This window comes from Dasypus novemcinctus, chromosome 12 (assembly GCF_030445035.2).
Source record: "Dasypus novemcinctus isolate mDasNov1 chromosome 12, mDasNov1.1.hap2, whole genome shotgun sequence".
NCBI lineage: Eukaryota > Metazoa > Chordata > Mammalia > Cingulata > Dasypodidae > Dasypus > Dasypus novemcinctus.
Genome location: NC_080684.1, coordinates 17137074 through 17209162, shown reverse-complemented (window position 1 = coordinate 17209162; position 72089 = coordinate 17137074). Strand labels below are relative to the sequence as shown.

The following is a 72089-nucleotide window of genomic DNA, read 5'->3' as shown; positions in this document are numbered from 1 at the left end:
TCTTCTACTGAAACTCAGGCAGACTGGAGTTTTTAGCAAAAAGTCTAATTCTGCCACCCAATGGCAGCTACTGGGATTTTGAATTAGAAAATTCACCTTACACAGTGACTAGGTACAATCCACTTGAGACACAATTAACAGCATGCTCTTAAGCTCTAGTGGAAACAACCCATATGACTGAAGGAAAACCAATTACTGAGATATCCATTTTATATGAGTGATTTCAGAAATGCATTCAATTAAAGAAAAAAAAATGTGTAACAAAGTTCCTTGATAAAATGTAAATGTTATATTCAAGAATATGCTAGGATTGGGTCAGTGCATAATATCCATGAACAGATATCCTCTATCACCTCTAAGACAATGGTGAATCCTAAGTAACAATCCACTCCTGTTGCTACATGTTCTGAATCCTATGACATTCTTCCCACTGAATGTAACAAGCTGCTTGTTTCACCAACCAGAGTTCCTGCACTGGATAGTGAGACTGCATATGGAAATCTGACTTGATTTTCCCAGCAGACAATAAAACCCTAGTTGAAGAAGACAAAGGTAAATCTGGGTTAAACTGAAAGCAATGTACATAGCAGAATAAAAAGAGAACAAAGTCTAAATTGATATAAAATGCTATTGTAAAAAGTCTGGATATTCACAGATTCCTGTGTAGCCAATGTCTTTGCCACATATTCTGGCCAATGAATGTTTGATGAACAATTAAAGAATGCTGTATTATAGAGAATGCAATTGTGGAAGGCCTATGGAGATTTAGAAAAAAAATTAAAATGGACATATGGATGCCCAAAAAAGGAAACCATTCACTGAGATGGAAGTAAGGAAGGTCAGAGGGAACATGGAATGCCAACATGGATGCCTTGGCCCACCTCTGGGAGTGGTTACTTGGATATGTGGGATGAGAAAGTAGGGTAATATCCAAGCCATGCAACAGCGAGTGTTATATCAACATGATATCCCACTTTCACCCACCAAAGCCACTAATGTGCCTATAGACTGCCTGAGTGTTAACAAGAGAAAAACAGCTCCAAATTGGTCTTGGGGAGAATTCCCCCAAATACAGAGAGTGATCTAAAACTGGCAGGTAGTCTACACAGGGCCACTCATACGGTTTCTGGAAGATTCAAATGGGTTTTTGTTTGTTTGTTTGTTTGTCTTTTTGAGGTCCCAGGGGCCAGGAATTGAATTCAGGACCTCATACATGGGAAGCCAGCACTCAACCTCTGAAACACATTGGCTTCCCTGAGTTGGTTTTATCAGTTGTTTTGCTTGTTGTTTGTTTTTGTTTTTTCTGGAGGCACTGGAAACTGAACCCAGGACCTCCCTTGTGGGAGGCAGGCATTCAACTGCTTTAGCCATTAATAAAAAATAGACACTTGTAGGGGGAGAAGCTAAGATGGTGGCAGAGTAAGGAGCTCCTGGAGTCAGCTCATGATACATGGCTATTGGTGTCACCCAGAGCTACCTAAAGCACCTGCTTGGACGACCCAGGAGACCAGAGGAGTATCCTGCAACATCCTAGAGATTGTGGAAGGAAGAGACTGCCCAACTGCTGAGATAATTCATGGGTAGAGCCCTCCACACCACGGAGGTCAGTGCCCATGGCACAAGCCACCTCAGGAGCTCTTCCATGATTGGAGTTGGAAGCTCCATTTCCAAAATAAAAGGGAGAGGAAGACATGGTGTGACACCGACTTCAGCGACTGATTAGTGGATTCTGCAGGCTGAAGTAGAATCCTAGGAACAACTAAACTTTGAGTCTATCCAAGTCAGAGGGAAGCCAGGGTCCTTCATTTTGACTCCACACCTGGCATGAGGGGAAGCTGGGCTGACTGAAAATCACACTGCTGTTGAGGACCGGCTTCTTTCCACCCAGGTTGGATTGCAGGTCTAGGATAAACCCCAGTCCCACCTCCAGCAGGGAGGAAGCTTGAGGGACCTGTACCTGAGAAGTTGCAGACCACCTCAACACAAGCCGCCTCAGAATCTATTTCATGGCTGGAGTTAGAAGCTCCATTTCCCATAAATAATGGAGGAAGAGACAGTTGTCCACTGACCTCAGGTGTTGATTAGTGGACTTGGCTGGCTAACATATAATCCTAGAGACAGCTAGGAACTGAGCCTCTCCAAGTGGGAAAGAGTCCAGTAGGTGCCATTTTGACTCCACCCCCACATGAGGGGAAACCTGGCTGACTGAAAATCCAGTGAAGTTAGGGACCGGCTTCTTTCCATCAAGATCTGATTGTAGCCCTAGTTCAGGCTCCAGTCCCACCTCCAACAGAGAGGAGGGATCTCTCTGTTGAGGCACCAGCCTCTCCAGCCAACTGCAAGTGCTCTCCACTGGCACAGGCTGAAAACTGGGATACCTGGAGCTGTATCCCTGCACCCCAAAAGAATAGGAGAGAAGCTGGGTATCCTTGGCCTCTCCAGGCAATGGCAGAAGCATTCAGCCCACACAAACAGGTTTGTTGAGTGCCTTTGAGCCCATCTCCACCTCAGTCCCTCCATAGGATAGGACAGGGTTGGTGTTCCCTCAGCATCTTGGGGCAGTTTCAGGCAGTTTTGACCTACACAAACCTGACCACTGGCAACCTATGACTCCACATCCATCCCCAATAGGACAAGAGGCAGACTAAGTTTGCCCAGCCTCTCTGGACAACTGCAGGTGCTTTTGGCCCACACAGCCTGGACTGCTGGATACTTGGGGACCCACTCACACCCCCCAATAGGAAAGAAGGGCTGGTGTTTCCACAGTCTTTCTGGGCAAAGGCAGGCCTTTGGCCTCCGTGGACTGGACAACTGGATGCCTATGAATCCACCCTCACCCCCAAGAAGATAGGAGGGGTGTAGTGTCTCCACAGCTGCTCTGGACAATGGTGGGTACTTTTGGCCAACAGTGACTGAACTGTGGGGTGCCTGTGGATCCAACCCCATGCTTTAATAGAATAGGTGGAGGCTGGTGTTTCCTCAGACTCTCCAGGCAATGACAGGTATTCTTGGCCTAAAGGGATTGAACTGTTGAGTTTTGGTGGTTCCATTCCCCTCCCCAGCAAGTTGTTGAGGCTGTGCTTCCTCAGATTCTCGGGAGAACTGCAGGCATATTTGGCCCACAGAGATTAGATTGTTGGGTACTCCAGAGGGTCCATTCCCACCCACAGCAGGGAGAGGGTCTGGTGCTTCGTCAGTTTACCTGAGCAACTGTGGTCATTTTGGACCCTCACAGCATAGATTGCTGCCAATAACTATAGTTCCATCCCTGCCCAAGGTAGGGGAGGAAAGGGTGTGAAGCTTCATCAGTGTCTCCGGGTGACTACAGATAGTCTTGTTGTGCCCAACTTGGATTATTATACATGGCTGCAGTTCTTTTCTTACCCATGACAGAGGAGAAATGTATGAATGATATACTTCAATAAAAAGTATATTTTAAAAAACAAAAAATTAAGAAATAGACACTTGTTTCTCTTTCAGTTTCATTTATTCATTAACTGAAACAGCAGCAAAAACACCATCAAGGTTCTGGAAACAGGCATTTTATACCAATTTTGACCCATAACCTATATATCTTTGGGGCAACACATTTCAACATGACCATTGTAAAAATGGGTCAAAGAGACCCCTTAAAACCTATAGGGCAGGGACTTAATAGAACATTTAGAATGGGAACTTACAACATTTTTATTAAGGACATTAACATAATGAAAGGCTCTCTAGATCAACTGGGTGAATGTGTATCTTACTTTTAAATTAGGGATTGTAAAAGTGGAACCATTTTAGAGATTTCTGGATATTGAAAGTTGTAGGAGGGTTAGACAATGATGCTTTGATAAAACTGTTTTTCCAACCTCACAAAATTCACTTAAACCAAAGTTTGCTTGCTTTCTCTTTCCTGTCTTTTTTCCTCCTTCCCTCTCTCCATTCTCTCTCTCCTCCTCCTCCTTCTCTTCCTCCTCCTCCTTCCCTCCTTCCCTTCCTCTCTCCCTCTCTCTCTCCCTTCTCCTGTCCCTTTCTCTCTTTCTTCCTCCAATGGTTCCAAACCCATGACCACATTACATGTTTGAGCTAAAGGGAATAGCTGCTCAAAATACTATTTCTATGCTTTTGAACTAGACTATATGTATTCCTTGGGCAACTCTGCTTTGGACAATAACCTTGCCTCATGTGGCCAGACTAGAATTGGTTGTATGTGACAACCACTAGAACACCTACGTGATGCTTTACCTCTCTAATCCTAACATCAATTCCTGGGAATGGAAAGTGATACCCTGGTAAGAATTCCTATTGCTTCCTTATAGTGTCCATTTTTTATAGTTTGCAAGATGTAACATTTTTCATTTTTCATCATTTTGCTGTCAACCTTTCTAAACCTGATATTAAAGTTGTTCCTCTTCTAAGCAGCATTTAGTTAATAATCTCTTTTAGTCAGAGCATTTAATCCACTTACATTTAATATAATTACTGATGTAGCTGGATTTAAAATACTCACATTGCCATTTGTTCTCTATCATACCTGCTCTATTTTCTTTTTTCTCTCCTTTCCTGCTTTCTTTTGGATTAACCAATTTTACTTTTGTCACTCCATTTTCCCCCACCTATTAGAAGAGAATCTTACACTCTTTGGTTAGTTGTTACCACAAACATCCTATAAATGAGTACTTTTACTACTTCCTGGACAATGTAAGGATTTTAGCATATTTTAACACATTTTATACCCTCCAAACTTTTGAGCTCTTATTGTCATATGCTTTGATATTATATATGCATGTGTGTACCTATAAATATATGGTTATACATATGTGTTAATCTATACAGGTACATGTGTATAGATATATAATGTCTTGGGACATTATGATGTTACCATAGAGATCAATATTCATTTAAATTTACCCATATGATCAAACTTACAGTTGTTCTTAATTCATTCTTTTATTTCAGTGTTTCCATCTAGGAATATTTTTCCTCCATATGAAGAAATCTCTTTAGTATTTCTATTGTACAAGCATGCTAGTGTTAAATGCCCTGAGCTGTTGTTTGTCTGAAAATATATCCCTTAATTAAAATTGTTTTTATCATCAGTTTAAGTCATGCAGAAATTAGTTCAAAATTTCTGCAGAGGTATTATTATTTTTAAAAAACTCGTTCATTACATAAATCTAGTATTTCACTGGGACATACTTTTCAAAAGACAAATTAACTCTCAGTCAGACACTCAGTCCAATACTGTTTTAAGCCCCCCTTTGTGAATTAAGCTTGTGTGCAGAATGTAAGGCCTCTAAAAGAAGAGGGGTACAACATCAGGCAGAGCTGTGGATATTGGCAATGCTCAGAGCTGTCAGCCAGTCTCTAGGCCAGGAGACCAAGTGTTTTTCCTAATTACTCTACTTGAATTATTGTTCAATTAGTCAACTCAGTAGATCTTTGGAAGAAAAGAAAAGTTAATTAACATGATAAGGAGGTTGCTGCACTCTTTGGAATATGTCATAGTTTCATTTAGCAAATTCAGAATATTAACAAAAACAGCCTCCATCATCTGCAGTTATGAAAAAAAGTTAATTCTCCATCTGGTTTTTTGAGTGTGTGTGTTGGACAACAATACAAAACTCAGGAGCTATAAATTATTTGTTTGTATAATAAAAACACTAGCTTTTTTCATTCATGTTTATAGGCATTGACTGCTTGTGTCAAAGTTAGGCTTGCTACGTGGTTAAAGGCATAAAGAGAAATTTTTATTTTTGTTTGCAACCTGTAAAATTGAGTTATTTTGCTGATACGAAATACCAATAACTCACCTTAGGACCATGCCACCTTCTGAAAATGCCATACACACACTTCTTAAATGTGTTAAAGTTACAGCACATCCCAAACTTGGCCAGAGGGAAATAATGCAAGCAAATGACAGCTTTTAGACAACAGTTGCTCACCCCAAACAACAGGTAATCGACATGTTGGGAAGCAGCTATAGAGCAAGGCAGCAGAGCCAAACGGAAGAGACTTTTTATTTGAAGGTAAAATAGCCAAAATTTCCCTCTGGGGCAAGCAATTTCTCCTTTTTCACACCCACTAGCTTGTATATGAGCTCCTAATCTTAATTTTCTTCTTAAAGGGCTGATTAGGAATGACTTGTTAAGAATGGTCCATTATATAATGAGTCATGAAAGAAAGAGATTTATGTGATTCATGTAAACTTGTGATAGGTTTGCTGCAATGACAGATGAAGAGGACACTGAAGATCCATCTATTTGAAGGTCAAACCAGCTTCATGGTACACTCTGAAGACTTTCTCAATGGCATTGACATAGGCAGCTGTTCTGAGGTCCAAGCCAAGGTTATATTTCATGACTGTGTGCATGATTTGTCTGGCAGAATGTTCCATAGTGTAAGCTAAACCAGAGTGCACAATGTCTTTCTCAGATGCACCTGATATCCTGTCTTGGAACCCTGCTGTGGGTACAACCGGAATAGTTCCACGGTGCTTCCCAAATTTTCTTTCTAAACTCTCTTGAACAGACATAAGCAAGTGGTAGTTAGAATCCCTTTCATATTTGAAGGTCAACCGGCCATAGCTGACATGATTTATATTCTTCAGCCACTCAAAGTAAGATACTGTCACTCCTCCAGCATTCAAGTAGAGATCAGGAATAACCATTTGGTTCCTCTCCAGGAAAATCTTATCAGCTTCTGGAGTTGTGGGTCCATTGGCACCTTCTGCAATGATCTTGGCTTTGACTCTGGATGCATTGGATTTGGTCAACTGCTTCTCTTTGGCAGCGAGGATCAGTATGTCACAGTCTGCTTCTAAGATGCTTCCTTCATAGGGCTTTGCCTTGGGGAAGCCCAGGATTGATCCTTGATGTAATTTAAATTCCTCCAGTTCCTTTGGGTGAATACCATCCGGATTCCATATGCTCCCATCAGATTCACAAACACCAACACATTTAGCACCAGAATAATGTAAATTTCTCATAGAGTGCAGACCCACGTTACCAAACCCCTGAAGAACAAATGTTTTACCTCCAATCCCTGGTGCCATTCCCAAAATGTTCATGCAAGAAGCGTTATTGAGAAAGTTTTCAATCCCATGGAAAACTCCACGGCCAGTAGCAGAGATGCGTCCCTCGATCCCACCTTGACTGATGGGTTTACCAGTAACGCAGGCATGTGCATTAATATCAAAGTGCCCTATTGTGCTGGCGTAGGTGTCAGCAATCCAGGACATCTCGCGCTCACCGGTGCCCATGTCTGGGGCAGGCACATCAACGCCGGGACCAATAAAGCCCTTCTTTGCTAGTTCTATGGTGAACCTCCTTGTGATCCTTTCTAATTCATTATCTGAGTAGTCCTTGGGATTGATTTTCACAGCAGCTTTAGCACCCCCAAATGGCACATCCACCACAGCACATTTATATGTCATCAGAGCAGCCAAAGCCTTGACTTCATCTACAGTCACGTCTTTGCTATAACGGATGCCCCCTTTGCAGGGGGTGCAGTGCTGGCTGTGCTGGGCCCGGTAGCCCTGGATGACCTCCCAGGAGCCATCGTCAAGCCGGACGGGGAAGCAGAGTTGCAGCACATGGTTGCAGGGCTTGATAATTTTCAGGATGCCGCGCACCCGGTTCCGCTTCTGCTCCTCGTTCTCCCGCGTCTTGAGGTCCTCCACCAGCTTGTCCTCCACGATGCGGGCACCGCGGTCGAAGAAGCCCTCCACCATCTTGAAGAACCTGGGGTTGTCCTCCAAGTCCAACTTGGCCTTGCTGGAGAGTCGCCGTGCGAGTGGCGCAGGACCCAGCTGTTGGACGGCGGCGGCAGCGGGCTGCCCCCAAGTCCCGCCCAACACTGTGGCTGAGTCAGCCGCCGCTGAGGCCAGCTTGGCAGGCCCGCTCCTGGACTGCAGGAGCGCGGCGCCCAGGCGGAGGTACATGACGGTTGGGCAGATGCGCCCCTGGGAGGGGTCCTCTGGGAGGCCTGGGGCAGGGAAGGACCGGCTGGGCGAGGACCCCCTTCCTAAGCCTCGGCTTCTCCCCGGCTGTCCCTCCCCCTCCCTTCGCTCGCTGCCCAACCGCTAGGAATTGACTTCAACAGGAACCGACTTCAACGACGCCAGGCGCGCGGGCTGCGGGCTGCGGGCTGCGGGCTGCGGGCTGCCGGAGCGCCCAACCCAATGGAGCCCCGGCTCGCCTCGGCTCCCTGGTGGCTGCGCGTATTTATAGAGGAGCTGCCGCTTCATTTTTGGAAATATATTTTCCCTCCGTATGGAACTCTAGTTCACATTTATTTTTTTCATGTTTGCAAAATATCAGCCCGTTACCTTATGGCTTCCGTCATTTCTGTTGGGAAATAAGCTTTCAATCCTATGGTTGCTCCTTTAAAGGCAGGTCGCCTCTACTTTTTTCCCAGGGAGAAAGTATAAATGGTTTCTAACTGCTGAGTATGATGCTAGCTGTAGGTTTTGTGGACGTTCTTCATCAAGTCGATGAAGTCCCCTCTATTCCTAGTTTGATGAGTGTTTTTGTCATGAATGGGTGTGGAATTTTTTTAATGCTTTTTCTGCATCAATTGATATGATCATATGATTTTTCTTCTTTAGTTTTTTGATGTTGTGAATTACATTGATTGGTACTGACATGTATTGGATATTAGGAACCGAGGTGAACAGGCCTTTAGTGTAAGATTTGGCAGAAAGTCTGGCTGTTTAGTGTTTACTGTAGCCCTACACGGCACATCGTCACATTTCTCTAGTGTTGTGTCTCCTCTGTTGTCTTTGGACTTTCCTAAGAATTCCTCCTTAGATACAGACTGTGTTTGCAGCTCTTTCCGCTGTAAGACACCCTGTTGGTGTGTTAGTAAGGTGTGGGAGAAGGGAAACGTTCTATAACCTTATGATTTAATTTTAGCCTTTCAGTGGGCTTTTGTGGCTGAGCTGTACTCTTCACAACTGTTTCTTAGCCTCTGGGCTAACCCCTCTAGGTGAGATAGGAAAACAAAGGGAGGCTTGAGTTAGGTAAATGTATTTCCACTACGTTGGATAAAGCTCTAGTAAAGTCTTTTCCTGGTGAGGAGGCCTTTGTTACGGAGATTGTTCTAAGCATTTTACCAAACTGCTAATTTTCTCCTCCTGCTGGAAAGCCACTGGGTATCCTTCTTGGCTCTTCACCATGAGAATCTGGTGGGGCTCTTGGAGAAAGTGTACTCACCTCCCCATGATTATGGCCCACAGAAGTTTTTCCCTTATGTTAGCCTACTCTCAGCCTCCAGAAATTAAAATTATCATCTAAGTGTTCATACCAGTTTATGGCTCCAGCTCCAGGTAAACAGTTCTCAGCTGTGACTCTCTGTACTTGCCTCTCTCTCCAGATTTCAGAGGGTAGTTTGCCCAGTGACCTCAGTTCTGACAGGTCCAAGAGTTGTCACTGATTTTTTCATTTTGTTCAGCTTTTTGCTGTTCTAAGGATAGGAGTAATGATTTCCAAGCTTTTTATATATTAGAACTGAAACTGGAAGACTTTTTAACGTAATTAGTTCTAATGCAAAGTTTCCATCTTGTACAATGCAGAAATCTTAAAGGCAGAATTCAGTCAATCTTGAGAAATGCATAACCCTATTTCACTCACAACCTAATTGAGATACAGAGTATTTCCATCAATGTGGAACGTTCTCTTATTTACCTGTACAAACAGTCCCATCCACCAAAAGTTATTACCTTTCTCATTTATTTTAGAAATGACTCATTTTGAGAAATTCAGATAAATACAGTCATACAGTATGTACTCTTTTTGTGTGGGTTGGAGGAAAAGGGCATTCCCTGGGACACAGGGACTGACTGACCACAGGCAGAAAATGTATTTGTTTAGAAGCTCTCCCAATGGAGGGGGTCTGAAGAGAGACTTCAGCCCCCTCCTGGAAGGGGAGGACTTGAATTTATACAGAACTTTCCTAGGTGGGGAAATGACAGTGAGAGGGGGTTGAGGGTCCGAGTGAGGTAGTGGGAGGGGTTTGAGGGAGTTTTTGGCTTCTTGGAATGCTGCAGGAGCAGATGTTTCTTTTCATCTGTAGGGATTAAAGGGTATGTAAATAGTGAAGGTTTCCATCTGTCTCACTCTGATATGCAGATAGAGGTAGTAAAGATCTCCATCTCCCTCTGATATGCAGATGGTGAAGATCTCTATCCCCCTTTACTCCTGTTTGAATGAAGTTTCTTTGTTCAACCTGTGGGAAAGTGCCTGCCCTGCCCTCAGACACAGGGGAGAGGGTTTACCTTTTCCCAGTGCATATCAGGGGAAACTGAGCTACAGCTTATTAATTATTGCAAATCTCTGTGTAATTTCTTTCACTCAGGAAAACAGTTTTAAGATTAAATCATGTTGTGTTTACCACATACACTTGTGCTGTTTCTTTTTATATCTAGGTAGGCATTTCATTTTATGAATATACCACAATTTATCTCTTGGTCTATGGACAGACATTTAGATTACTTCTGGTTTGGAGCTATTGTAAGTAAAGCCCTAATGAATATCCTTGTAAAATTCTTTTTGTGTACATGTCTTCCTTTCTCTTGGGTGAAAATCTAGGAATAGAATTTCTTAGCCATTGAGTATGTAAGAGGATATGTCTAACATGAGATGAAACTTCTAAATTTGTTTTCAAAGATGTAGCATTTCTACTCTCAGCAGCAATGCTTGAGTTTTCTAGTAATACCACATCCTCACCAAAATCTGTTGTCAAGTTTATTAAATTTAGCAGTTCTACTTTGGGTATAGTGGTTTCTCATTGTGGTTTTACTTAGAATTTCCCTAATGATTAATGATGTTGAGAACTTCATCATGTACTTACTTACTATTTGAAAATCTTTCTTTGTAAAGTGCACATGCAGTACTTTCACCCATTTCTTAAATATTGGGTTTCTTTCTTTCATAATTGGCTTGTAAGAGGTTATCTTTTTTTAAAAAAAGATATACAAATCACACAAAAGGTTACAATAATAAATATAAGAGTTTCCCATATACCCCAATCCCCACACCCCCACTCCTCCCACATCAAAAACTTTTATTAGTGCGGTACATTCATTGCATTTGATGAGTACATTTTGGAGTGCTACTACACAGCAGGGATTACAGTTTATGTTGTCGCTTACACTCTCTCCCAGTCCATTCAGTGGGTTATGGCAGGATACACAATATCCTGCATCTGTCCCTGCAATATCTTTCAGGACAACACCAAGTCCCGAAAATGCCCCAATATCACACCTTTTTCCTTCTCCCTGCCTTCAGCAACTCCCGCGGCCACTGTCTCTACATCAGTGATATAATTTAATAATTTTTAAAATATATTTTGAATATAAGGTCTTTGTCAGATATGTTTTGCAAATATTTTCTCCAAGTCTGTTGCTCATCTTTTCAGTTTTTAATGATTTTTCATATGCAAAAATGTTTTAATTTTAATGAAATCTAACTTTTATGATTTTGAGTTATTATTTCCTTGGTCCTATCCTGGAAATTTTTGCCTATCCCCAGGTTATAAAGATATTCCCCAATGCTTTCTTCTAGATTCATGTTTCAGTCTGCTAGGCTAAATATACCAGAAATGGGTTGGCTTTTACAACGGGGATTTATTAGTTTACAAGTTTACAGTTTCAAGGCTGGGGAAAATATCCAAATCAAGGCCTCGTCAGGCAGTGCTTTCTCCCTGAAGACCAGCTGCCTGTGATCCTGGACTCTTCTGCAATATGGCAAGGCACATGGCGGCCTCTGCTGGTCTCTTGCTTCTCTTCTGATTTCACTGCTTCAGCTGCTGGCTTCCTCTGGATTTCTCTCTCTCCATCTGAATTTCATTCTCTTAATAAGAGCTCCAGTAAGAGGATTAAGACCCACCCTGGGACACACCTTACTGAAATAACCTAATCAATAGGTCCAAACTCACAGGAAGAGATTAATTTTAAGAACATGACTTTCTGGAGTCCATCCACTTTCATAAAATGTTTGTTTTTTTTTTAAAGATACTTAGATTACATAAATGTTACATAAAAAATAGAGGGGATGCCCCTATGCCCCACCCCCTACACCTCCCACATTTTCCCACATTAACAAAATCCCTCATTAGTGTGGTACATTTGTTGATACTTGATAAACACACTTTTGAAGTATTGCCACTAAGCATGGATTATAGTTTACATTGTAGTTTACACTCTGTCCCACACAATTTTGTAGGTTATGGTGAGATATATAATAGCATGTATCTGTCATTGCAATGTCATTCAGGACAATTCCCCAGTCCACAAAATGCCCCTGTATTATACCTGTTTTTCCTTCTCCCTGCCCTCAGAACCTCTAGTGGCCACTGCCTCCATCCACATCAATGATATAAAATCTTCCATTGCTAGAATCAAGGTAAGTCTATAGTAGAATACCAATAAGTCTACTTTTGTCCATAATTCACTCCCTAATCCTGAGGGATCTGATATGGTGATGACCACTCCACCACTAATTGAGAAGGGGCTGCAATCCCATAGGGCAGAGGGATGGGATTCTCTTGCTCACAGTGTAGACTCTCTCAATTCCTTGGGATGGTAGTTGTCCATCATCTTTACCTTGCTAGTTGTCCTGGGTGATTCCAATGAACTGGAGAGTAGATGTTGCAACTCCATTGAGATTCAGGGCCCAGCTGGTACAAGGACAGCTTCAGATTTAAGTCTCTTCGATGTACACTTATCAACTCTAGTACTAATTATAGATTCAAATGGAAGGGTCAGAAGAGCAATGTGTAGGGAAATCATAGATGAGTCCAATTCTGTCACACTGGGGAGTATAAATTCCAAGGTAGGGCCCACTGACAAGGAAAAACTCCTGAGCTATCTGCCCTGACTATAGTGTCTGGATGGCTCCAGAGCCCACAGGAGCCCTGCTATTTGAGGCAGTATTTATTTTGGCAGTCAATGAGATCCTGCTGAGATATGTGTCTCATAACCTCAGGAATGACCTCCCAACTCACTTTGAAGTCTCTTAACCATATAAACTCAGGTGTCTTTACCTTTCCCCCTTTTGGTCAAGGCCTTTCTTCAGTCACATTGCTAGTTGGTGTTTGGTAGTAATCCCTCTGCCCCAGGGAAGCTCCTCCCCAGGAATCATGTCCCATGCTGGGGAGAAGGTAATACATTTACATGCTGAGTTAATCTTAGAGAAAGGCCACATTTGAGCAATAAGGAGGCTTTCAGGAGGTAATTCTTAGGCACCTTATAATACTAGGCTAAGTTTCAAAATCAAAAGAAAAGTTTCATAATCATCAATATCAAGGGCCCGCAAAGGGACCATCCTCCTACACTAGTTACATTACCCCTATACTCAAGGGATTCTTGCTGTTCCATTAGAGAATGCGGCAGAGCTCCCCAGGATAGGAATTCGATATTCTTTCACTTATTGTGTGAATCTCCCCCCACTGTGGCAATGCCCCATGAACACTTGAACACATTTATATGCCTTATATGTATGCCCCAGGTGACCCTCCTCTCATGGATCCCCCATCACTGGCACCGCACACCAGTGATCCTCCCCTGTCATACATGTAACCCTTCTGTGATCCAAAACGTCTTCAAAAATGAAGGCAACCAAAGTAGATAAAACCCCAGGTAGTGGTGCTCCTGAGGGTTATGGAGACACCCAAGTCCTACGGTCATGACAGATGGCTCTGGAGTTCAGCTCCTTGCAAGTGGGCCTGACTTTGGAATTTGTGCTCCTGAGTGTGATGGAGTTGGACTCAGATGTGACCTTTCTACATATGTCTCTTCTATCACTTTCACTGAACCTGTAGTTGGCACTGGGTTTGTCATATGCTCAGGAGACTTGAATCTCTGGGCTGTCTATGTGCTAACTGGGCTCTGAACCTCAGTAGAGTTGCAACACCTACTCTCCAGTTCGTTGGACTTACCCAGGTCAGCTAATAGGGAGGTGAGGATGGTCAACCACCACACAAGGGAACCAAGAGAGTCTACAGGTGCAAGTAGGAGAATTCCACGCATCAGTCATGTGGGATCTAAGCCTCCTCTCGATTTAGAGGTGGAGTGGCCTTCACCATCCCAGGGTCCTCAGGATGGAGGAATGGCATGTGGATTGGGGTGGAGACTTACTGGTATTCTACTTTAGAATTATTGTGACTCTAGCAATGGAAGAAGTTATATCATTGATGTGGAGACAGTGGCTATGGGAGTTGCTGGGGGCAGGGAAAGGAAAAAAAAGAGGTGTCATATTGGGACATTTTCGGGACTTGGAGTTGTCCTGAATAATATTGCAGGGACAGATGCAGGACACTGTATATCCTGTCATAACCCACTGAATGGACTGGGAGAGAGTGAAAACTACAATGTAGACTGTAGTCCATGCTGTGTGACAATGCTCTTAAACGTATTCATCAAGTGCACCGAATGTACCACACTAATGAAAGAAGTTGTTGATGTGGGAGCAGGGGTGTGTGTGGGGAGTATATGGGAATCTCTTATATTTTTCATTGTAACGTTTTGTGTGATTTGCATATATTTTTTAAAAAAAGAAAATTTTTTAAAAATGAAGGCAACAATAAAACCAAATATAATTAATAAGAAAATGAAATAATGGTAGTTTTAAAATAAACAAAATACAATTTTTTTAATTTAAGAAATTTTGGAATAATAAAAAATGAGAAAATAGTTTCAAAAAATTTTTTGACATTATATCTTTCACCACTGTAAGATCTGTTGTCTTGAATATATAGTGATGTTTTCTTCCATTTTTCCCCCAGTGTCTTACTTTTTTCATTTTGTCTTCAAAAAAGACACATATAGAAAAGACACATATACAGAATACAGGGGATTCCCATATACCCAATATGCTCCCCCTTTTCCTCTTTACCCCATTAATAACATTTTATATGTGGATGGTACATTTGTTATAATTGATGTACAAATATTGAAACATAGCTACTAACCATGGTCAATGGTTTACATTATAGTTAACATTTTGGACCGTACACTTTAATAAATTTTGATGAAATTTAACATGGCCTGTATCCATCATTGCAAGATCCAGTAGAATACTTCCAATGCTCCCAAATGCCCCGTGTTCCATCTATTCTATTCCTCACTCCCTCTCCCCTCAGGGCCTTTGGCAACCACCAGGCTTCACTCACTGAAAAACAAGATTCATGGTTTCTTGCAACAACACTGATGGCTTGACATACTGGTCCTCCATCCTCTATTAGGCACTGCCTGTGCTCTCAAGAGACTCAAACCCCTCTACTTGAGAACATAGCACGACTCCCCAGGATGGGAGGCCAACACCTTCCAACTCATTATGCAGGTCTCCACCCACTGATACAACATACTGTGACAAGATGAACACTCACGCACTCCCTGGAAGCCTGCCCCGGTGTGCCCTGTTCTGAATGCCCCCCACATCCAACACCCTAAAGCAGTAACCCTCTCCTGTCATATTGCCAAAAGAACATTCCCAACGTTGTAGTTTCAACCACAAACCCACAAATCCCCAGTGTTCACCTGTTCCTTCCACCAACCCTCCACCCCAGTTCCATGGACTGTCCAAATGGCTGTTGGCTCACAACCTTCTTCTCCCTTTTTATCTCCTGTAATCCTATCTTCCAGATTCACGCTCTGTGATTTTGCCCAATTTGCTTAATTCTTATCAGTGAGGTCATTTAATATTCACCCTTCAGTGCCTGGCTTGCTTCTCTCAACATAAGGTCTTCAAAATTCATCCATGTTATCCCATGTGTTAATACTGCATTCCTTCTGACAGCTCAGTAATATTCCATTGTATGTATGTACCACAATTTGTTTATCCATTTATTGTTGACGGGCATTTGGGTTCTTTCCAACTTTTGGCAATAGGGAATAATACTGCTATGAACATTGGTGTGAATATATCTGTTTGTGTCCTTTCTACTAATTCTTCTGGGTATACACCCAGCAATAGAATTGCTGGATCATATGACAGTTCAATATTTAGCTTCCTGAGGGACTGCGAAACTGTCTTCCACAAAGGCTACACCATTCTACACTCCCACCATCAGTGGATGAGTGTTCCCATTCTTCCACATCCTCTCCAACACTTGTAGTCCTCAGTTTTTTTAAGAGTCACCCAGTCTTATGGGTGTAAGATGGTATCTCATTGTTGTTTTGATTTGCATTTCCCTAATAGCTAGTGATGTTGACCATTTTTTCATGTGCTTTTTAGCCATTTGTATTTCATCTTCAGAGAAGTGTCTATTCAAGTCACTTGCCCATTCTTTAAATGGGTTGTCTTTATTTTTGAGGTGTAGGATTTCTTTATATATGCTGGATGTTAGGCCCCTATCAGATATATGGTGACCAAATAGTTTCTCCCACTGAGCAGGCTGCCTTTTCATTTTCTTGACAAAATCCTTTGAGGTGCAAACCTTTTTTTAATTTGAAGGAGGTCCCATTTATCTATTTTTTCTTTCATTGCTTGTGCTTGGGTGTAAAGTTCATGAAACTATTTCCTAACACAAGATCCTGTACATGCTTCCTTACGTTACCTTCCAATATGTTTATGGTCTTGGCTCTTATATTTAGATGTTTGATCCATCCTAATTTTTGTGTAGGGTATGAGATGGTTTTCCTCTCTCATTCTTTTGGATATGGATATCCAGTTCTCCAAGCACCATTTGTTGAAGAGGCATTCTCTCCCAGTTGAACGGGCTTCATGGCCTTGTCAAATATCAGATAACTGTATATACAAGGATCTATATCAGAACTCTCAATTCAATTCCATTCGTCAGTATGTCTTTGTGCCAATACCATGCAGTTTAGACCACTGTAGCTTTGTAGATAATATTGTTTTAACTTTTAAATTTAGGTCTATAATTCTTTTTTTTTTTATTTTTTTATTCATTTTTAAAAAAATATTACGTTCAAAAAATATGAGGTCCCATTCAACCCCACCGCCCCCACCCCACCACTCCCCCCACAGCAACACTTTCTCCCATCATCATCATAACACATCCATTGCATTTGGTAAGTATATCTCTGGGCATCGCTGCACCTCATGGTCAATGGTATAATTCTTCTTGAATTCATTTTTATGGTGACCTGAATAGGGATAGAAGTTAAATTTTTTCTATATGGATATCCAGCTGTTCCAGCACCATATGTTGTTCTAGCACTTTCCCCCCATTGAAGTGCCATAGTGCCAAAAAGCAACTCACCACTTAATTGTGGGTCCACTTCTGAACTTTTTTTCCTATTCCTTTAACCTGTTTGTCTTCCCAAATTCAACCCTCAATCAGCCTTAATCTTATTACTGGAGTCCTTTATAAGAGAATGAAATTCAGAAAGAGAAAGCTCAGGAAGCAAAAAGCTGGAATCAATCAAACTTGGAAGAGAAGGGAGAGACCAGTATATGTCCCCACGTGCCTTGCCCAGTGACAGAGGAGCCAAAGGTTGCTGGCAGACAGTCTTTGGAAAGAAAGCATTGCCTTGATGATGCCTTGATTTGGACATTTTCCCTGCCTCAAAACTATGAGCAAATAAATTATCATTGTTTAATCTGACACATTTCATGGTATTTGCTTTAAACAGGCTAGGAAACAAAAACAAATTTTATTGTAAATTTAATTGTATTTTGATTTTATGTTCAAATTGTTCACTTGTAATATATAGAAGGCTTTGCTCATTGCATATTGATCTTGTGTCTTGTGCCTTTATTCTAAACTTATTCTAGTAGCTTTTTGGTAGAATCCTTAGGGTTTTCATGTCACCAGCAAATTACTTATTCCTTTCTGATCTGGTGCTTTTTATTTCTTTTTCTTGCATTATTGTTGGGCCTGGACTTCCAGTGCAATATGAGGGCAGATATCTCGCCTTGCCCAATCTTAGGGGGAAATAATCAGAATTACACCACTAAATAAATAAGGTTTTTTAAGATATATTTTATTAGATTGAGGAACTTCCATTTCTCATTGTTGTTTGCTTTGAGTTTTATCCTAAATAGATGTTGAATATAGTCCAATGATTTTTGAACTCCTTTTAAATGAAGTGCAAAGACCAAGTGCATTTAGTATAATTATTAATATGGCTGAATTATGCATTTTCTCTTCTCTTATGTTAATATAGCAAATTACATTGAGTTTTGAATGTTAAATCAACCTTGTGTTCCTGAAGTAAGCTCACATGGTCATTATGTCTTATCCTTTTTATACACCGTTGGATTCAATTTTCTAATAATTCTTAAGGTTTTTTGCATCATTGTTCATGAGGTAAAGTGAACTGTAATTGCCTTCTATTACAGTCTTTGCCTTGTTTGAATCAGGATAATGGCCTGGAAAAATGAGATGAGAAGTATAATCCCATCTTCTAATTTCTGGAAAAAATGTGAGTAAAATTGGTACTATTTCTTCCAAATACGTGTTAGAATTCACTTGTTGAAGCCAAAGATACCTAGGGTTTTCAAATATGAGAAGTTTTCAAATACAATTTAAATTCTTTAATAGATAATATCCTTTCTGATTGTATTTTCTTGAGTTAGGATCTTTCAAAGAATTTGTCCAGTTCATGTTGCTAACTAGTGCATTGGCATATACTTTTATTAATATTTGCTTATTATTTTGTAATGTCTGAGATATGAGTGGCATCCTTTCATTCCAGATATTGGTAATTGGTGTCTTTTCTCTTTCCCTCCTGGTCATCTTGCTAGAGGTTTACCTATTTTGTTAAAATTTAAAAAGAACTAGTATTTGGTTTTATTTGTCTTTATACTTTGACCATTTTCTACTTCTTTGATGTTAACTCTTAACTTTTGGACATAACTTGTTCTTTTTCTAGTTTCTCAAGCTGAAAGTTAAATCATTTATCTTTCCTCTTTATACATAAGAGGTTTATGTTAAACTTCTATACATTTTCTAATAAACAGTGCTTTAGATGTACTACAAAAATTTTGATGTTATGTTTTCATTTTAATTCTGTTCAGACTATTTCTTAATTTTTCCTTGTGATTTCCTCTGGCCCATAGATTATTTTAGAGTCTGTTGTTTAATTTCCAAATACTTGGGGTTTTTCCATATATCGATTATTCATTTCCAGTTTAATTCTCTTCTGCTCAGAGAAGATGTTTTGCATAATTTCAATCCTTTTAAAATCACTGAGACTATTTTATAACAAAGCATATGACCTATTTTTGGTGAAGGTCCATGTGCACTTGGAAAGAATGTATTCTGCTGTTAGAGTTTTATAGAAATATCAGTAGATAATTTGATTGGGATTGTTGTGTAAGTCATCTATATCCTATCTAATTTTTATCTACTTATTCTATCAATTAATGATAGAGGGCTGTTGACATCAACTGTGCATACATTACTCCTTTCAGTTCTATTTTGAAGCTTTGTAATTAGGTGCAGATGTACTTAAGATTTTTATGTCTTGATGAGGAATTGAGCTGTGTTTCACTAAGAATTATCCTTAACTCTAATGACATTTCTTGCTTGAAGTCTCTTGTCAGAACTTACAAAATTGTTCTGGAAAGAGGGTAAACTACAATGTAAATTATAATCCATGCTTAGTGGCAATGCTCAAATGTGTTCATCAATTGTAACAAATGTACCACACTAACATAGGATATTGTTAATGTGGGAAAATGTGGGAAGGGTAGGGAGCAAGGAATATGAGAATCTCCTATATATTTATACAACATTTACGTAACCTAAGTATCTTTTTTTTAATTAAAAAATATATATAAAAGACAAAACAAAACAAAAATTTTGATGACATATCTTTATAACACTATTCAGCATTAAAGACACTACTCACACATAGAAGAATAAGTATCAATCTCAAAAGCATTATGCTAAGTGAAAGAAGCAAAATATAAAAGATTGCATTCTATATATGTGTATACATAATTTATTTCATTTATATGAAATTTTATAATAGGCAAAATACAGTGCCATAGTTAGAGCCATGGTGTCTAGGGATGTGTGGGGCATATGGTGGGGGCTGGAAGCAGAGATTGATGGTAAATGAGCATGAAGGAGCATTTGAGATTAGTGGAAATCTGTATCTTGATTTTGGTGGCTATTACACAGCTATCTAGGTTCATCAAAACTCATCAAACTATATACTTCAAATGGGTTAATTTTATTGACTGTAAATTATTTTTCAATACATATGATAAAAATAATAGACTTGAACATATGTAGAAGTAAAATGTATGACATCAATAGAATGGAATGGAGAAATGGAAGTATACTGTTTTAAAATTCTCACATTTTACATATAGTATTATATAGTTTAAAAGTAGACCAATAAGTTACAAATGCATATTGTAAGCTAGAAAAGCATTAAAAGAAACAGTTTTATCTAACAACCCAATAGTAAGGATGAAGAGAAACACTAAAAAATATTCAATTAACCCAAAATAAAGGAAGGAAAAGAGTAAAAAATAAATTACACAATGGAAAAACAGAAAACAAATAGTATGATGGTCATTTTATATCCCAATTACATTATATATAAATGTCTAAAAATTCCAATTTAAAGGCAGAGACTATAGATTGAATAAAAGTATGACATAAACATAAATATAAAATACATGTAAGCCAAAAAAGTATAGAAAAGATATATCATGCAAACTCTAATCATAAGAAAGCTGGAGGGGTTCTGTTGATACCAGCGTGGAAGTGATAATGGGAGAAATTACAGCATGTTTAACTGATATTAGAAACAATTGCCACAACAATAAAAAGATAAGTGGTTCAAAAAGAGAGGGGGAAATTACTGGAGCAATGCCCCTGAGTAGGAAAGGGATAATTGATAGAATCCACATTAGAGGTAATTAGTTTATACAGGAGCTAATATGTATTCAAGTAATCAAGCATGTCACTTTCATGCTTCGTGTCACTTTGTCCTGTCCAGTGGTTTTTTCTCCTGGTTTGTTTTTTTTTTTTGCTATCTAGAACACTCAGAACTATGCTGAAATATAGTAGTGATGTCAGAAGTAAGTATTTTCCCTTAATTTAGTGGCATATTTGATGTGTTATTTCTCCTGAATATATGCCCTTATTCATTCCCTTGATAATTTAGGAAGCAGGAATAACGCATCTTTAGTCAGGCATATTCTAGGCTCATAGATTTGGGATTGCGGACATGTAAGCTAGACAAGGAGGATATATATTTGGGGCCAAGTGTGCACACACATTCTGGAATTCAAGAGCCCTCCCATGCCAGCTGGGATTTTACCCTTAATATTTTTTTTGCAATATCTGGCTTCCCCCATTGTCCTGGTTACTTCAAAATCTACTCACCCAAGAGTCTTCTCCCCACTAAAGTTATTGTTACTCCCTAGGGCCACATTCTCAAGCCCTAAATTTAGGAAGTAAACTTGCAGTATCCAAAAAATCCTCTCACCACTTATCCTGGGAGTGAAGGGATGGTAACAAAGACAAATTATTATGATTGCCCAATTGATTGCAAAATTGGGCCTCTCCTTTGAAGCACAGATTCATATATCTAACAATGTAGTTGAAATCTGTGATGTCTCATAGGCTTGCAAACATAACATTTCCATAAGAAAACCTTTGTTTTCACCTCCAAAACCTCTTCCTTTCAGAGTCTTCTCAATGTTTTGAAAGGAGTTACATCCTTCCACCTAGTTGTTCAAGCTGGAATCCTAGATCATCTTTGATCATCTTCAGTACATCAGTCTTGCATCACACTTAATGCTATTTATATAGGAGATATTTTATCAAATATATTTTCTTTATTATTCCTTAAGCCCAGTACCTGACTCATAGTAAACAATGTGTCCTATATAAATGAATGACATGGTTTTAATATTTTTAAGTGAATCCTTCCTTTATCATTCTCAATTATGCATTTTAATATCACAGGATGAAACTTTTCTTGGATCTTTAATGTATTTGTATTCTACCAGTTTATTTTTGCTTTTTATGTGATGTTATATAATTTCAGCAGCTGCAATTTTGAGAAGTAAAATTTCAAAGGTAACTCCATTAACACCTTGATTTCAGGGGAAAGAACATTTCTTAGTATTCAACATTTTTAAAAACATTGCTAATGGGATATCAATAGATGCTTTGTTTTACCAAAAAAAGACATTGATTTTAATCAGATATGAGCAAGTATGATTGAAAATATACTGGGAGATTCCAGTCTACTCTAAGGCTCAAGAACTGCACACAATCTCCCTGCTCTAAGGGAGGGATTATCCTTCCATGTATGGACTGGGTCAGAGCACTTACCTGACCATGCTGTTGAGAATTCCCATCTGGTTTCTTTTTCTGACTGCACCACTCTATCGGCCCGTGATTTAATTAAGAACTTAGAGCTGTTAAGTATTAACAGAACATGGCGCTTACTCTAAAAATTAGACGTCAAACAAAACAGTCTATGTAGAGGGGTGTCAGAAACTTAGAGAACATTTCCAACCATGCGTTATGATCAGTTGCCCAATCGACACATTAGGGCACGCAGGGAAATACAAGCTTCATATGAATCATTGATGTGGAGTATGTGGAGACATCTGTGGAAGACTGGACCTTTAAGTAAAGAGGAGTTGAGCAGCAGATTGTTTTGAGAATGTTCTTGATAGTCATGGTGAGAATCAGGAAAATGAGCAGAAAGCTGGTGTCACATGTGCATGTCTTGTTTCCCTGTTTAGTGGCTCCAAAGTCTCAGTAATGGCATTTGCACTTCTGCATCCATATTTATGCATTTAGGGAGGTGAATTCTACCACTGATGCGTGATGAAACTGAATTCTGTAAAATGTACTTCCTAGCATTATTCATGAACACACAATACGATTCAGGAGAGCCATCTCTAACTCTAGATTTTATGGTCATACCACAGGTCTCACTTCTTAATTCAAGCTCTAGTGTCTAGTGTTCAGGAAAAGATGAAAAATGAGAATTCATAGAAGAATATACTTTGTGGTAAACTTTGCATATTTACAAACACGTACCAATGCTTATTAGCAAGGAAAATAGCATAAGACGCTTCTAATAAAAAAAAAATAGTAGCTTTTCTCAGCAGGAAAGAAAGAATATCTACAATTGTTAAATGGTATCTACTTCCTGCTACATGAGGCCAGTATGAAAACCCCATCAAATGCCAAGTGTAATTTTTCATTATGCCCTTAATTACAGAACAATTATTTCTACCATGGTGTGAATTTTGAGGATAATTCCACATAAGTTAATTAGCATTAGCTCATTCTCACATTATTTTATTCACAGTGTGCATCCTCACATTTTTGTAAGGATGTCATTCACTTGTGACTATTCCCACATGTCTTTGCTATACAGTCTAACATGGACTTTTATTTTATTTTTTTAAAGATTTATTTATTTCTCTCCCCTCGCCCCCCACCCGGTTGTCTGTTCTCTGTGTCTGTTTGCTGCGTCTTGTTTCTTTGTCCGCTTCTGTTGTTGTCAGCGGCACGGGAATCCGTGTCTCTTTGTTGCATCATCTCGTGTAAGCTCTCCGTGTGTGCGGCGCCATTCCTGGGCAGGCTGCACTTTCTTTCGCGCTGGTCGGCTCTCCTTATGGGGTGCACTCCTTGCACATGGGGCTCCTCTACACGGGGGTCACCCCTGCGTGGCATGGCACTCCTTGAGCGCATCAGTACTGCACATGGGCCAGCTTCACATGGGTCAAGGAGGCCCGGGGTTTGAACCGCAGACCTTCCATGTGGTAGACAGACGCCCTAACCACTGGGCCAAGTCCGTTTCCCTAACATGGGCTTTTAAGGATGAGGTCCACCTGGAAGATTTCCCACATAGTCACCTTTATACAGTTTCTTCCAATATGTGCTCTAACAGGTCCTTAAAAGGATTCAAGACAATAGACAACTTGGCCACAGTACTTACACTAGGGTATCTCTCCAGTGTGAATCCTTTTTAAGAATTTTGGAAAAATGAAGTCTTTAACACACTGTTTACATTCACAGGGTTTCTCTCCATTGTGAATTCTCACGTCTTTTAAATTATATGATACAAAGGAAGGCTTTCCCACAATACATACATTCATAAGTGTTTCTCCAGTGTGAGTTCTTTCATGTTTTCCAAAGTATTGGGAATACCTGAAGTGTTTACCACACCATTTATCTTGATAGGGTTTCTCTCCAATTTGAACACTTCCATGTTTTTAAATGAAGTGGAAAACCTGAAGCCTTTTTCATATTGTTTATATTCATAGAGATTCTTTTAAGTGTGATTTATAATGATTCTAAGTAAGCTGGGATAAATGAACTCTTCTTTACATTTATTTCACTTCTATCCATTATGAGTTCTTACTAGTAAAAACTGGGAACTCATATGGGGTGGGTTCATACATTTTATCTCAAGTGTGAGTCCTGATATGTCGACTTAACCAATAGCAATGAGTAAAGATTTTGCCACATAATTTACATACCTAGGTTTTCTTTCCCCTGTGAGTTCTCATGTCCTTAAGAAGAAGAGGCAACTGCAGGCCTGTCCACATTCCTGACACTCATGTGGTTTGTGTCCAATGTCAGACCTCTTGTGTCATGTAAGGAATGAATGTTGCCTAAAGACTTTTCCACAGTCACTGCATTCATATGGATTTACTCCAGGAGGACTTTTCTTTCTTGTACCAATGAAGATTTGGCAGCTGGCTCAAGGTTTCCCACATTGATTACCTGCATTTTCAGAGTCTCTCCACCATATGACTTCACATATGTCTCCCTGTTTTTGTAATGATTTTCTAAGTTATGATCTACCCAACATTTCCTAAAATTCAGACACTGGAATCATTTCTTGTAAATTTTGCTACTATCTGTTCTTTGGACATCTCTTTGCCCAAAAATATCCTCTGGCTTGAAAGTGAGCTTATCTTAATTTCTGCCTTCTGAGCCACCCCTCCCGGGCACCTGCCCGATGGCTCCATGACCCATGCAGGTGACAGAGCAACATGGACAGGCAGAGCCTCCTGAGCCCTTAAGAGCAAGGGGGACTCCTCTCCATTGGCTTTGTAAAATTTTAATTATAAAATTAAAATTTGTATTTTAAAAAATGCCAAGTCAATACCTAATGTTGGACTGATGATTTTTTAAAATTTACTTTTATTTTTAGAATGTGTTGTTTATTATTTTACTGGTGCTATAAAAAATTCTCATTCCTGTGGTTAATTTTTAATATGTTATGTTCATGTGGATAGATTTTGTTTATGAAGGAAAGGAATAAAAATTCTATATTCCTTGCAATGTAACATTTGCATTTATATGTGCAAATATTAATATACATGACAAATTTTCTAAATAATCCTTTCTTATAGGAAATACTTTTGGGATTAATGACCTTTTCATAGGTTGGGAGATAGCATATGGGAATGAATGGTTGACTGCGAGACCATCTAATTCACAGGATATTCTAACTGAAAGGAACCTTCAGCATTCCCTAGTTCTGCCTCCTTTTTTACAGGAGCAGAAACCAAGGCCCACAACACAATAATTTGGACAAAGTCAGAGTTAGTTTGTGACCTTTTGATCTTGGTCTTCTCCTAGACTCTGAATCAAACACAGTACCACACTTGGACCTTCTACCACAACATTCCCCAACCAAGTAAGAACCAATAGGGAAAATATCTTGCATGTTACTCCGCATTTATTTTGTCAGTTGTTTGATTGCTGGTTTCTTTACTTGTTCATTGTAATGTCCTTGGGTCTCACTCGATTTTCAGATTCCCAGTTGCAGTCATGAGCCCCGGTATCGCCACCCATAGTTGCAGCTCCCTCTGGGTTCTGTGATGACGTCTGCCTAATATCTCCTCTTTCTCGTGCAACTGAAGTTGTGCCCAAGATGTCACGGTGGGTGGAAAATAAGAGCAATTTTATTCTCCCCTGCTGCTAATTTACCAGGCAGGAGGTTCCGAAAGTAAAAGCAATCCTCATGGTGATGCTTCTACATTCATGCCCCTATCCCAAGAGAGCCAACAAAAACTGAGGGAGGAGATCACTTGGTTGTAGACTTCCTTCTATGTTGTGTCCATTCTACAGGATCTCTGCTATCCTTTGTTTGCCATCTATTTTGTATTTAGGAGAAATGAAACTTCCTGCCTTAACTTCTGAAACAAAACTAGGTTTGAACACAGAGGTTTTGTGAGTGTATGTGTTCTTTCATGTTCATGAGGGAATCAGGAAGATGTAATCTAGTTGACAAAATATCTGAATATCTTGTGTATTGTGAGCGATTTATGGGAGGAAATATTAGAAATGGAACTATTCAAGAAAACACATAGTCACTGTACGTGGGCACCTACAGATGAGCCCAGTTTTCACTATCACCCATTACTCAGACTCTATTCTTAAAGAAACTCCCAGTGAGCCCTGTATAGAGCCATACAGAGGGTGTAGCAAGTCTATTCTATGCCACGGGGTGGACATCTGGGACAGTCTTCCCCTCATGTGGAGGAGGTGGCAGATGAGCCTAAGGAGCAGGGGAATTTAAAAGGATTGAAGAAATGGCCTATCACTTAAGCAGTTCCTTTGGGGGCAGTACCCTCAAGTACTTTATTAATCGAAACCCTGACAATACAGTCACTCTGGATTTACTGTGTTTTGACTCTTGGTTCTGAATTAAGCCCCAAAGGAAATGTAAGTTACCAGAGCACTTTTCAGAAGAGAATTATGGACCTCACAATCTTCAGTATGTTTTTAAACTTTCCACCCCTTTCCATCTCCTGTATCACATGATTGTCTCTCCCTGATTCCTGAACATTCTTCTCTATTCAGAACTATTCACACCTGACACACACTGGTTGGTTCTCTGTTTTGATCACAGAGACCAAAAGAGTCTGACTTGACCCTGCCCTCACCCTTCCACCCTCTCATCCCACTGCCCCTTGTTCTGTATGGCACCTGTTTGGTGGGGTGCTGTTCCGCAATGTTGGGGTGAGAGTGAACAGGGTGGCGCTCAGGAGAAGGCCATCTGGGTGAGACATCAGGAAGAAGCGGAGGAGGCTGCTTCCTGGGTTATAGGCTTAGTGGCCAGGGTAGAAAGCTGACTGATCAGTGAGCTGGGTCCTCGGGTCGTGGGCACGTGTCCTTGAGGTCTGCTCTCCAGTACTCAGCAGTGAGTGTCTCAAGTTTGGCGTCATCCAGGAATCTGGAGGTCTGACGCTGCTACATCAAATATGAGGAGGTTGCGGATATGTGAGGGAGAGATCTCCCCCTCCTGACACCCCTCCCAGACCTCCACTGTCCTTAGGGATTTCATTGTCACTCTCCTCCAGAGGATGAGCATCCCTGACTCCGGGAGTTGTGATTCCTTGATGAGCATGTGGCCCACGTGGCAGTGAGGAGGTAAAGTCATATAACCTGCCAGAACCTATTTCTTCCTCAGGAAAATTCCTCCTGCTTGCCTCAGAGGCATGTTAAAATTAAGTAAGGCCACAGCTCCAAAAGGGTTTGACCAATAGAAAATGCTCCTCTTATGTAAAAGAATTGCATTTAGAATTTATGTAGATATGAAATTACCTATCAGTTATTCCTCTCACGACTGTGGCACTGAGCAGGTTAAAGTCTAAAGATCTATGTCTTTAAGAGGAATGGTTTTTCTTTCACTATGGCCGAGTCTTTGAGACCAGCTAATAAGGATAAACTTAAAGAAACAGGGCTCTAGGGAGTTCACCTTCTCCATTTCCTGGTTCAAACCAGATAATATCTGAAAGATGTCAAACTGATTATTTTTAAATTGTATCTATTTTTAAAGCCCTCTGCAGAACATGCTGCTCCCATCTTTCTTAATCACCCTTGTCCTCTGTTTCTAAGTTGTCACAATTGGAAAGTCATTCCTAATGTCCAAATTAAATCCCTGGTATTGTGAGTCTGCCTGATTGCTTTTCTTCTCATCTTCTCAGGTTTGTTCTTATGGAGAAGAAATTGACATTTCCCAGTATGGAGGCATTTGGACTCCCAACTTTGATTTTTTTTTTTTTAAGTCCTTTTATCATAAGACTTAAAAGTCCCTGATTACTATCCCTTCTTCATCACTTTCCATTCTTGTCATTATTTCTGGGTTCCCTTATTCCCTCAATTAAATGAAGACCCTCCAAAATCTACTACAGGAAGTCTAGGACTGGCCTCAAGTTTCCAGGGGTTTCTGATGGGGGTGAGACCAGAAGAGGAGGCCCCAGCTATGTCTTTTACCATTAGTTGGGAGTGCTAGAGGCCCTCCTGCCCCTTGATAAAGAGGCGTGTATGGGAAGTAGAGGCTTCTGAAGGTCAAGGCTCAGAGCTGGCTGCATTCCTGGTTAACACACCTATATCCAGGGGGATGTCTATTCCCTTGGTAACTATCAGAAGAAGACCACTTACCTAGCCCTGGATGCAGATGATGTAGTTGTCATGAAGCGGTTGTTCATACCTAAAATAGATGCAGGAAGGGTCATCCAGTTACAGGCATCTGGAAATGTCTCCCTAAGAGCCAAGTTCACATCCCTAGTGTGGAGTAGAATCAGGTCAGGTGGGAGGAGCCAGAACTTGTGGATAATCTGAGAGGCCGCTGCAGAACGTAGGAGCAGAGATTAGTGCTACCAGGGAAGAACAGTAAATCATGGCCACTGGGCTTTTGTTCAACCAATGCTGGGCATTTAGGAGTTGACCAAAAGCCTCAGCCCTAGGGCACTGCCACTGGAACAGGTCCCTGGTTTCTCACTTCTAGTCTCCATCTTCCCTATGGAAAATGGATATAATGAGATTGAATTCTCCTCATCTCATTCTGAATTTCACTCCACTCCCCTTTCAAGAGGCAGATAAGCAACAGTAGCAGGATCTTACATCCATATGTTTACAGTCTAGTTCATCAGATGGGATGTTCCCAGGGCCCTGCATGCAGTGAAGTTCTGGAAATCAGACTTCCTTGGATGAAGAAGAAAATCCTTCAAGAGGAGCTAAGCTTGGCTCCTTTGAAGTTTTCACTCACAGGGAATCAGCATCCAAGAAAATTTCTTCTGTAATTCACAATGGACTCTTCCAGGCTACATTCCTTATCAGTCTGTAGTAGAGTTGATTGGCCAGGCTTGGCAAAAATGAGAGAGGTTTCTCTCTGGCCCAGATTTGTGTTGAAAAAGCCTCAAGAAGGTTCAGATTCTTATGGACTCTCTTTTATGGAGGGGGCTAGAAAAGCATGGAGTTGTTGCATTTTCCAGAAGTGGAACTCTCCTTTTGATTTCTTCCTTCTTTTGATCAAAGATGAATCTCTTTTTTTTGACTTCTTCCTCCTCCTTCCTTCTGCACCCATATCTAAAGTCTCCTCAGCCCTTTCATGGGGCTTGGATATCTCTGAATTAAATCTGATTTCATTCTGAAATAAGAGGATCTTTCTTTGGGCTCAATCATTTGGATGCCTGATACTTGGAGTGTGATCCATGAGCCAGCATCACATGGAAGCTTGTTAGAAATACAGAATCTCAGAATCTCAAACCCTACCGCCTACCTACTGAATCAGAATCTGCTTTGTAACAAGGTCCCAGGTAATGTATATAGATATAAAAACTTTAAAAGGCCTGATTTGTAAGCTCCTTCTTGAGTGGGTAGAGGAAAGAGCTACATATATGGCTTTTATGCTATAACCCTAGACTCCTGAGTATATGGGATATTTTCCTGAAACAATAGAACTTGCATCTTGACTTTTACAGAAGAGTTGGGAAGCTGCTCACCTCTTTGGTTTTTGTCTCCCCTTCTACTGAAAAGAACCCTGTCTGGCTGAGGCTTAGGATGTTTTTAGGTCCTCACCTGCCATGCCAAGGGAGAAAGGGCTCTTGCTGTCCCTATCCAGGTAACTGAGCTAGAAAGAAAAGAAAACTAGCAGTGGTTTGGAGACTTCAAGGAAAGTCAATGTCCAGCTTGGCTGAAGAGGGAAAGGAAAAGAGGACCCAGATTCCACCTCTGTGTTGAAAGGAAGACCCCAAGAAAAGACTTTGGATGAACTCCTCCTTTATCCCTCCTACCACTCTTAGTTTATCCAAACCTTAGAATACTGATCTTTTACCTCGAATCCGAGCATCTTCCTGCAGCTGAAAAACAATGACAATTCAGAGAGTCAAAACCTCAGGGGGCCTTCAGTTTACCAGCTGTAGGCTTGGTCAAATGTAGGGAGGGCTATTTAGAAAGGGTGGGCCTCTTGGGAATGATACTGAATTCTAAGATTCCTGAAGGCAGAATTTGTGTTGTCTTTGTATCCCACACTCCCAATCACTTAACATAATGACCTGCATGCAGCATAAGTTTAGTAAATGTTTCCTGAATAATGAATAAATAAATAGAAGCCATCTGTCACCTATTTAGGGGTGGGAGACACAACTTATTATTTGCAGTTATAACTATTGAAAAAATGACCTTATCTCTTTTATTCTTTTCTGCCTTTCTGCGCTACCTTTTCTGGCCTCTTCATTGAGCGCTCAGTGTTTCTCTTTTGTGAACCCTTAAGGACCTGTGACAAACCTTTAAAAGAATCTTTCTCATTAACTCCTTAGTACATAGCTGCTGCCTATACCCTTTGGTTTCCCTGAGTCCGCCAGAGTTGGCCAGGTAAACTTTTGGCACACGGAGGCTTTAAAACTGGGTCTCATGTTTGCCTAATCAGCAAGAAAGGGCATTTTAATCCTGCCTCTCTCTAGGGAGTCCTTTGTCTGGCTTTCTTCCCCCAGTATTTAAGTATAAAAAGTCCTTATTAATGGCGCCGCACACACGGAGGGCTGACATAGATGACGCAACAAAAAGAAACACAGATTCCCATGCCGCTGACAACAACAGAAGTGGACAAAGGAATTACAGCAAATAGACACAGAGAACAGACAACCGGGGGTGGTGGCGGGGAAGGGGAGAGAAATATATAAATAAATCTTTTTTTAAAAAAGTCCTTATTAGTCGGCTGTGATTGCAGTATCTGTTTTGTCTGCACCAGCCTGGGGGATACAAAGGTAAGGATCATATCTGATTGACTCCATGTGGAAGCACTAGAAGAGAGCTTCAGCACAAAAGCTATCAGAAGTGACTGTTAACCTCACGTATAGGCCCTGAGAAGTTGGAGGCCAACATGCACAAGTCCCACTTACATATGACACTAGTTCCACCAGCCCAAGTCCTGACCAGAGTCACCCCAAGCCTCAGGGAACTAATGTTTGGAGTTGGGTAGAGATACCTTGACCCCAGAGGCAAAATTTGGGTGAAAATATCTAATCTCTATCCATTGCTCGTTTTACCTGCAGACGGTGGGGGCAAAGACTTCTTAGCCTGCCCTAGGCCCAGACATAACAGCAGGATAAAGGTTATGGCCTCTTGGATTAGAGAAAGGGGCTCAGTTCAGAGGCCAAAACTCATCCAGATAGTGCAATAGAGGACATTTCTTTTCAATGCCTTCTCAATCCCTTTGCCCATCAAGACTCCCCAACTAGGAAGAGGGAACTACTAAGACTAAACAAGGTTCATATTATATTTAGAAGCTAATTTTAGCAAAACTATATCTTTATTCAGAAGAACAAAAGTTATCTGTAAGGAAATTTTCCATTTGCCCTGGTTTTATAATTGTACTTGTTCTAAGTTATATTTTCCTGTGTTTACAGCCTATGTAAACAGTCCATTAATAAATTGTGTGGATGGGCCCTGTTGCTTACCACTGTAGCAAAGAACAAGAAAATCAGATGAGACTGTGGGCTTGGGACAACTGAGACACATCAGCACTTTGGGCAAGATAATATTATAACTCAGTATTTGAGGCAGACCAGTAAATGGGCTTATTTGACTATATTGTTTAAATATTTGATTAATGCTTAGAAAAGAGACTGCAATCTTCATAGAGGAAAAGCAGAGGAGGAGAATTGCCTTTATGTAGCCCAAGAAGTTTATCTCTGGCCTCTAATTTGCACGTTCCAGCAGTTAACGGACATACTCTCCTAATCAGGTAGTTTCAACATACCACTTAGGACTATCCCCAGATTAGTCACTTTTCAGTGTTCAGTATAACCACAAATAGTATTTTTGCTGAGAGAAGTTCTGGTAGATACAATTTTCTCTATATTTTATCAGAGTTCCCTCAAAGGAATTGTTAAGCATTTTCTTGCCTTAGCTGCCTGAATTTACAAGCCAGTGCTACTCTCTAAAGGGGAAAATCACTAAATAAAGAAATGAAGCTAAAACCTTGAGCTGAGCCAATATGTCAGTAGAGCATGGGAAAAATGGGTGCAAAGGCAGGTGGTAAGGCCAGGAAACTTAGAGAATTGAAATTTAATCTCACCTCCTCTTGTATATCCCTAAAAGCCATCAGCACCTGATGGAAGACAAAAATAAGAGAAAATTTAACATTATAGGCTATCACATTATAATTTGTAAAGGGATTTTGTGTGTGTTTGTAAATAAAGTTTTATTGAAATAATCATGTAAATTTGATTATATTTTTTAACTTTTTTAATTGTCTTTTTTAAAGATACATAGATCACAAAAAAATGTTACATTAAAAAATATAAGAGATTCCCGTATACCCCATACCCCACCCCCCCACTCCTCCCACATCAACAACCACTTTCATCACTGTGGCACATTCACTGCATTTGGTGACTATGCTTTAGAGCACTGCTGCTCCTCAGGGATTAGAGTTTACATGGTAGTTTACACTCTCCCCAGTACATTCAGTGGGTTAAAGACAGCCTACCCAATGGGAGAAAATATGGAAAGGAATTTTATGTACAGAATTGAATTACCTAAACTCCCAACCAGTAGACTGTAGAGTATAAAGGCCAAGAAACTATGACTTTCTTAGCTCCAGCAATAAATCTGATTGATTTCCACTCTGCATATATTTCTGGACCACCGTTTCTCCATATTGTAAATAGGTGAAATACAGGAAAAGTTATTTAAAGAGGACTGGTTTGGGAAAGTAATGTATAAGCAAAATTGTTATTAGATTTTCTGTTTGTCTTTTTTCTGAAGTTAAGCTTAGCTGTTAACATCAACACATATTTGTGTGTTTACATTGCAATACACAGGACAACACCACCAAATATTGGGGAGGATATAAGGCAACTGGAACTCTCACACCTTGTTGGAGAGAGTGTAAATTATATATGGTCACTTTGAACAAAGCTTTGACCATTTCTTATAAAATTAAATGTATGCTTACTTATGACCCAACCATAGATGGATACAATGACTATTGTTGCCTCATTTTGGGAAAAGGGTGGGAGCTTTAAGACAAATAGCTGTATCTTGTTAGGAGAAAATAAAAAGTTTCTTTGTTGATATTTGGAAGTTTCAGTGTGTGTACGAGGATGCATATGGAAGCTGAGCAGTCAAAGGGTGGACTGTGCCAGTTAACAATTTACTGCCTCTCAGCTCTAAATTCATCCTTTGTTATATCACAGGTTTCCCATAATTACTGGTTTCCAATAAAATGGTCTTCTGGCCCTTATGTAAGTAACTCACTCTTAACTAACACAGTAATTGTAAAAACATAAAATAGTTGTGCAACTACATAACATTTAATTAAGATTACTTTCATAAAAATGCCAAGGAGGAGTCATTGAAAAACCACAAGGTCACTGAAAATCACATTGTTCAATTGAGACTGGCAGAAGAGACTGTGGAGAATTTCACTCATTTTTTTAAATCAGAAGGCCTTAGTCGTTGATTTAATGACTAGTCTTTTCCTGCTCAGACATATGAGAAATTGATATTAGAGGTTTAAAAGTGATTGATCCTGGGAAGTGGATGTGGCTCAAGCAATTGGGCTCCCACCTACCATATAGAAGGTCCCAGGTTCAATTCCTGGGGCCTCCTGGTGAAGATGAGCTGACACAAAAAGATGATACAACAAAAAAGAGACACAGAGGAAAGACAATGAGAGACACAGCAAACCAGAGAGCTGAGGTGGCTCAAGCAATTGAGTGCCTCTCTCCCAAGTTGGAAGATCCCAGGATCAGTTCCTGGTGCCTCCTAAAGATAAGACAAAAAGAGAAGACAAGCAGACACAGAAGAACACACAGCAAATGGATGCAGTGAGCAGACAGCGAACACAAGCAGGAAGGGGGGTGGGGAATAAATAAATAAAATAAATCTTTTTTTAAAAAAGTGATTGATTCTCCCTTTTTTCTCAACTTTAGTTAAGAGTTTAAGTGTACATCCTAGAAAGTTAAGATTGAGATACTGAAATATTTATCTGTGTGAAGGCTTCTTAGAAATCCCAAGTAAATGTCTGTGTTGTATGATAGTTCACAACAGCTTGCTCTGGCTATATTATGGGCATGACTAGATTCTGTACTCTTATAACAATTCTAATATAAATTGAAACATGCCACTTTTATTTTTACAAATTAGCCACTTTGTTCATTTAAGATGGCCAGGAAATCAAGAATTTTTTGTCAAAGTGAACAAGGCATAAATCTTTATAGAATCAGAAGCCACTCAAAAATTCATTAAATGTAAATATCTTTTAAAGCAATTTTTACAAAACAGGGCCAATAATATGAATTCTGAGACTTACTACTCATGGCATAGCTTCAGCTAGAAAATTGAAACACAAATTCCAAGTGATGACCTGATGAGCTTATTTATATCTTTCAGTTCATAATTTTCAGCTCCCAAAACCTCATTTTGACAAATCTAAAAAATTCCACTCATTTTAGGACATTTGATTAAACTATTGTCCATGAAGAAAGATATTTTTCCAACTGAATCCCTTTAATCCAATTTTAGAGTAAACACTTTAATTCCTAAGATATAGGCCCTGTTCTAAGGAATCAAAATAGTCTTTTTTCCTGCCCACAGAAAGGACAGAATCATTATTCTTTTGCTCTCTTCTCAATACTTTAGAATTTTCCAACAAATTCAGGTCTTAGTTTCTCAAATCTAATAAATTAAACACAAAAGCACAAGGCATACTATCCTTCTGTTATTATTCTCTTTCAAATAATTGTCAATAGATTTGGGGATGTGCAAGACATTTTAAAGCATTCTTAAACACTTGTTGTTAGCCTTGGATGTCACAGAGAGAATCTGGGATTTGTGCTATTTTACAATCTTTAGAAATAGTCTAAAGAAAATTAGAACAGATAGAGATACCCTAGTAACAAAGCAATCTTCCATTATAAATCATGCAAAACAAAATGTTGTTTCAACTATTGAAATTATACATGAATAATTTAATCAAGTGTTAATGCATTTTACTGTCTTACCTCCAGCTATAGCTAACTGAAAAACAATCCTACTTTTGGCTAATGACAGGAACCCAATCACATTCAGGCAAGATCTCCAAATCAATAGGACCAGTTGGCACCGTAACTCGCAGAAACAACAACTCACTAGCAATTACACAAAAATTAATCACTATATATGGACTCAGTTTGGCATTCAAATGGGATAAAACTAACCACTCCATTCATCAGGTTGACTCATTTAATTTTTGAGAGGTTTACTTTGAAGCTAACTCATTCTGAAGAGTCCAAATCTTTCAGGAAATTATGTTTTCTGCTGCATTAATCAAAGGTCACAGTCGAGTATTTGTCAGCCTATTTGAGCAACTCCAGAGGTACAATAACTTCTTTTCTTCTCAGAAATGGAGCCAGGAGGTTTCGTTTTCTAAGGAAAATAGTAACTTTGCCTCATCATCATCTAAGAATTAAAGTATATTGCTCCTCAGCATTTGCTCTAAGGTACTGATGGAGTTTAAATTAGTCATTACACAATTCTTACTAAATGATTGTCAAAGATGTGGGAAATGTGGGAGATGTAGGGAGAGGGGCATATGGACTCCCCTATATATTCTATGTAATATTTATACAATCTAAGTATCTTTCTTAAAAAAATAAAATTATAAAAAAAAAAATAAAATTTTTAAAAACTGTCAAAGGAAACAGACATTTGAGAGGGCTCACCTAATGAACCTGTTCCTGAGGGTTTCTGCCTTCTAACTTTGCATCATCAGATCCCTAGAAAGCAGCATGTTTTCTTGGCAATCTAAATGTTCCTATTAAAATTTTTTATTAACACTATATTCTTAACTTTATTGGCTTTATTGGACTTAATGTAAGACATCTCATAAAAATATTATCCAAAATATTGATCTCATATAAATATCCGCAGGGGTATTTTTTTTTTAATTATGTACTTGGAAACTTTTGTCCCTGATCATAAAATGTTATAATTTTTTTGAAGGAAATGATAGCTTTATTTTCCTTTTCACCTTGGCTAGGAGGCTCAGAACTCAGTTTTATGATTGGTTTCATTTAGATATATTTTTTCTCTAATAAGTGATATATTTTATTGAATTTATATTTTTATTAGAAGTTAGATTATGTATTTTTAAATGTGTAGAGTGCAAATAAATCCAAGTATTCATCATAGGGTCACTTTATATTTTTTAATTGCCATAAAACTGACATATGGATGTCTGGATCAAGACTGCAGCAGATATTTGCTAAAAACACCCCTCTTCTTCACATAGAAACAAATATTCTCTAAATTAGTATACTAATGGAATACTATAAATCCTTACTCAAATACCACAAGAAAATTTTCGTGGACCAGAAAGGTAGTGGCAATACATAGCTGTGAGCAGGGGAAAGATCAAGAATCAGGATCTGACTGTAGCACTCCAAAGGAAATTATGGTCTGGACACATGTTCCCCACTCACATGGAGACTGAATTAGCTCACATTCTTGAATGGTGACAGAAGATGCTCGAAAATCATTTTTAAAAGAGGGCTTAATTATGACACTCATACAAATATAAAATGAACAGTCACCAAAGGTTTTATTTAATTCATTAATTAATGATGGAATCATTGAGATGTTACAATCTGTGAAAGGAGAATTTCATGTATGAATTTATAGTCAGATAAGATATGCTAAAATATATTTAAAACAGTCAAAATGGTCAATATCCAATACAGGATGGTAATCAATTGCATCCTGCTGGAGGCAATTCTATGGACAAAAACTGCTTGCATTAACGTCAATTTTCTGCAACTGACATCGCTGTGAAACAGCTCAAAGACAAGAAAGGCAGAAATAACCTAGGTAGGTGAGCTAGACAGAATCGACCATATTTCAAAGTCTTCCACAATTTCACAGCAAGGCAGTGGAAGTTGCACAAGAATGAGAACCTGGCATGTACCACCCATAGGCGTGGGTCCTAAAACTGCACTCGCCTCCACTGGCAAGAGCCTAAGCTTCCAACGGAAGACCTCTCTGGGTCATGACGGCCAGGAGAGGGTACCCAAAACTGTGGCGGGAAAGGTAATACAAGAGATAGAATGCCAAAAACAGATGAGCTCCCATATCTCTTTTCCCAAATCAATCTATAAATTGAAGAAAACTGTAATCAAAATCAGGATTTTTTTTTTCATGAAATATGCATCCAAGAATAACCAAGACAATTTGGAAAAGAGTAACAGAAGGTCTTGTACTGATAGATATCAAATCATTTTATGAAGACTGAGTAGGTAAAAATAATATAGAATTGACTGAGAAGTAAATGAATATACCAGGGAGATTCTCAGCCTGAGGTTCGGAGGTTGGGATGACAACTTTTGACTGTCACAACTGGAGAGAGGTAGGGTGGGTTTTGGGTGGGGTAGGACTTGCTACTGCCATCTAGTGGGTGGAGGCCATGGATGCTACTGAACACCCTCCACTGCGCAGGATAGCACTTCCACAACAGCCTAAAATGTTGATAGTACAAAAGTGGATAAATTCTTGCATAAAGTATTCAGAAATAGACCCTTGCATTTATGGAAACTGGTATATGATAGAAATGGCTTTATAGATCAGTGGGGGGAAATACTGCCTATTCAAAAAACAAGGTTGAGAATACTGGCTTTGTACAGACAAAAAGTTATTTCTGAAATTCAAAGAATACTCATAAATAAATTCCAGTTAGATAAAAAACAAAAAATTATTTATAAACTATAAGACTACCAGAATATAATACAAGATAATGAGCATAGAAAAGAATTTTAACCAATATGTAAAACAAAGAAAAAGTATGATAAATTTGACTACATAAATCTTCTATATGTCAAAAGGCAGACTGTGAAAATAATGGTGAGCAGATTTTTACAACATATATAACAAAGGACTAGTATCCAAATTTTATATATATATACAAATTAATTTGTATTTGTACATATATTTGTATATCTATATTTGCAAATATAGAAGTCTATACATACAATACACACACACATGAAAAAGATTTAACAAAACAAGTAGAAATATGTTTAAAGGTATGGGGTATGAAGAGGTAGATCACAGAAGAAGAAATACAACTGATCAATAAACATAAGAATGCAGAATCCACCTTATTGGCAATCCAGTATAGTCAATAATAAAATACCAAATATTTTTAAATAATAAAATAATAAAAGTCAAATAATGTCAATTGTTGGAGAATTGAGAGGAGGTTTGAACTCTCATACAACTAGCACAAGGATAGACATTTTAGCATTGTTTGTGTTGGTGAAATATTGAAAACAATCATATTGCCCAGCAATAGAAGAAAAAGAAAAGTAAGATGTGAACAATAAATAAACAAAGTAGAATTAAATATATTGCATATAAAAAGATGTATCTATCGCCTGTGGTACTAGATCTTAAGAATATATCCTGAAATTTTTTATGAAGGTTAGTTGCAAAACAGCATGCTATTTTTATGCAAATTTTTAAAATGCATACACAATCCTATACATATTTCATGTATATATATTAATTACACACATATAATTCACATATTTATATGAATTTTAAAATGGACTGGTGGAAGAATGACCGAACTCAATATACTGATTGCTTTCACAGAGGGGAAGGTGGTCCAGGGACCTCACCTTTGTTGTAATGCTCTATTTTTATTTCAAAGGGTTTTGAAGCAAATATAACCATATTAACAGTTAATTCTGAGTGGAAGGAGCATTTGTATTTGTTAAATTATTCCTTGAACTTTCTTGTCTATTTTTAGTTTCTCAGCAAGAGGAGGAAAGGGAAAAATCTGAGTTGAGACACAACGTAGTGTAATGGGGAAGAAGCAAGCTCTTGAGCCAGACTGCCTGGTTTCAAATATCAGTAGCACAGAGCCTCACTGGCTATGTGAGAAATCATTTAATCTTTCTGTGCCTCATCTATAAAATGAGATTGATAGAGCTAAGAGTATCTACCCACAAAGATTTTTATAAGAATTAAGAGTTAAGAATTTAAGCTCTTACACAAGTGGGTAGCTATTTAACAAAGTGTTCTATGTTTATTTGCTTTCTTACCAGGAAAACATATAATCACATCCTCTGCTGTACTTCCAAGGCTCTTGGTTCATACTCTTGTAAAAGCACTTAGCAAACTGCAGCAGTAGTAGTTCTTAATATGCTTTTCTTTCTACTCAGGTATGAGATTCTTGAGAAAAGGAATATCTTTTTAATACCTGGTTCTTGGTGAGAGATGCCAAATAAAGGCTGGATTCAGTTTAATTTTGTTTGTGCTTTGTTGTCTGAATGAAGATCTGTCTTGATCTGAAACAGCTTGGAAATGTATAGACATATCAGCCTTCACTGTGGGGACCAGAGCACAACTTGGTCACATCGAGCCTATGACAAAGGCTGAACCTGTGCTTTCAAATCTGTGGCAATCACTGAGAACTGAGGAATTAAAACCCCTTAAAACAATACTGCAGGGGCATTTTCAGGACTTGGAATTGTCCTGAATGACATTGCAAAGACAGATATAGGCCATTTCCTATCCTGCCATAACCTACAGAAGGGACTGGGAGACTAAGTAAGTACACTGTAAACTACAATGTAAACTAGAATCCATGCTGTGTGGCAATGCGCCAAATGCGGTCATCAATTGCAATGAATGCACCACACTAATGAGGGAGATTGGAGCTGTGGGGAAGAGTGGGAGGTGTGGGAAGTGGGGCATATGGGAACCCCTTATATTTATTTATGTGGCATTTTGTGTAATATAAGTATTTTTTTAATAAATAAAAAATATATTAAAAAAAACAACAACGATACTGAAACAGGGCCCACACTGATAGCTTCAGGATAAGTGGGGTCAGGAGGGGTCCTGGGGTGCACAGACATGAGGAGTCGGGGAATTGGAAACTGGATGAATAACTGCACAAGATGGGTGGAAGCATGCTAATCCTTCAGCATAATGCAACCTGCTCAAAGAGAGAGAAAGAAATTTGCCTCCTTCTTAACCCCCATCTCCCCTCTCCCACCTCTCACCATGCTGTCCAAAGATGACCCCTCAGTACTCACCTGGTCCCACAGGGTTTCGGTGATCGTCACCTGTATTTCCTGTTGGAGTAAGAGACAAATCTCGAGACTGTTACTCTGACTCCCCCAGAATCGTGATTGGCACAAAGTAGGTATCAATCTGTTGATTCAACCCATGCTCCTGCTCTTTCATGATCTATCGTTTGGGTGATGGGTATAAACGGACTCAAATGTTTACTTGTGCATACCAAGGCCAGCACAGCCTGCCTATCCCTGGAGTCATCCGGTTTGGTAGTGACATTGGAGATGTTACCTGGTCTTGGTGGACAATGGCCCATTAGCTAGTCAAAACCACCCCAAACTACAAAGCCTCCAAACCCTCCAATATATGGTCCTTATCAGGCAGCTTTCCTGCCCCCTGGCCACAGCCTCTTCTCCCTTCTGCTAAGGAACCAGGAACCCCAAAAGAAATACTGCATTTGGATTTCTTACCCACCTGTGGTATCACTGTGTCTTCTACGGATTTGCTGGAAGAAAAAATGATGTGAACTTGAAGATGAGCAGACAACATAAGGCAAAGGCTTCACCTAACCTCCTTCAAAACTCCTAGCAAGAATTTTCAAAGTTTCTACACTAAAAATGCAAGAAGGATAGCCAGGGCCCTGCCTCCCACCTCTACTGTGCTCTCTGGGACTTGTCACCTCACCTTTCCAGTATCTTTGCTGTTATGACAGCACTTTGAGGACTCCAAAGCATGAAGGAGTGGAAGTGATGGCGGTGTTGTTATCATTACGCCTTACCATTCTCTCGCCTAATCGCGTTCACTCTCCTCCCTCCACCCCCCACCCCACCAAACCTGTTCAGCAGCCCAGGTCCCTCTTGAGAAAGTAGATCCAGTTATCTCTCAAACTGCTTTCATTTTTCTACTCTCCAAAAGTGTTCTCCTTTCCCTCGTGACCTCTGAGGGAGTAAGGATGGGGATGGAAGGCTGAGGAAGAAGTTGAAAGATTTTGCTCACTCTTCACAGCACAACTGCAGCTCTTGTTCCTAAAGACCAATAGAATCAGCGCCAGTCACCAGGGGCAGGGGTGATGTATACAGGGTCAGAGGGGCCACTGGCAGGAAGGAAAGGGACTCAAGGAGATGAACTTGAGCACCAGGGTCAACCTATCATGCTGGTGGATCCTGAGCAAGCTCAGGCTGGACCTTCTGGCCCTGTGGAAACCTGTGTATGGGTGACACATCAGAGGAGGGTCAGGGGATGGGGGAAAAAACTGTAGGAGGGAGGGGTATGTCATTACCTCCTAGAATGTTTCAGGGGCCCTGGGGTGGGACCCTCAGAAGGGACTGGAGAAAAGGGAAAGACTGAAAGGTGATGGTGGGGAAAACATATATCAGAATCCAAAGATCCTCACATTTCTGGCCTGTGGTTCCTGTTTATACAGCCCCTGCCATTAAAGAAAGCAATTTGTTATTCCACACAAGCGTAGGGAGGCAGTAAGCATAGAGGGCCTGGGGGATACTGAAGAGAGCAAAAACTAAGCCCAAGAGGACACTGAGCCTATAGGTTCTCCAGGGTTGAAGGGATTTCTTGATGAACATAGATTTAAGGTAGCAAGAACAGGGTGGAAATGAGGTCTCTCTCTTTGGAGCCATCATAGCAGATGGCTGAGGCACAGAACTCTTGATAGCTAATGTCCTGGTTCTCCAAGGAACCGGGGACACGTGTTCCTTACTCCAATTACCAGTTGTGCCCCTTACCCTCAAAAGCCCTTACTTTAGAGACTCTTGCCCCCATGGGATTCCATCTACCTGTTCCAGGGAGTGGGGAGGGGAGAAAAAATAAAACAGAACTGGGGTTCAGGTAGAGTTTTCTCCCCCAGGCTGAGTTTTAATCCAAACCCTTACAAGCAGAGGTGGTGAATAATCCACACGCTGGGTAAAGGGCACCAGGGGGAAGGGTTAGGAAGTGTGTAATAGCTGAAAGAGAGAAAGAGAAAGAGAGAGAGAAGAAGGGGAAGGAGAAATGCATTTACAATGAAATTCTAATCATTTGTTACTGGAAATTGGAGCAGAGGTAGATTATGCATCCATAAACCAGGCCCTGGGGTAGGAGCTTTGACCCACAGATCCCATCCTCCAGCAGTCTGTCCTGTGAGAAAGGTGTGGCTGGCCTATATGCTAAGCTATAGTACAGAAAAGCGGGAATTCCAACTTAGGTCTATCTGACTCCACCCTATGCTATGACTTCTCTAAAAGAGCTTTAGTTACTTTGTCCCTCACATTTTACAGCAGAGTTGTCATAAACCTAATTATACCGCAGTAGAAAGAATTTGGAATTTAGAGACAAAGAGTTTTGTTTGAATTCCAGCTTCACCATGCTGCAGCTCTGAGACTTTCAGCAGGCCTCTCTGCCTATGTGAATCTGTTTCCTCATCTATAAAACAGGAGGAATGATCTTTACCTCAAAGGGCTAGTGGGAGGAGAATGTGAAAACCTTTGTGACTGTAAAGGCCATTTCAAATATTATTGTTAAAATTACTATTTTTGCAGTGTTTCATCCCCTTTGGCTGCCAATACCCCTGCTCTTCAGCAGAGAAGTCAAGGTTCTGGTGCTTTCTCATACAGAACCCTAAGAAATGCCAACGTTTACTCACTCTTTTCTCTTTATGGTCCTGCCGCTGTCTGGAAGAGAATTCATATTCTTAGAGTGACTCCCAGCTTCCTCCAAGTTCCAGGCTTCTCAATTCCTCCCCAGCTCTCAGGCCCAGTTAGTGAGCACTTTAATAAGATAGGCAGCCTAGAAACCTAGAAGATACTTTAAACTCTCTTTCTCCATGAATTCCTCCAAACTTTCCTCTCAGAACATTTCTCGCATTCTCAAATCAAGCCCCAATTCCATTCAGAAGCTTTCCTGACACAGAAGCAAGCCCTCCGTTTTTCTGATTTTTTGGCTACCATTGCCTTGGTCTCATATTTGGCATCAAGCAGCAGCTTCTGGCCCTCCTCTCCACCCCAGCTGAAGGGAAGAATGGTTTGGGATGGCTGGCTTTGATTCACAGCACAGAAGCCATAAAGCATTTCTTAGAGAAAGTTTACTCTGGGGTAAATAAATGTCTCTAGGTTGTATAGTTGCCTTACTACATCTATAAATCCCAAAGGAATTGCAGGCCGATTCCCACCCCCTAAATTAGAATGTCAAAGATGTACTATTGTCCCTTCCATTGAAGGAGTAAAGGAGTGTGCATGAAAGTCTCCGTCTTCCCCAAGCATGTGCAGCCGGCTAAAAACGGGTCATCTATAGGAGAAACCACATCGTTTTCTCCCATAGAGCACCTAGAGCGAAGGACTCTGGAGGACCATCAAGAGCCCCATTTACCTTATCGGCTGTCTGGAGGTCCTTCCTTCCCGCTGTCTTTGGTCCTGATAAGCATGCTGTGCCATTTGTCTTTGGACAGACACCAGTGACTCTGGAGCTAAGGATGGAGATAACTCCAGGCTGTGAGAAGATAAATGAACAGGAGCAAAGGAAGGTGTTGGTGAGGAGAAAAGCACTGAACCACTGGAAAACCACCAGGACAGGTGTCTCAGTGGTTCCAAGTCTGTTTTGAATAGATCACTCTCTGTGTGTATCAAGAATAAGGACAGGAAAGGAAGGATTTCCCCCTAAGTCCTCCTGCCCTCTCTTCATAAAAGAGACAATTTAAGTAAAAAATAACAGCTGGCTGAGATTCGAGGGAAGGGGTTGGGCAGAGATTCCCTGAAGGGAGAGTGGGTTCTCAGGCAAGGAAACGAAGACGTGTATATGAATTAAAGACTAGCAAACACTCCACTCCACCTTACAGACAGAATCTTCATGGTCAACTAAGTGTAGAAAAACAGGCTGGAGGTCAGTCAGCTCCTGCCTTTGAGTGCTTTGTAAAGGAAGAGGGAAAATCCAAAGCTGATACCATCAAAGAACTCAGATAAGAGACAAATTCTTCTTTGAGAAGTTTCCTGCCCAGTTTTCCCACCTCCACACCCCAGTCAGGAACAAGGCCAATCATAGCCAGCAACTTACCTAGCTGGACTCCCCAAATCACACTTCACCCTCACACCTTACCCCATAGGCTTTCTCCTCTCAGAGCCCCATCTCACACCAACCCCCTCTCCCCATATCAACCTTGCCCTTTTACACACTTCTGTGACCTCACCTGTGACCTCACAGGCCTGGAACAACTGGCCTTCCCTTCCCTACCTCACCCCAGTCTCCGTTCTATCCAAATGAAAATGCAAAAATAATGGACTAACATGGTGAAATATAATCTGACACAATTTAAATTTCATGAACTTTTTGCTGCTTCCCTGCCCTCCACTCAGTGCATCAGACAGACATTTCTTCTGAGAGATGGCAGGAGTGAGCCCAGATAAAGAATCCATCTTTTTTACTTTCAATTATTTCAAAATAGGGTGGGAAAAACCAGGCTTTCGAATTCAAGAGCTAAAGTCCTTGAGAGAGAAATGGCTTTGTTTTGAATTCCAAAAGACTTTGACTTGGAAGATCACCAAACGTTGATGAATGAACATTGGCTTGAAACCTTTGAAGTCTGAAATCAGAGGGGATGAAAAGGGCGTCGCTCAGAAGGAGAGGAAAGTCAAAGGGAGGCAGGATGCACTAGGGAACTGAGATGGAGAGGGCAACTCAGAGGAACCTACTTCTTTTTGGTGGGGGTGCATCTTAAGCCCCCAGATGCGTTAAAAATCTGAGAACTAAGGACCAAAGCCCTGCTCCCCCGCCCCCTGCCCCCCAACTAGAGCCCCTGCAGGACAGCCTGGGGGGCGCCCTGCCCGCAGAGGGTGCTCCTGGAGCTGCCGTGCCTGTGCAGCTCAGGACCGCGGGCGGGGCCGGCCTGCAGCCAGCCCAGGTGACGGAGGAGAAGACCCGGGTTACCCCTCTTGCAGAAGCAGAGTCTGGGCGGAAAGGGACACGTCAGAAATCCAACGAGGGCTCCAAATGTGCGTACCCTGCGGCAAAGGCCATGGCAGGTACTGCAGGTAAAGGGTAGTTTGCCCGCCCCTCCACCTGCCTTCAGGGGAATTTAAAGACGCGCTACTCCAGGCAAGGCTCTGATGGGTGGTTTTAGAGCTCCAGATGCTCCCAGGGAGAGCAGCACGGTCCTCCTCGCACACCACCTCCTTGTTACATGATCAGTCCCAAGAAGCAGCTGCCCTCCCTCTAGGACCCTCAGGGCGCTCCCACCGCGCCCTTCTTCCCTACTCACCTGGCTTCCACCAGAAGGGCAAGCTCCTGCCTCTGTCACCCGTATCACAGGGACACTTCCCTTATATGGCCGTATAATCCTATAGGCGAACTCGAGTCCCTACCTCTCTCCAGCCACCCCAAATCTGTTAGTATCCAAAACTGAAGTCTTGGTCCTACCCGCCACGACGCCTGTCCCTCCGCATCGCATTAAATGGCACCACCGTTCACTCAGCTGCTCGGGTCATGTCCTACCCTATGCGGTTCAGAAAGAGAACTAGAAAATTGTCGTACAGTATTTCCAATCACCGCAACGACTGCAAGCTCTAAAAATCTAAAAATCCTGACCTGAGACTCCTTTTAAGAGAGCAGGATCCTTCAAGCAGAACAAAATAACATAAAAAAAAATATTCCAAAAGGTATGAGGAAAGTAGGAATGTGCCATTTCGTAGACTCAAGCAAAAGAAGAAATCAAAGGATATGGTAGTTAATATTTGCTAGTAACCAATGGAAGAAGTCAGTGGCCACCAGAGATTCTGAGGGGAGAGAGAGAATAGATGCAATATGGGGGGCATTTCTGGGACATTGAAATTGTCCTGCATGACATTGCAATGATGGATACATTTTGTCAAAACCTATAAAACTGTGAAAGGCAAAGTGTAAACTACAGTCCTTGGCTAGTACAATGCTTCAATATGTGTTCATCAGTTGTAACAAGTATACCACTCTAATGACAGAGGTTGTTAATGTGGGAAGGTGTGGGAGAAGGAGAGGGAGAGGGTGGAGAATATGGGAATCCCCTATATGTACAGATTTTTTTTTTTTCTGGAATTAATGGGGAACTGGGATTGAACCTGGGACCTTGTCTGTGGGAAGCCAGCGCTCAACCACTGAGCCACATCGGCTTCCCTGAGTTGGTTTTTTCATTTGTTTTGCTAGTTGTTCGTTTTTGTTTTTTTCAAGAGGCACCAGGAACTGAACTGGGGACTTCCCGTGTTGGAGGCAGGAGCTCAACTGCTTGAGCCACGTTCACTCCCCCTTATATTTTTTTATGTAAAACATAATCTAAAGCTTCTTTAAAAAAATTTTTTTTAATTTTTAAATATTCACTAATAAGAAGATTTTGGTGTGTAAAAGTGTACCATTTCTGAAGAGGAGAATAAATAGATGCCACCTTACATGTAAGAAATGAAGGGTTGTGTAGGACATAGTGTCAGCAGACCTAGGCATGCTTTTAAAAAGCTTGGCAGCAAAAATAGAACTGGTTTAATACGTTTTTAAAACTGTTTAAAATATCTGCTTTAGAAACAAGTGGAATATTTACATGCTGTGGTGAAGACTGAGGTATGTGAGTTTGCTGAACCACTTCAATCTTCATTTTAAAATAAGAGGTGAGGTGCCACCAGGATCTGGTATGAGGTTGTGAAAAAAACTCTTAGGTAGCCTCTGTGAAGAGCTATCAGGGATGAAACAATAATGACAGGAGATCAGAAATTTGATGTTAGTATTAGTTTACTTTGTAAAGGTTTATTAAGCACCCTGCTATGTCGTGAGCACTAGATGAGAAACTGGGAATAAAACAGCTGGTGGTCCCTGCCCTCAGGGAGCTGTTTCATAGTCAGGCAGTGATGTTTGGGTGAGCCATGAGTAAATGACTGCATAGATGGGGATGGGGGCCAACAGAAAGGTGTCTGTTAAAACCACAGAACAGCAGTAGAAAGGATATGTTAACAGTTATGGAAAGGAGCCTATCCTGTTCCAACCTCCCAACAATAAATTCTACATGTGTTTATGGTTTATGGTTTAGAATTGGGAATGTTCTTGTCCCTCTCCTTTATCAGTCAACACATATTTCCTAAATTCAGAATATTCTCGCAGCTAGCTTCTGAACTGCAGTGAGCAAGGCTGGGGGCATGGAATTGGCTATGACAGGTCAGGACAGAGCTCACTGGGAAAGCCTCGAGGGCATCACCCCCTTCCTTTTGTGCGTTTCTGATTGTTTTGCTGAGGGGAAGCTGAAGGCCAGGTAGGCATCCGGCCAAGTTCTTCAGAAGCCTCTAGGACCTAGAGTCTAGGTGAAGGAAAGGACAGCCAGGCTGTCCTCGCCCTCATTCAACCTTTCCTGGGCTCAGACGTTGGGCAGCTGCTTCCATAAACGTCCTGTGATCTGTCAGAAGAGGCTGGAGACAACAAGTGCAGATTTGCAGTAACAAGTTCCTGAGACACCAGGAGAATCTCGCTCCTCCCCTCTGGCTAATAGGGCTCAGTGGGATCACAGTTGCTTCTCCCCAGGACAATATTTCTGTGTCATTTTGGAAATGGAGAATGTGAACGAGAAAGAGGAGCCAAAGTCAGAGAAGGCTGGGGCTGGAGAGCTCACAGCCTTCCAGGCACTGAGGCAGACTTACCCATCCTGCTAGAGAAAGAGCCTTTCTGTGGACATGGAAAAGCAGAGTTCCAAGTGTAAGAAGGAAATCTTTTTCTGGAAGAAAATAAGGCTCACCCAATTGTGGAGAAGAAAACATTTATTCTCAATCTTGCAAGAAGGGGCACACAACCAGAAAACGTGGCTGGTACCCCGAACAAAGAAGAATGACACAATTTATACCCCTAAACCTAGCACGCAAGCCCTTCCTCTGTTTCTCCATAGTTTGGATACTTCAGGGTTACAACCTATCCGAGAAGATCTAACTTTCCCACACAAAAGTTTGTGATTAACCGCTTCCCCCATCACATTCCAACCATTTTAGTTTTTTACTTGCTCCCCTTTGCCAAATAAGGAATGGAATTTGGTGCTGAATTGGTATTGACTTAGCTCTTTCTTGGGCATCTTTGTTATTGCCTGTAGGACTGGCTTAAGCTGGTTTCCTTTGTTCCTATTTAACCCAGGAGTGGGAGACTGAGGCAGTAGGCTGCCAGGTTACATTAATTAATATTTTCTTCCTTTATGTGAAAACTAAACTAATCTTCATTTCTTACAATTGCCCCTCTTTTAAACTCTTTTTAGTTTTCACAGTTCCATTCCTCAGATTTTTTTAAGCGTTATCTCACACCCTTAATCACAGGGATCTCCTTTAAGGGGGTACAGATTGTTTTGCTTATACTATATGGGCATTTGTTTGGTTAGGGCAGTTTCAATGAGTCTTTGAACCAGCCCTCGGGCACATGGAATAATACAGCATCCGCCTGTGGTAAGCGCCCCAGCTGAGATAATGAGGGAAGTTAAGATGGCAGTGCAACCCCTTTCCATTTTCCAAACCAATTTTCAAGCCATCCTGTTGTTGTAGAATTTGAGAGAGGTTCAATTATTTGTGTATAGAGAGGCCAGGACTGAGGAATGATTTTGAGAAGGAAACATGATTTATTGAGCCGGCCGGACTCAGGAGCTTTCTGTTTCAAACCCAAGTCCCGAACAAGATTTTTGAGTTCCTTTTATACAGAGAGGAAAGGCCAAATGGTCCTTTTGTTTCAGTTCTCAATAGGCTTGAATTAGCATATGTCTTCCACATCCTAGGTAAGCTTTTAGCATGGACTTCATACATTCTAGATAAGCTTTTAGCACATTTGGTTTGCATTTCCCTTGAATATTCAAAGTCTATAGAGTTTGCCTTGATAAACTGTTTCCTGGGACTGGAGTCGTTGCCATGGTTACCAAAGGCAGGGCTGCAGCCTCTTACCTTCCCACACCCACAAGTCAGGACAGACAGCCTAGGTGAAGGTTATCTCCGAAGAGACAAAGAGCCTCCCACCCATAGCCCACACCACTGTGAGTGAATTGCTAATGCCAGAATTCTCTGCTAATCCCTCAGACAGGGCTGTTAGGTCTTTTAAAGCTTTAGTGACAGTTCCGTCAGGGGCAGTGTTACTGGGGATGAATGTACAGCAACTACCTCCAATCATAACACAGACTCCCCTTTTCTCGGCTAGCATCATATCTAAGGCCATCCTGTTTTCCCATGCCATTCTGCCAGTGGCATCTAATTGTTCTGCAATTCCCTTAACTGAATTCCTGGTAAAATTAATAAATCCCTGTTAATTATAATAAATATAATTAATCCAATCTACATTTTTATTAATGGCAACCCACCAGAACAAGAATGACTCAAACCCAGCTGCTACCTGATTTCTAGCCTTAAATTCATCTTGGACTCCTCAGGGAACTCCTCTATTGTCTAGAGAGACCCGCTCATTAAAAGAACCAAGTAAACTTCGCTTTTCTCTCCCTCCTGAGGATGTTATTTTCACTTCTTTTTCAAATGCCAAGGTGAATGGGCTAGCCAATTGGACCAGAGCACAGGTTCCACCCCACCTCTCAGGCAGTATTGGTCGGAGAACACCCTTTCCACGGGACCACCACAGGTCTGCTCGAGGTTTGACCAAACTGGAGAAATTGTCAGTATGATCACTGCTGACATTCTACACTCGTGTACACGAGGCCATAGTTCCAAGGTCCCAGAATCCTTCCTCCTGTCTAGAGAGACAAGCAGGGTGATTCCCTAGGCCCAGAGGGGAGGCAGGTATGGCTTTGATGTTTCCATTTTTGACCAGTGGGAAGAGAGAGGACAACATACTACAATTTTCACCAGGAGTAGCAGTTTGGAAGAGGAGTATCATACACTTAAACTCCTTTTCATGCTTTTCCATACCGAGCAGAAAGGGTACAATATGAGCTATGGGTCAGCCTGTTGCACAAGTGTAACAGTTGCTTTTGTTTAGACTCTGGACTGTATATTTGATCCATTCTACCCAGGCATTTGTGTTCCTATATCCTGTTTCTATTTCTATGGCTTGCTTTAAATCTTCTGCCTAAAGTATCCTGACTGCTTTGGGATCATTTTGAATTGGGGAACTGGCTTTTGGTGGGTTTTCCTGTGGTATTTCTGAAGGGTTAGCTGGAGAGCGTGTTGCTGATGTCATATCTACAGGGAGAGGAAGGACTCGGATACGGAACCCCCCCAAAGGATCTTTACCTGTAACGTCTGCTCCCATTCCATATACTCTATTGACCACTTGGTCCCTGCCGCTGCTCCCAGTTTCTAATTTGTTTGCTTTCTTAATAGTTATTACTACTGGATTGTACTGAAGACTTTTGCAGTCTGGTGGGGTATTACCTTTATAAAAGGTTATCTTACCCTTTAATGGCCTTGAACTTGGTGAGACCCATCCCATATTCACGGTCCATCCCTTATACTGGGTAGTCCACCATACATCATCCCAGGAGGGGCAAGGAGGGGCTCGACTGTAACCATTCCCTACTGGCTCTGGACATAGGTATTTATTTTCTCTACTCAGCCATCGCCGGTGCTCTAAATTCCCACAGTCTATTACTTGGCAGGCATCAAACTGCACCATCTGGGACTCTAGACCTTCAGTCACGTTTATAATTTGATGGGCTAGTTGCTTCTTGGGTTTGAAACATCATGGCTAGTAAGATTATTTTCACCTGTAAATAAAGGTCTGAATTTCTCCTTTGGTATTCTGATAGGACTAGGGCCATTGTTGACTAGATCAATACACAGCTCAAGCACCCTCCCCCCCAGCTATTTTTTTTTTTTTTTAGTGTGATCTTTAAGGGATCTGGGGATGAAATCATTTTCCAAGACTCAGATGAAGTTGTTGGGTACTTATCATCTGGTTCAGGTACTGGTCCTTTTACTAGAGTGTAATGAGTCCAGCCTTTTTCTGCCCTTTGGACTGCTGTTTTCAGTTGTCAGCAAGACTTGATAAGGTCCTCCCCAGGTCGGCTGGAGTTTGGATTCTTTCCATGACTTGACTAGGACCCAGCTGCCAGGTCGGTGTTGGTGGACTGCAAATTCAAGAGGCAGAGTCTGAGCCAGCAAACCCCGATGTCTGAGGGATGACAAAGGAGAAGACAAGGCCAGTATATAATTTTGAAGAAAGAGATCCTTCGACTCAGAGGAGGGGAGTTTTCCAGGCTTCCCAGGGAAGAGCAGATAAAAAGCATTTCATAGGGAGACATTCCCAGTTCCCTCCTTGGGACAGTTTGGATTCTTAACAGAGCTTTAGGTAAACATTTAACCCATGGTAATTTGGTTTCTAAAACCAACTTAGAGAGATTTTTTTAAGGTTTGGTTCATTCTTTCAATTTCCCTGAGGATGGTGGGTGCCAGGGTATATGGAAGTTTCATGTGACACCTAGACACTGCATAATATTTTGCAACACTCTGGGTGTAAAGTGACTACCATTGTCTGAATCTATGTTTTCTACTAACTCATATCGGGGAATGATTTGTTCAAGGATAATTTTTGAAGTCCCTGATGCTATAGCTGACGCAAGAGGGTATGAGTCTACCCACCCTGTCAGGTGACCCACAATAACCAGAACATACTTTAATCGACCTACAGGGGGCATTTCAGTATGATCAACCTGAATGCTCTGGAATGGTCTGAGGCCAGGCTCCCTCCCCCCTGGCACTTGCTTTCTTAAAACTTTCTTATTAACTCTCTGACAGATTATGCACAGTTCACTTATTTGTTTGGCTATAAGTATAAAGGCCCACACACCCGAAACGCTTAAGGACCAGGTCACACATGGCCTGTTCTCCGCAATGACTCCCTTGGTGCAAAACTGCTAGTACTTCCCTCAGTATTTGCTTATTCAATGTCTGCCAGTCATCTGGGAGGAGCCACTTCCCTAGGCTATCTAAGGTTCCCCCCAATTATTCTAGATCTTTTACTTCCTTTTCAGAGAATACAGGGATTCCAGTTTCTTTGGGGATGGAGGGTATCAGGACCACCAGTTTCAGAGGGGAACAGAGGGAAGCCTCTTTGACCTTCTCATCAGCCAATCTGTTGCCTTTTGCTTCAGAAGTGTGACATTTCTGATGCCCATTTATATGTACCATGGATATTTCCCTTGGTAAGAGTAGACTGGCTAACACTTGTTTTACCAGTTCCACATGGACTAATTCCTTCCCTCTGATATTGATCAATCCCCTTCCCAAATTTTTCCAAAGATGTGCACCACGCCAAAGGTATATTTAGAATCTGTGTAGACTGTACCATCTTTTTCCTCTAACAATTTAAGGGCTTGATTTAATGCATACAGCTCACAAGTGTGAGCTGACCAATCATTGGGCAGTCGGCCAGCTTACTTCACCTCATGCGCTAGCCCCTCAACAAACAGCATAGCCGTTGTGCTTTTTTCCTTCCAGGGCCCTAGAAAACCAATCTATGAACAATTTTTCCCCGAATGTAAGGGAAGGGCCCCTAGGCCAGGCCGGACTCGGGTTTGGTATTCAATTAAGTCTAGACAATCATGTTCAGGAGTTTCTACCTGGTTGGGACCTTTCCAAAGGAAAGAGGCTGGGTTCAGACTATGATCAATTGTCAGTTTTAAATCATCTTTTTTCATTAGAATCACCTCATATTTCAGAATTTGGGAATCCATTAATCACCTTCCTGCTTTTTGATACAAAATAGTCCTGACCTGCTGAGGGGTGCTAACAACTAAGGCCCCTCCAAAGGTCAGTTTCCTGCTTTCTTCTACTATGAGAGCAGTTGCTGCCATGGCCTGAACACACCCTGGCCATCCCCTGGAGACAGGGTCTAGGATTCTGGAAAGGAAGGCCACGGGCTTCCTTGGGCCTCCCCAGATCTGGGTTAGGACTCCCAAGGCTGTCCCCTTATCTACTGTCACAAACAGATGGAAAGGTTTCTTGAGGGAGGGGAGGGCTAGAACAGGGGCTTGCACCAAGGCCTTTACTTCCTCCTCCTTCCATTCTAATTTGTCAGGCTCCTCCAACAGTTTTTGATATAACCCCTTGGTTTGGGATGCATAAGGATCTATCCATAATCTACAATATCCCACCAATCCCAAAAATCTTCTTAGTTCTCTTTTTGTCCAGAGAAGAGGTAATTCAGTAATGACCTGAATTTTTTCTGGATTTATCTTCCTCCTTCCCTCACTAATAAGATCACCCAGATATTTTATTTCCTTTTTTTCAAATTGTAGCTTACTTTTTGACACTCTTAGCCCTTGATCCCCCAGGAAATTCAATAAGCTCTTTTTAGTTTGGACCACTATCTGCCTTTCTTCACCTGAAAATAGCATATCTTCTACATATTGTAAAAGGGAAATTTCAGGTGGGACTGCAAATTTCTCCAATACTTTTTCCAGTTCCTGCCCAAAGAGGTTGGGGGATTCTGTGAAGCCTTGGGGTAAAACTGTCCACCTATACTGCTGTTTTCTTCCTGCAGAGGGATCCTCCCACTCAAAGGCAAACAAGTCTCTACTCTCTGGGTCAAGGGGACAGGCTCAGAAGGCATCCTTTAGATCTATTACACTAAACCATTTATGATGGCAGGGGATCTTATTAAGGGGAGTGCATGGATTTGGGACTACTGGGTGTCGAACCTGAATGATTTGAATAGTGGCCCTTAGATGCTGTGCCAGCCTCCAACTACCGTCTGATTTCTGAACAGGCAAGATAGGAGAATTGAAGAGAGACATGCAGGGCTCCAAGAGTCCATCCCGAAGGAGGCCTTCGATGATGGGTTAAGTCCCTGCCTCCCCTTAAGGGGAATGGTATATTGTCTTTGACAAATAATTTCCCCTTCCTTTTTCAATTTGATTTTCATAGGGGGTACCTGTAAACCTCCTCCATTCCCTTCTCTTACCCACACTTCCTTTCTGATATCTTTTTCATCTTTTTCAGTAAGCATGGCTAAGACTAATTCTATCTGCCCATCCCTTACTTCCAAATCCAAACCTATGAAAACTATTAAGTTCCTTCCCAACAAATTAGTCCCAGCTTCTGGCATGTACAACAAAGGGTTTACAATTTGATTGTCTGCCTATCAAATATTAGTGGGAGAAAGAATGGGGACCTCAAATCCTTCTCCTCTTACCCCTGAGACTGTAAGGGAACTGCCAGAGAGTTTGGTCCCTCTAGGAAGATAAGTCAGAGAGGATCGGGCTGTGCCAGTGTCCATTAGAAATGTAATTTCTTCCTGATATGGGCCCACACTTAGATTTACTAAAGGCTCCCAGTGGGCTTTAGAAGTGAAGAGCCTCAGATCCCCTAATAGTCAAAATTAATGAGGGGAATTACCTGACTCTCTTTCTTTAAACTTGGGCATTCTCTTTTGAAATGACCAGGCCTCCCACAGTGATAGCACCCTGCAGAGCCTTGTATTCTCCCTGTCCCCTTATCTAAATAAGCCCATTTTGCATCTTTATCTTGCCTCTGCCTGTTTGCTCCCTGACTCATTTCCAATCTTTTCCTAACCATTTGATCGACTGTGTTTATTATAACCTTTGCTTTCTGTTTCTGCTTTTCCTCCTCTCTCCTTACAAACACTTCCTGGGACTCTCTCAATAACTCTTTCAATGGCTTATCCATCCATCCTTCTATTTTCTGAATCTTCTTCTGAACATCAGGCCAAGACCCTTTCACATAGCTGACTTTTAACATTCTCTGAGCCACAGGATCATCAGGGTCCATCCCTGAATATTTCTTCACTTGGTCCCTTAATTGTTGCAGGTATGCAGAGGGAGTTTTATTCTTCTGGGCTGCTTTAAAGGCCCTGTTCAAGTTTTGAGATTTGGGTTCAGTCAATTTGATCCCCTGTGTAATGAGGTCTCTAAGATCTTTCATTTGTGCTCTGTCCCCCAGGTCATTGTTATCCCAATTAGGGTCTGTGTTTGGGAACTTCTGTTCTGCTGCCATCACCCCCTGTCCTGGCGGATGCTGCCTTTCCCACTCCTTCATAGCTGCCCTCTGCACCTTCTTCTTTCTTCTCCTGTGAAGCGGATATTCAGTATGGACATAAGTTCAGGCCAGGTGTATAAACTAGGACCTAGGAATTGATCTACTTGTTCAGCCAGCCCCACTGGATCTTCCATTAGAGATTTCATCTCCTTTTTGAAGTTCCTTACTTCAGTACTTGTCAGTGGGACACTTATATAGCCAATCTCCCCTGGCCCCATTGGTACTTCTCTCAGCAGATATAAAGGCTCAATGGAGTTTTGTTCTTTCCCTCTCTTCTCCTCAGGTGCTCTGGGGAATGGAAAAGTTTGTATATCTTTCTTACACTGCTCCAGTTCTTTCCTCAGCTGTTGGTGGGTTGTAACCGGTGGGGCTGTTGGCCCCGCTTGATTCTCCGATTCCCCAGGGCTTACAATGCGTTCTTTTGGGCACTCCAAGTCTAACAGCCCTTCTCCTGGGAGGGGAGGGGGAACATAAGGAGGAGGGAGATTAGACAGGGGGTCCCGGGGTTTAGTTTCTACAGCTTTTGTTTCTGCAGCCTTAGTTTCTGCAGCCTTAGTTTCTGTAAGCTTAGTTTTGGGGCCTGGATTTTCAGTTTTCAAAGGATAGAAAGTGGCCCCCCTTCCCTTTAACCAGCACATGGCATAGTCAGACTCTTCTTTGGAGAAGGGTGTTTCCCATTAACATACAGTACAAGCTCAGCACAGAGCCAATCCTCATCTGCTCCATATTTTGGCCAGAATACGTCCAATGGTAAATACTTTCCTTGGTCCAGATACAACAGCAGCATTGAATCATTCTCTTCTTGTCATTTCCCTTGGTCCGATCACTATCGGTCCAATGCCTTAACATCCTCCCTAGTGGACTATCTGGAGGAATGGCTCTGGGGGATCCTACAGATCCTTTTTTCCAGTCCACTGACTGCCTCTATTTCCCATTCTGAATCTTGTCTGGGTCTCTTTCCTTTGAATCTTTGCTTTGTCCGTCTCCAGCCCTTTCCCTCACGGGAGAAGGGAAATGTGAACTGGGACTCCACACTCACTTCCCGCCATATGTCACGCATCTCATGCACACACAGTGAACCTCGGACTCATCAGAATTCCCGAACACCAAGGTAATACTTAATAGCCTTTGTTCTTACCTTGGTCCATGCATGGAGTCACCTGGTCAACAAGAGGCAGATTTTCCCTTCCCTTTTTCTCATCCACAACCAGCAGATCTAAGTGTCTGTTCTCAGGCCTCTTGGCTGCCAGAGGCAAGACCCGACCCGTGGAGTCCAAGACTGCTTAAACAGCAGGGCGCGCCTCCCCGTCCTCCACCCCAGGGGTCCACTCTGAAGCCCCAGAATCCTTGGCGAGCACCCAAAGCTGTTAGAAAGAATCTTCCTCTGGAAGAAAATAAGGCTCACCCAATTGTGTAGAAAAAAAATTTATCTCAATCTTGCAAGAAGGAGCGCACTACCAGCAAATGTGGTTGGCGCCCCGAACAAAGAAAAAAAATGTATACCCCTAAGCCTAGCCCGCAAGCCCTTCCTCTGTTTCTCCACAGATTGGATACTTCAGAAGTTACAACCTATCCGAGAAGATATAATTTTCCCGGGCAAAACTTTGTGATTAACCGCTTCCCCCATCACATTCCAGCCATTTTAGTTTTTTACCTACTCTCCTTTGCCAAATAAGGAATGGAATTTAGTGCTGAATTTATATCAACTTAGCTTTTTCTTGGGCATCATTTTTATTGCCTATAGGACTGGCTTAAGCTGGTTTCCTTTGTTGCTGTTTAACCCAGGAGTGGGAGACTGAGGAGTGGGCTGCCAGGTTACATTAATTAATATTTCCTTCCTTTATGTGAAAACTAAACCAATCTTCATTTCTTACACAAGTGCCTGTCAAATAACTGTCCCCAGCTGAGGTTCTAGAGACTTAACTTCCTCCACTTCAGTGGTTCTCAAAGTGTAGTTTTCAGTCCAGCCTTGCCTGGAAAGTTGTTAGAGATGGAAACTCTAAGGTCCCACCCTGCACCTCCAAATTAGAAACTCGGGGTGGAGCCCCGCAATCTGTTCCAACAAGTGATTTTGATGCACGGTGAAGCTTGATAATTACAGCTGTAGTTTCGTTTCAGGATTACGAGTCACATGGTGGGGAAAGACCACTCTCAGCTGGAAGGTACAGGGAGAAAGTGTCTTCTCTGTGTCCATCATTCACTGAGCTTATCATTCATTCCTTTGGGTTCTAAGACCAGGCCCTAAGGATCACCTCTCACCTTGAACTACTCCCAGACTGATCAGATTCCATCTTACCCCACAGTCTATGGAACAGCCACTATGCTGGGGACATAATAGAGAAGGACAGCACACTAATAAGGGAGACAGACCTTAGCGTGTGATTTAAGAGCTACCAAGTATGTAGAAACCACCAAGAAATTAATGACTTTAACAGAATTAAATCGGAATATTCAGCATGGCATCAACAGTGCTCTGCAATCTGATCCTTATATTGATTATATCTCTCTCTCAATTCAAAGATGCACGTTTTTCAAATTTTAGTGTTTCTGAAGTTCAGATACATCTTACAATTGATGTGTTTTTTTAATGTAGATTATTCCACTTGCAAAAAAAAAAGGTGGGAATTGATGGTTCATTTCTTTTTAGCCAATAACAACTTAAGATTGTGGAAAAATATATTGGTGATAACACAGCAATAATGGGCTAAGGTACTAGATATTATGTGCACATTTCATATAATCTTCACAACAAAGCTATGACAGGGTACTATTATCAAATCTATTTTCTAGGCAGGGAAACAGAGGGAAAGATAAGCAACTTTCCCAATGTCACAAGCCAAGTGAGTAGTAGGGCAGGGATTTCAGAGCCCATTCCCTTAATCCCTACACATTGTATATTCACATCTCCCTTTTCTTAACTGCTTCCTCTAGGTGGAAGATTTTTCTCTCCTCTCTGCTAAGCCTTGCTTATCTAGATAGAGCAGGGTCAACTAGTATCTGTGCTGTAAAAATTTTACTTAATATCTCATATAGAATGAATTTTTCCTTCTCTGAGTTCCATTGCAATTGTGTCATAATGATAATTTACCACTTTACACTGTAACAGTTAATGTAACTTTCTTCCTCATTCCATTGTGAGCATCTGGCAGGCAATCATTTGTTAGCTGAAATACGTAAACAAATGTGTTTTGCTTATTTGATTTGATTGAGATATGGAAAAAGTTGTACAGATTATTAAAATATCATTTCTTGAATACCACCTCTTTGCCAACAGAATATTAGCTAAGCACTTTATATGCTTTATAAATATTGTGAGGATAAATAACATAACCAATGTAAAGCACTTAAAATAGCATGTGGTACATGGTAACAACTAGATAATGTTGGGGGGAGGGTTGTTTTTGTTTTGTTTTGTTTGTTTTTTGAGACACCAGGGACCAGGGCTTGAGCCTGGAACCTCGTACATGGTAAGCCGATGCTCAACCACTGAGCCACATTGGCTTCCCTGAGTTGGTTTTATCGTTTGTTTTGTTTTTGTTTTTTCAGGAGGCACCAGAAATGAACCTGGGACCTCCTATGTGGGAGACAGGTACTCAACCACTCGAGCCACATCCATTTCCTGTTATTTTTATTATAGCCATTATTCCACTGTTGGAAGAACCACTAAACTAGGTTTTGTGTCACTATTCTATAGATAAGGAAACTGTAATAGAAGACTTAGTAAGTTACAGTCAAATAGACTGTAAATGACAGAATCAGAGTTTGAACATGGGTCCTTCTTAATTCAGAATTTTATAGTATATACATATATTTAATTTTTCATAATTTGCCATAATACAAGAAATATCAATGCCTGTTATACAGACTTGATTTAATTGTGTATTACTTTTTCTATACAATTTTTTATATACTCTAGCTGCACACCATTCTGATATTGCGCAACTCCAAGTTTTCTTATTACTTAAGTCTTTTCCTCAACCTATTACCATATCTGGGAGATCTGAAAAAGAAACCTGGATAACTCTCGGTGATTGTGTCTCTGTCCAAAATTACAGTTCCACCTACGTCTCTCTAGGGTGGGTAGCGACCTAACTTCTGCTCCAAGCCCTGACTTCTATGACATTAACATCAAAACTCTGATTTGAAAAATTAGTCCAACAGAACCTGTAGTTCTGAAATTGTGCCACAAGGGGGCAGTGATATCACAGCCGTAAGGTCTGAACTAGATGGCATATTTATTCTTGGATGCCTCCTTGGATATATAACATTGAGCTTTACATACCTCGTTTACTTTTCTTTAAAAATTAAATCTGTTACAACAGTTACCCATATTTCTTTTTCGTTTCTAAATTTCTAAAATCTACACTCTGTACCCATCAAACTCCTTTCCCCTGCCCCTAGCCTCCAATAACTTCTAGTTTACTTTCTGTCTCCAGTAATTTGCTATTTCTATTATAGATGGTTCACATAAGTGGAATCATACAGGATTTATCCTTATGTGCCATGCTACTCAGTGTAATATTCTCAAAGTTCACCAAGGTTGCAACATGTATCAGAACCTCATTACTCTTTGCAGCTGAATAGTATTTCACTACATGTACATACCAGATTTTGTTTAGCCTTTTATCTGTTGATGGACACTTTCAATTATTTCCACCTTTGGCATATTGTGAACAATGCTTCTATGAACACTGGTGTAAAAATAACTGTTTGAGTCCCTGTTTTCCATTCCTGGGTATATACCTAGGAGTGGAATTGCCAGGTCATAAGGTAATGCTATACTTAACTTTTTGAGGAAGCACCACACTGCTTTCCACAGTGGCTGTACCATTTTAAATTCCCATCAGCAGTTCACTGGGGTTCCAATTTCTCCACATTCTCTCCAAATCTTATTTTCCATTATTTTAATATAAGTCATCCTTGTGGTGTGAAGTGATACCTCATTGTGGTTCTGATTTGCATTTCCCTGATGGCTAATGACATTGCACATTTCTTCAGAAGTTTATTTGCCATTTGTATATCTTATTTCAAAAAAAATGTCTACCTAAGTCCTCTGTCCATTTTTTAATTGAGCTATTTGTCTTTTTGTTGTTGAGTTTTAAGGTTTTTTATATATTCTGGACATTAAACCTTTATCAGATATACAATTTGCAACTATTCTTTCCCATATTTATTGGTTGTCTTTTTTACTTTCTTTAATTTTTTATTCATTTTTTAATTTTAAAAAATTTTACTAACACTACTTAACCCCCCTCCCCTATTCCCCATATCCTCCAATCTGCTATCTCTGTGCATTTTCCATTTATATCATGTCTAATAAGTAATATCACTCCATTTTTTGTCCTCATATGTCTTGCTTGTCTCACTGAGCATAATGTTTTCAAGGTTATTCCATGATGCAGCCTGTCTCACAACTTCATGTTTTATTTTGGCCAAATAATATTCCACTGTGTGTATGTACCACATTTTGTTTTGCCATTCGTTTGTTTATAAATGCCTGGGTTGATTTCAGCTTTTAGCTTTTGGGAACAATGCTGCTGTAAATATTAGAGTACAAGAATCTGTTTGTGACCCTCTTTTCACTCTCTTGGGGTATATAACTAAAAATGGGGTTGCTGGTGTTTTTACTTTCCTAGGCTTCTCAAAGTACATAGCATGAAATGGGTTGGCTTTTAACAGTGGGAATTTATTAGCTTAGGTTTGAGACTGTGAAAATGTCCAAATCAAGGCATCATCAAGGCAATGCCTTCTCTCTCTTTGTCTGAATTTCCTTCTCTCATATAGGACTCCAGTAAGAGGATTACGACCCACCCTGGACTATGTCTTAACTGAAGTAACCTGGTCAAAAGATCCTACTTGCAATAGTTTTACACCCACAGGAATGGATTAGCTTTAACAACATGATTTTCTGTAGTACATACAGTTCCAAACTACACAGCTGGATCTCAAATGGTAGGTAATTCTATATTTAACTTTTTGAGGAACATGATATTTTTCTCCACAATGGCTGCATCATTTTAAATTCCCATCCCAACAATGTACTAGAGTTCCAATTTATTCACATCCTCTCTACCACTTATTTCCATTTTTAAAAAATAATAGCCATCTTTATGGGAGTGTATTTCCTTGGGGGTTTAATTTTCATTTCCCTGGTATCTAATGATGTTGAGTACCTTTTCATGTGTTTCTCAGCCATTCATATATCTTCTTTGGAGAAATGTTAATTCAAGCCCTTTACCTGTTCTTTAATTGGGTATTTGTCTTTTTGTTCTTGCATTATAAAAATTCTCTTTATATTCCAGATAGTAAATCCCTACCTGATAATGGTTTGAAATTATTTTCTCCAATTCTGTAGGTTGTCTTTTCATTTTCTCAATAATTTCCTTGCAGGGACAAAAGTTTTTAATGTTGATGAAATCAAAGTGATCCATTATTTCTTTTGTTGCTCATGCATTTGTTGTCATATCTAAGAATCTATTACTAAATCTCAGGGTATGAGGATTTGTCCCTATGTTATTTTCGAAGAGTTTTATCATTTTAGCTCTGAAATTTACATCCTTGATCCATTTTGAGTATATACATATTTTTTTTTAAGCTGTCAGGTAGATGTCTACCTTCATTCTTCCTACATGTGAATATCCAGTTTTCCCAACACCATTTGTTGAAGAAACTATTCTTTTCCCACTGCAAGTACTTAGTATCTTTGTCAAAAATCAATTGGCCATAGATGTATAGGTCTATTTCTGGACTTTTCATTCTGTTCCACTGATCTATTTGTCTACTTTTATCCCAGTACCACACTGTTTTGATTACTGTTTGTACTATTTGTATTGTTTAAAACAATCTGATTTGAGAAAGCATGAGTCCTCCAACCCCGTTCTTTTTTTTTTTTTTCAAGATTTTTTTGACTATCTGGAATGTTTGTTGTTCCATACAAATTTTTGAGGATTGATTTTTACATTTCTGCAAACATAACTACTGTGAATTGTAAATTTAATAGGGATTGCACTGAATTTGTATGTTGCTTTGAATAATATTAACATATTAACAACATTAATTCTTCCAATCCATTAACATAGTATGTCTTGCCATTATTTATTAATTTCTTTCAGCAGTGTTTGCAGTTTTCAGTATACAAGACTTTTGTATTAAATTTTTTTCTAGATATTTTATTTTTCTAGGTGCTATTGTAAATGAGATTATCTTCTTAATTTTCTCTTTGGAATATTCATTATTAGTGTAGAGAAATACAATTGTTTTTGTGTATTGATCTCATACCCTGCCACTTTATTGCATTCATTTATTAGCATTAATAGTTTTCTTGTGGATTCCTTTGGGTTTTCTATATATAAGATTGTATCATCTGCAAATAGAGGTAGTTTTATTTCTTCCTTTACAATTTGGATAACTTTTATTTCTTTTTCTTGTCTAAATGCTCTGGCAAGAACTTCTAATATAATATCAAATAGTAGTGGTGAAAGCAGGCATACTTGTTTCGAATTTAATGTGGGAAAGTTTTAAGTTTTCCAACATTGAGTATGATGTTAGCTGTGGATTTTTCATAAATGCCCTTTATCATGTTGAGAAAGTTCCCATCTATTCTTACTTTTCTGAGAGTTTTATGAAGAAAGGGCAGTGGATTTGAGAATCTATTGAGAAATTCTTGTGGGTTTTTTCCTATTTATTTAGTGTATTACATTGATTTTTTTTTATGTTGAACTATCCTTACATTCCGAGGATGAATCCCACTTGGCTATGGTTTATAACTTTTTCATTATGACATATGATTTGGCTTGCTAGTATTTTTGTTGAGGATTTTTGCATCTGTTTTCATAAGGAAATTGGCCTGTAATTTTATTTTCTTATGGTGTCCTTACCGAGCTCTGACCCTATATAATGAATTAGGAAGTGTTCCCTCCTCTTGACTTCTTTGGAAGAGTTTGAGAAGGACTGTTTCTAATTCTTCTTCTTCTCCTTCTCCTTCTTTAGGGAGGTACTGGGGTTTGAACCCCAGATCTTGTACATAGGAAACAGGTGCTCAACCACTGAGCTACATCTGATCCCCAATTGGTTTTTATTTCTTGTTTGTTTGTCTTTAGGAAGTACTGGGAATAACCTGGAATCTTGCACATGGGAAGCAGGTGCTCAACCATTGAGCTGCACCATCTCCTTAATTCTTCTTTAAATGTTTGGTAGAATTCACCATTGAAGTCATCTGGTCCTGGACTTTTCTTTGGGGAAAGATTTTTTATTATTTCTTCAATCTCTGTACTTGTTATAGGTTTATTGATGCTTATTATTTCTTCAAAGTCAGTTTGGGTCATTGATGTATTTTTTAAAATTTTCTCATTTCTTCTAAATTATCTAGTATAATGGCTACAATTGTTCATAATATTCTCTTGTAAATCTTTTTTATTACTGTAAGGTTGGTAGTGACTTCAACATTTTCCTTTATAATTTCAGTTATTTGCATAAAATTTTTCCTTTTTTCTTTGTCAGTCTAGCTTAAAGCTTCTCGAATTTATTGAGTTTTTCCAAAGAACCGATTTTTACTTCTTTTTGTCTCTCAATTGCTATTTTATCCTCTATTTCATTTATTTCCTTTCTTCAGCTAAATTTTTGTTTACTTAGCTCTTGTTTTTCTAGCTCCTCAATTTGCTAAGCTAGGCTTTTCATTTGTTATCTTTCTTTGTTTTTAATATAAGCATTCATTGCTATAAATTTCCCTCTAAGCTCTGCCTTCACTATAGCCCATAAGCTTTGGTATGTTGTGTTTTTGCTTTCATTTTTCTCTTCATATTTTCCAATTTCTGTGGTAATTTCATTAACTTCCTGGTTGTTGTTTAAGAGTCTGCTGTTAAATTTCTACATATTTGTTAAATTTCCAGTTTTTCTTCATTATGATTTCTAGTTTCAGTCCATAGTGGTCAAAAAGGATGCTTTTCATAATTTCAATATGTTAAAAATGTATTTAGATTTCTCTTATGACCCTAACATATAGTCTAGCCTAAAGAATGATCTGTGTGTACTTGAGTAGTCCTTGTTGGTACATAGTTTTGTTCAGCTCCTCTATTCCTTATTGCTATTCTGTTTAGATGTTTTATCTATTATTGAAAATGGTGTGTTGAAATCTCCAACTCTTTATACATTTTGCCAATCTTTGCTTTTTTAAAATATATTTTTATGGCAGAAATTGCAAATTTATAAAACAATCATGTATATGTGAATTCCCATACAACAACCCTTCACCAACACACCATACCATTGTGGAACATTTGTTACATATTATGGAATAATATCATCAGACTATTACCACTGTGATCCACAGTGTATATTTGGCATATTTTTTCCATTATTCCCCTATTATTAACCAGTACATTTTTTTACAGTGATGCAAAAATATTGAAGTATTGCTGTTAACTATAGTCCATAGGTTACATTTTTATTTTTGTCATGCTTCTCCACATTTGCACCTCCTTACAATAATAATGTACATCTGTTCTAGTTCACAGAAGAACATTCTTGCATTTGTACTACTAACCACAATTCTTATTCACCTCTAGGTTCAATGTGTTATTCAGTCCCTAAATTATTCTCTAGCTTTCTCCCAAATGACCTTTACATCCCTAGACTACCTCTTTCAGCCACAATCCCATTTATAAACCAGCTGCTACTCACTATAATGTGAGTAGCATCAACTCTATCCATCTCCACACATTTACAGTCAAATTAATTAATACTTCCACATATATTAAGCATCACAATCTGTGCCTTTTTAAAGGAAAGTTTAATCCATTTACCTTTATAGAAATTACAATAAGGTAAGATTTACTTCTACCATTGTGCTGATTGTTTTTATGAACATTGTACCTTTTTCATCCCTCCTTTCCTCCATTACTACTTTCCTTTCTGTTTAGATTATCTATTATAATGGGCCATTTTGAATTATCTCTCCTTTTCTTTTGTGTTGATTTTTAGATATTTTCTTTATGGTTATCATGGTGGTTACATTTAGCATACTAAGTAAATTTCAATTCAATTCGTGTTGATTCCAACTTGACTTCAATAGCCTACATGTGCACAATACCTAAATCCCTTCATCCCTCCCTTTAATGTTGTTCTTGTCACAAATAAGATCTTCATGCACTTTGTGCCCAGTAAAAAGCTTTATACTTGTTTTTATGCATTGAATTTTAAACCTTATAAGAAGTAAAAAAAAAAAAAAGAGTTATAAATGAAAACTGAAATAATACTAGTTTTTAATTTTACCAGTGTTGTCACTTACACTGGTAAAAGATATTTATTTCTTCATCCAGCATTAAAATACTGTCTAGTGTCCTTTCCTTTTAACATGGAAAACTCCCTTAACCATTTCCTGTTAGGCAGGTCTAGTAGTAATTAATTTCCTTGTATTGTTTTTCTGGAAATGTCTTAATTTCTCCTTTATTTTTAAAGGACAACTTTGTATATATTGATCATTTGAGCTGGACAACTTTAAAGACTCAGAATAAATTGAAACAAATATCAGAGAAGAGCCATAAAAAGAAAAAAAACATACTGTTATCAACAGAGAGAAATTGACAATCAGAGCAAATTCTCCAACATTTCAGATACCTAGACACAAGCAAAAAAATTACAAGCCATACTAGGAAACAAGATAAGATGGCCCAATAAAGTAACAAACAAAATATCCTGACAAGATACAGAATTTAAAGACAGTTGATCAATGATAATCACATAAATCTCCTAAATCAATTCAAAGAATTGAAGGAAAACATGGCTAAAAAGATAAAGGATATTACAAGACACTGGGTGAGCATAAAGATAAATTTGAAAGCATGCAAAGAAAACTAACAGAGTTTAGAGCAATGAAAGATACAATGGATGAGACTATACATTATAGGCACATAACATCAGATTTGAATTGCTCAGATACAGAATTAGTGATATTGAGGACAGAACATCCTAACTGGAAAAGACAGGGAAAGAGAAAGAGAAAAGAATGGAAGAAATGGAACAGAGGCTCAGGGAATTGAATGATAACATGAAATGAACAAACATACATGTTTACTCTCCAATAATAGTTGGAGACTTCACTACACTGCTTTCAGTATTGGGTAGAAAATTTAGACAGAGGATGAATAAAGAAACAGAGAGCTTGGATAATATGATAAAGGTACTGGACCTGATAGACATCTATAGAGCACTGAACCACAAAACAGAAGAATATACATTCTCTTCTACCACTCATGGATCCTTCTCCAGAATAGACTATATGATGCCTCACAAGACAGGTCTTACTAAATTTTAAAAGATTGAAATTATACAAATCACTTTCTCTAATCATAATGGAATGAAGCTGAAAATCAATAATTGACAGAAAAAGGGAAAATTCATAAATATATGGAGAGCAAACAACACAATCTTAAATAATCAGTGGATCAAAGAAGAAATTGCAAAAAAAAAAAAAATCCAGTATCTTAAGACATAAAAATTAGCACATAACATACCAAAACCTATGGGACACTGCAAAAGCACTGGTGAGGAGGGAAATTTATAGCCTCCAATGCTTACGTTAAAAAGAAGAAAGAGTTAAAATTGAAGATCTAACTACATACCTGAAGGAACTAGAAAAAGAACAGCAAACTAATCCCAAATCAATCCAAAGGAAAAAAAAATAAAGATCAGAAGAAAAATAAATGAAATGAGAAGGAAAAAAAAATAATGGAGACAATCAACAAAACCAAAAGGTAGATCTTTGAGATCAACAAAATAAACACATCCTTAGCTAGACTGTCAAGGAAAAAAAGAGAGAAAATACAAATAAATAAAAACATAAGTGAGAGGGGAGACATTACCACTGACCTGGCAGAAATAAATGAGATCATAAAGGATACTATGAGCAACTGTACAGCAAAGGAAAAAAAAACTAGACAATGTAGATGAGATGGACAAATTCCTAAAAATACATGAACAACCTGCAATGACCCTAATAAAAAAATAGAAGACCTCAACAAACCAATCACAAGTGAAGAAATTGAAAACAGTTTTCGAAAACCTTCAAATCTGAAAAGCCTGGGACCAGATGGCATCACAGGTAAATTTGACCAAAAATTAAAAGACAATCTAATACCAATCTGCTGAAGCTCTTCCAAAAATTCAAACAGGAAAGAATGCTACCAAACTCACTCTAGGAAGCCAACATCTACCCAATACTAAAACCCAATAAAGATACTACAAAAAAAAAAAAAACAAATTACAAAGCAATCTCTCTAATGAATATAGATGCAAAAATCCTCAACAAAATATTGCAAACTGAACCCAAAAGCACCTTAATAGAATTATACATCATGATAAAGTGGGTTTTATCTCAGGCATGCAAGAGTGGTTCAGTTCAACACAAGAAACAACAGTATAATAAACCACATTGATAAATTGAAGAAGAAAAGGCACATGATCCTCTCAATTGATGCAGAAAAGGCATTTGACAAAATATAGCATCCATTCTTTTTTTTCTCTATTTTTTTTAAATGTTACATTCAAAAAATACAAGAGGTCCCCATATACCCCCCATTCCCCTCACCCCACTCCTCCCACATCTATAACCTCCCACATCTATAACATTCATTGCATTTGGTGAATACATTTTGGAGCACTGCTGCACCACATGGATAATGGTTTACATTGCAGTTTACGCTCTCCCCCAGTCCACCCAGTGGGCCATGGCAGGACATACAATGTCCAGCATCTGTCCCACAGTACCACCCAGGACAACTCCAAGTCCTGAAAATGCCTTCACATCATATCTCTTCTTCCTCTCCCTACCCTCAGCAGCTACCGTGGCCAGTTTCTCCATATCAATGATACAGTTTCTTCCATTACTAATCACAGTACTTCCATAGCATGATATCAGTAAGTTCACTCTAGTCCATACTCTATTCCTCCATCCTGGAATGGTTATGTCCACTCCACCTCTATATCGAGAGGGGGCTTAGATTCCACATGGATGATGGATGCAATTCTCCTGCTTGCAGTTGTAGGCACTCTTGGCTCCCTGGTGTGGTGGCTGACCTTCTTCACCTCCTGTTAGCTGGTTGGGGTAAGTCCAATAAACCAGAGGGTAGGAGTTGCAAGTCTGCTGAGGCACAGGCTGTGCTGTCATGTGGATAGTCCAGAAATTCAGATCTCCTGAGTATAAACCAACCCCAGCGCCAACCACAGGTCCAGCAAAATTGACAGAAGAGGCATGTGCAGAAAGGTCACATCTGATTCTTGACAAAAAACATTATAAAAGTTATGAATAGAAGGAAGATTTCTCCATATGGTAAAGTGCATATATGAAAATTTTACAGTTAGCATTGTACTCAATATTGAAAAGACTGAAAGCTTTCCTGCTGAGATCAGGAATAAGACAAGGATGCCCACTGCCACCACTGTTCCTCAATATTGTGTTAGAAGTTCTAGCAGAAGGAATTAGGCTGGATAAATAAATAAAAGTCACCCAAATAGAAAAAGAAAGAAGTAAAACTTGCACTATTTCTGATTGCTGCTGATATAATCCTATATCAAAAAATCTTGAAAAATCCACAACAAAGTTACTAGAACTAATAGAGGAGTTCATCAAAGTGGCAGGATACAAGATTATTATGCAAAAATCAACAGCATTTCTATACACAATTTATATGCAATCTGAGGAGGAAATCAGAAAAAAAATCCACTTATAGTAGAAACTAGAACAATCAAATATTTAGGAATAAATTTAATCAAGGACAAAAAGGACCTATATTCAGAAAACTCCAAAATATTGCTAAAAGAAACTGAAGAAGACTTAAATAAATGGAAGAACATTCCATGCTCATGGGTTGGAAGACTAAATATCATTAAGATGTCAATTCTAACCAAACTGATTTACAGATTCAATGCAATCTCAACCAAAATCCCAACAGCCTTTTTTGTAGAAATTGAAAAACCAATTATCAAATGCATTTGGAAGGGTCAGGGATCCCAAATAGCCAAAAAAATGTCTTTAAAAAGAAGAATAAGTTGGAGGACAATCACTTCCTGACTTCAAACTTATTACTTAGCTACAGTGGTCAAAACAGCATGGAACTGGCATATAGACAGACTGACTGACCAGTGGAACTGATCCAAAAACAAAGAAATAGACCCTCACAACTATGGTCAAGTGATTTTTGACAAAGCTGTTAAGCCCTCCCAGCTGGGCCAGAACAGTATATTCAACTAATGGTGTTGGGAGAACTGGATACCCATATCCAAAAGAAAGAGAAACTCTATCTCACATGTTATATAAAAATTAACTCAATGGCAAAAGGGCCTAAATTTAAAAGTGACAACCATAAAACTCCTAGAAGAAAGTATAAGAAACCATCTTCAAGATCTTGTGGTAGGCAATAGTTTCTTAAACCTTACACCCAAAGCATGAGCAACAAAATAAATAATAGATAAATGGGACCTCCTCAGAATTAATCACATTTATACCTCAAAGGATTTTGTCAAAAGGATGAAAAGGCAGCCTACTCAGTGGGAGAAAATCATGTATCTGATAATTTAATATCCATGATATATAAAGAGATACTACAACTTACCAATAAAAAGACAAACTACCCAATTGAAATAGGGCAAAAGACTTGAATGGGACTTTTCCAAAGAATAAGCACAAATGACAAACAAATTCATGAAAAAATGTTCGGCATCTCTAGCCACTATGGAAATGCAAATCAAAACTACAATAAAATATCATTTCACAGCTATTAAAAGGGCCAATCTTAAAAATTAGAAAATTACAACTGTTGGAGAGAATGTGGAGAGAGAAGAACACATTTACTGATGGTGGGAATGTGGAATGGTACAGCCACTGTGAAGGACTATTTGGCAGTTCCTAAGGAAGTTGAATATAGATTTGCCACATGACTGGGCAGTACCGCTACTAGGTAAATACCCAGACGAACTGAGAACAGCAATACTAGCAGGCATCTGCAAGCCGGTATTCACAGTGGTGCTATTCACAACTGCCAAAATTTGAAAATAACCCCAGTGCCCATCAACCAATGAATGGATAAACAAATAATGCTGTATACACATGGTGGAATATTAGGTAGCTGTAAGATGAAATGAAGTTGTGAAGCATTGACAACAAGGATGAACATGGAGGACATCATGTTGAGTGAAGGAAACCAGACACAAAAGGACAAACACTGTATGATTGTACTATTGTGGGCTAAATATATCATGTAAATTCATGGAGTTAATAACTAAAATATAGGTCATAAGAAAAGAGGATGAGGTTAGAGAATGGAAATGTTATTTGTAAAATATTTCAAAATTAATAGAAAAGGTGAGTGCACATGTCATAGTGTTTGTAACTAGCAGTGCTATTATATGAGTATGCCAGCAGTTGAAAGGGTAAGTCTAAGGTCATGTATATTACTTGAAGGAAAGCTGAAAAATGTAACATGAGACCCTATAACATAGTGCAACAGCATGTGAAATATGAATATGGGTAATATTTCCTATATAAGACTGCTTTTACAAAATGTAAATACAAATAAACTAGAGAGACAGAAACAGCTATGTACGACAGGGGAAGCATAAAGAGATTGAGAGATGACAAGGGTTTTGTTTGTCTGTTTTTTGTTTATTGTTATTATTATTGGAATAATGAAAATGTTCTAATATTGAAGGGATGAATGTGTAATATGTGGTTATACCAAATACCATTGGTTGTACACTTTGGATGGATTGTATGCCTTTTTAATATGTATCAATTAAAAAAGAAGGCATTTATATTTTCAGTTCAGTAGAGTAGTAAATATCACCTTCCTTGTTTTCCCAAGAGACCAGAATGAATTTGTTGCAAATGATTATATGTATGTGTGTATGACATTTCACTTACATATGTTTCACATATAATATTATATGTGTATGTGATATATGTATGTATACATATATTTGAAACTGTCAATATGCAATGTTTTTTAGTTTTAAATAAGCTAGAAACTAAATCCTGGCTCTTCACTCCTTTTAAATTTCTAGCTGTAAGTCTTTGTGTAAATTACTTAATTTATATGAACTTCAGAATATATATATTGACAGAAATGAAGGGATCATTTTTTCTCACTCGACTAGTTTTCAGATGACTGGTTTTATACAATTAATGCAATAATTTTCTAATTCAAGTTTCAGAAAATATTTAAATTCATATTTTTAATTTAAAGTGAAAAAATTATATGCTATCTCCATAAATACAAAAGGACAGTCAATAAAATTCAGAATTTGATTTCAAAAGGCCTTAGCAAACCGGAAATTCCTTTACAAGATAAAGAGTAACTTCAAAGCCTAGAGTAAATTTTGTGCTGAAGATTACAATTTAGGAGTTTGTGAAAAATCAAAAGAAGGCAAGGATGACCACTGACACCTCTACCATTTAGCCTTGCATTGCAAGTCCCAGCTAATGCAATAAGAGAAGAAAAAAATGAAATTCAAATTTAAGAACTGGAAAGAAAGAGAAAAAAGGGCTAGCTATTATTTGAAAATGATGTTTGCTGACATAGAAGACCCTATAGAATATAAGATAAACCAGATTCAAATTCATCACATATGCTTTAATCTTCTAAAAACACAAAGTAGTACATATTCATATAGTAGAACACTAGACAGAATATAAGATAAACCAGATTCAAATTCATCACATATGCTTTTTTTTTTAAGATTTATTTATTTATTTCTCTCCCCTTCCCCTCCACCCCGGTTGTCTGTTCTCTGTGTCTATTTGCTGCGTCTTCTTTGTCTGCTTCTGCTGTTGTCAGCAGCACAAGAATCTGTGTTTCTTTTGTTGCGTCATCTTGGTGTGTCAGCTTTCCATGT

The 72089-nt window shown here is 39.7% G+C and overlaps 2 protein-coding genes across 4 annotated transcripts; both read right to left on the bottom strand.

Annotated features, from left to right (window-relative positions):
- Window positions 1–5987: 5987 nt before the first annotated feature.
- LOC101446466 (glutamate dehydrogenase 1, mitochondrial-like) lies at window positions 5988–8018 on the bottom strand. The gene has a single exon (XM_012529766.2). It carries the CDS (start codon window positions 7925–7927, stop codon window positions 6245–6247), a length of 1683 nt encoding a protein of 560 aa, XP_012385220.2. The 5' UTR covers window positions 7928–8018; the 3' UTR covers window positions 5988–6244.
- A 17599-nt stretch (window positions 8019–25617) lies between these two features.
- C12H12orf54 (chromosome 12 C12orf54 homolog) lies at window positions 25618–44376 on the bottom strand. 3 transcript variants are annotated; one of them, XM_058309204.2, is made up of 12 exons: window positions 44293–44376; window positions 43612–43731; window positions 42890–42917; window positions 41648–41680; window positions 41251–41279; window positions 40729–40759; window positions 40275–40313; window positions 32270–32302; window positions 30026–30050; window positions 28351–28399; window positions 26893–27156; window positions 25618–25817 (listed from the first exon to the last, which is right to left on the bottom strand). In XM_058309204.2, the coding sequence occupies exons 2-11, from the start codon at window positions 43674–43676 to the stop codon at window positions 27015–27017; spliced, it is 474 nt and encodes a 157-aa protein (XP_058165187.1). In that variant the 5' UTR covers window positions 43677–43731; window positions 44293–44376; the 3' UTR covers window positions 25618–25817; window positions 26893–27014. The 3 variants fall into 3 exon arrangements, with proteins under 3 accessions (XP_058165187.1, XP_058165185.1, XP_058165186.1); XM_058309202.2 differs by having other exon boundaries at window positions 44335–44364; XM_058309203.2 differs by having other exon boundaries at window positions 26893–27153; window positions 44335–44364.
- Window positions 44377–72089: the final 27713 nt, after the last annotated feature.

What these genes read in the sequence shown, in the direction of transcription:
- LOC101446466 (XM_012529766.2), bottom strand. Translation starts at nt 7,927, where the DNA reads ATGTACCTCCGCCTGGGCGCCGCGCTCCTGCAGTCCAGGAGCGGGCCT.
- C12H12orf54 (XM_058309202.2), bottom strand. An exon ending in AGGACCATAAAGAGAAAAGA is followed by an intron (nt 41,681 to 42,889) that starts GTGAGTAAACGT and finishes CTTTAATGGCAG; the next exon opens with GGGCTGTATAAACAGGAACC. An exon ending in CTGCAGTTGTGCTGTGAAGA is followed by an intron (nt 40,760 to 41,250) that starts GTGAGCAAAATC and finishes TTTTTCTTCCAG; the next exon opens with CAAATCCGTAGAAGACACAG.